This window comes from Schistocerca americana, chromosome 4, assembly GCF_021461395.2.
Source record: "Schistocerca americana isolate TAMUIC-IGC-003095 chromosome 4, iqSchAmer2.1, whole genome shotgun sequence".
NCBI lineage: Eukaryota > Metazoa > Arthropoda > Insecta > Orthoptera > Acrididae > Schistocerca > Schistocerca americana.
This window is the reverse complement of record NC_060122.1, coordinates 821,117,950-821,190,038: the sequence shown is the minus strand read 5'-3', so window position 1 is coordinate 821,190,038 and position 72,089 is coordinate 821,117,950.

Genomic DNA, 72,089 nt, shown 5'->3' with positions numbered 1-72,089 from the left:
CTCATGGCATTTTTTTTATTGAAAGTACTCCTGGAAGGTGAATTCTGTCTGCCTTTCCCTTAAATGCACCTATGGGGCTTATAACGACTGCCTCTCATTCTTTGGATAGTTTCCAAGACCGGTTAGCACGTATGCCTTTTTTGTCTTGGGGAGATATTCTGGTATCCTTCATACCCGAATGTGCAGTCTGTAATCGGCGCTTTGTTACTCCATGTAAAGCATTGAAGGACCCTACGCAAACAGGAATTTCTCTCATGGTATTATTTCGTTTGAGTCTTACAATGTTTCGGAATGAGCAGACTCTGGCATTGTAATCGCTATGCCTAGGCCTTCTTAGACCAGTTAATGTCACAAAAATTAAGTTGGTTAAATAGGGAGTCTGGACATTCCGGCTACCTAACAAGTCAAAGTTCTTGATAAGCGGTTTATTACGTGAGTTTTCAATTGTTTGCAATTCTCAAATAATGAGCATTTGCAGACACTGCGTAAGTCATGAGACACTGCCGTAAGGTATCCACAAATGAAGGGCTTATTTCAATAGTGGTACAAGTCCATTTCAGTTCATATTGAGATAAAAAAGTTAAATGAGCGCTGAAAAATCTGCAGTTGAGATACCAGAAATATTCAAGCATATGGCTTCTTGATAGGGATAAACCTTTCTTTCTGTTTGTTTGGCTCATTACTTTCAGAAGCATTATAGCCAGAAAAGTGGAGGTAATGGACTTGTACCACTACTGAAATAAGCCCTTCAAATGTTACTCTTTCTGTCGTGACTTTTTCTCTTTTTAGCTGACTAATTAACAGATGGCTTATCACCTTCATCTTGTAATGATCTACACATTTTAAAGATCCTGAGTAACACACTTCTAACATTCTTCGAAATAAACTATGTCACCACGAGGTAAAAACACAGAATAAGAATCCCAACTGATCACGTTTGCGTCGCAACCCAGCTGACCTATCAGGTGTAACGCAAACTGAGGATGTGCCCCGTTCTTCCTGTGAGAAGACAGACTTAGAACGTTCGTTCCGATGCCCTAAAATTGAAATCCTTTGTGCCTCGGTGACTTGCCACTTTACTTGAAAGTCATTTTAAATACCTTGTAGTACCGAAGGCTGCCCATCAGAATGTGCCATTTCCTAATTAAATGGAGTCACCCCGTTTTTTTCCGTGGCGTTGTCGTGTGTTGACCTTCAAGGTCAACTGCCAGCCCCTCCACCAGCCATTTGTCCTCCCAGAGGCCCTCCAGCACTTCGCTCCAGCCTCCCGGCTTCGCAAAATTCCTGATATCTGTGAACAGCCCAGCCTCATGGAGCTTGCGGTGTTGGCCGCTAGACCAGAGACCACCAAACGTTTTTCACAGGGGACCGGATGACTGACGAACTGAAAAAACACTGGCCGCGTCACCGTTCCGTACAATAGTAGCAAGCCAGTTCAGCATTTCATGTTACTCACAGGTGAGTGGGCTGCAGTGTACCGAAAGTAGGACTACCATGTTTAGTTACTAAAAAAGGTATCAAAGAACAGAACTACATCAGAACATTACGTGAGAACTAGTATGAGGATATACGATACTCAAAATCTAAGCAGCAAGAAACCTTACTGATACTTGTGGAACTGACGTCTGCCTTTTATATATCGTCAATGTTTGGCCTGGAATTAGTTTATCCAACAAACAGAATTGCTCTCAAATTTTCATCAGTGAATGTAGTTTAATGTACTGACTTCACGTGCTTCATTTTTGAAAACTTATGCTTACAGACACAAGTCGTTCCACACACTGATGACGTAGCAGACGCGAATTTCTTCAGTTTCAGAAATTCATGATTAGGTAATGGGCGATAAAACTGAACACATTTTCCTTCTCTTTCAATTTGTTCTAAACAATAGAAAGTCTCTGTTGCAACGTTTATTGATTAATAAAGCGTCTCGCACTTTAGCGCATCATCATATTAACTGCAAAACGTGACAAAGTAATTATTACACTAAGGTTTTGATTAGCTAATTAATCTATGTAAACCATTAAGTGACACAAAAAGCTAACGGCGCATGGATGCAAAATTACCTTAAAAAGGCCGCGGAGGCCGCATTAGTCGGAATTACAAGCCTTGGTGGCAATCACCACGTTGTTGTTGTGGTCTTCAGTCCTGAGACTGGTTTGATGCAGCTCTCCATGCTACTCTATCCTGTACAAGCTTCTTCATCTCCCAGTAACTACTGCAACCTACATCCTTCTGAATCTGCTTAGTGTATTCATCTCTTGGTCTCCCTCTACGATTTTTACCCTCCACGCTGCCCTCCAATACTAAATTGGTGATCCCTTGATGCCTCAGAATATGTCCTACCAACCGATCCCTTCTTCTGGTCAAGTTGTGCCACAAACTCCTCTTCTCCCCAATCCTATGCAATACTTAGTTACGTGATCGAGCCATCTAGGACGGGGGCCGAAAACTTTTTAGCCTAAAAAATAAAGAATAACAGAAATTTCATAATAACAGTTTATTTTTCAATGTAATGGCCGTGAACGCTAATACACTTGCGGGCACACTCAGATAACTTCTGTAAACCATTCAAATAAAAGGCCTTCGATTTCGAGTCCAGCCAAGTGTCACAGCATCAATCACTGCATCATCATTCTCAAATCGTCATCCTTTGACGTCTTTTTTAGGTTTGGGAAAAGAAAAAAGTGTGATGGAGCCAAATCTGGAGAATATGGCGGATGACGTAACAATTCGATCCAGCAGTCACGCAGAGTTTCCAGTGTTAGGGGGCTTTGTCCGCCGGTGCGTTGTTCTGTTGCAAAAGAATGCGCGGACCAATTTTGCGCGCCATTTTTTAACTTTATCTCTTCTCTCAGACGGCGCAGGAAGGCGCAGTATTACGATGCATTGACAGTTAAACCCTCTTGCAAGTAATCCACCACAATTACTTCTGCACCCCAGAAGGCCGATGCCATCACCTTACAGACTGATTTTTGCATCCGTAATTGTTTTGGGGAGAGGATGAAGGATGTTTCTATTGTTATGACTGCTGTTTTGTCTTCGGATTAAAGTGGTGAACCCACGTTTCGTCCATTGTCACATACTTTACAAGAACGCCGCTTCAAATTGGAGACGATTTCTTCACAACACTGCACGCGCTCCCGTCTCTGATCTGCATTCAAGTCATTCGCTACCCACCGAGATGAAACTTTCCACATTCCCAAAATATGTCGTGAGCACGCCCATGTGAGATTCCAAATGCAGTTTCAATGTTATGCAATGTTGTTCGACTATTCACTAAAATCGTATCGTGAATTGCAGTCACTGTTTCATCAGTGGCAACGGTGAAAGGCCTTTCGCTCCTTGGCGTAACTTCCACACTCGTTCTTCCACGTTTCAAGTCGGACACTCAGTTGTTCATTGTTGCATAAGACGGAGCACTGTCTGCAAGTGCATTACGCATGTCCTACGCAATTTCCTTGGGCGTCATTCCCTTCAAATGAAGATATTCAGTCACATCACGGTTCTTGATTCTCTCGATATTCGCCACTTTGCTTATACTACGGTATACAACGTATCCTAGCGTCAAAACTAACAAAGCAGGAGCTGCAAAATTTGACTTGCATACCCACAAAGTGTCACCATAAAAATAGGTGGTGTTTTTTGCGCGAGACATTACGCTAACTATTTCAGACTAGAAACTTTTCGACCGACCCTCATAATCTTCTGCATTATTCTGTAGCACCACGTTTCGAAAGCTTCTATTCTCTTTTTGTTTAAACTGTTTATCGTCTATGTTTCACTTCCATACATGGATACACTCCAGACAGATACGTTCAGAAACGACTTCCTAACACTTAAATCTATATTTGATGTTAAAAAATTTTTCTTCTTCAGAAATGTTTTTCTTGCCGTTGCCCCTCTACACCTCTCGTCCTTCATCAGTTATTTTACTGCGCGAGCAGCAAAACGTATCTACTGCTCTAAGTGTCTCGTTTCCTAATCTAATTCTCTCTGCATCACCTGATTTAATTCGACTACATTCCACTATCCTTGTTTTGCTTTTGTGGACGATCATCTTATATCCTCCTTTCAAGACATTGACCATCCCGTTCAACTGCTCTTCCAAGTCCTTTGCAGTCTCTGACAGAAATACAATGTCATCGGCAAACCTCCAAGTTTTTATTTCTTCTGCTTGAACTTTAATTCCTACTCCAAATTTTTCTTTGGTTTCCTTTACTGCTTGTTCAACGTACAGACTGAATAACACCGAGGATACGCTGCAACCCTGTCTCACTCCATACTCGAACACTGCTTCCCTTTCATGCACCTCGACTCCTATTACGGGCATCTGGTTTCTGTACATGTTGCAAATAACGTTTAGCTCCGTGTATGTTACCCACGCTATCTCCAGAATTTCAAAGAGAGTATCCCAGTCAACATTATCAAAAGCTTTCTCTAAGTCTACAGACGCTACAAATGTAGGTTTGCCTTTACTTAACCTATCTTCTAAGGTAAGTCGTAGGGTCAGTGTTGCCTCGCGTGTTCCTACATTTCTCCGGAATCCAAACTGATCTTCCTCGAGTCTCTCCATTCTTCTGTAAAGAATTCTTTTTAGTATTTTGCAGCCGAACTTATTAAACTGATATCTCGGTAATTTTCACACTTGTCAGCGAATGCTTTCTTTGGAATTGGAATTACTACATTCGTTTTGAAGTCTGAGGGTATTTCACCTGCCTCATACATCCTGCACTCCAGAGGAAAGAGTTTTGTCGAGCTGTGTCTCCCTAGGCTGTCAGTAATCTACTCCCGGGGCCTGGCTTCGACTTAGGTCTTTTAGTACGCTGTCAAATTCTTCTCGCAGTATCGTATCTCCCGTCTCACCTTCATCTATGTCCACTTCCCTTTCCATAATATTGCGTTCAAGTTCATCTCCTTTGTGTGGACACCCTATATACTCCTTCCACCTTTCGGCTTTCTCTTCTTTGCTCAGGACTTGTTTACCATCTGAGCCTTTGATATTCATACAGCTGCTCCTCTTTTTCCGAAAGGCCTTTTTAAATTTCCTGTGGGCGGTATCTATCTTCTAAATCCTTAATTTTATCTTCTATCCATTCCTGCTTAGCCATTTTGCACTTCCTGTCACTCTAATTTTTTTAAACCTTAGTATTCCATTTCGCCTGCTTCATTTGCTGCAGTTTTAAATTTTCTCCTTTGGTCAGTTATGGACTTTAGTCAGTATTGAAACCATTTATTAAATCGGTTGAAGCGGTAAGGCAGTCGTCAAATTGAAGATGAGAATCAGCATTCGCTCTTATCAGTGATGTCGTCATCCTTACCAGCGACGACATCAATCGGCAGACTGAATCAATCATACAGGTACGAAACGAGGGTAGCTACGCTTTCAACTACCTAACTTCAACTACTTTTCAAGGTCATCCAACTACGCACTTCGTTTCGTACCTGTGTGATGACGCCTTTAATCAATGGCCTCCGACACGTGATGTCACAAACGTTTTAACGGAGGAACTGCAAAGTAATCTTCCTCAGTGAAACAGTTTTGAGATGAGGCGTTTAGTTTTTCGCGTTTCTGTGTCATCCTCCGGTTCGGTGCCACTGTGCTCACGGGGTGTCTGAACAGGTGGCTTGGATCTGTTTGCTGATTTTAAGTCGTAATGTCACAAGTTGACTACAAGAAGAAAAATGTCTATCCTTTGGACGACGTTCGCTACAGGCAGCTAAACATCGGTCCTACGAATAACATCTAACGGATGATGACGACTCGCGTCAGCTTGCCGCGTGAAGTCATTAATGATCTTTGAACACGAGCACCTGTGCCACCATGACTATGTGACCTCCCCAAGCTTCGGAAAGAAGGCATTTCTCTAAGGCCTTGTTTGTAATATTGGCACGCCTTCATATCAGTTGGAAAATGCCTTAAACGAATTGACAGCGAATACCTGAGCAACTGCGCTGACTTTCTACAGGGTCTCAGTCAATTCTGGCTCATAGTTATGGGCGGTGTGAGATACGGTAATCGCGGAAAAGTTCGACTTTTGTTTCACAGAACTCATTAGGCACTTTCTCACGTCAACTTCCTCCCTCGCTGACGGAAAATAGTATGAACAAACCGACGGTTTGCCGATAGGTTGCCCGTTACCGCCTATCATGGCGAACCTATAAACGGAACGTTTCACATGATGTGTGACAAATATTTATGATTTAATTGAGCTCTCATTTGGTAATTTATTTCATATTGAGACACAGCACGCATAATTTGAAACCAGTTCTGTATTGTACAGTGATTGGCACGATTATATTACTTGTGAGGTGACTTCCCGTTCTATTGTTGCATTAATTGTTTCATTATTTCTGCGTAACTGATTACTTCTCGCAGACGATGTGAGCATTTGGAATCTACTTTATGTCGACATATGAAGGATATAGCGTTTGTCGATTATTTTGCTATGTGCAATTCTCTCCGCGAGTATTCTACAGCCCCGTGTGGCGTATACTTCTTTATTTTTTCTTTTTTTTGTACTGTGTACTGCTTATTGTGTTCTTTCCGCTTATGTTTACACTCGGCATCGGTAACTGTGACGAGGTGCTTCGTATGGAATTGGATTCATGGTTTTTTTGAACTTGTAAAAGTTAATATGGTTTAGCTGCAGCTTTTCTCATATTTTATTTTTGTTGTTGAACAGCCCTTTGAAGATGACAAGCGGAATTGATTGGATAAAAAAAATGTATTTGAGGTCAAGCCAACGCAAAAAATGGTTCAAATGGCTCTGAGCACTATGGGACTTAACATCTAAGGTCATCAGTCCCCTAGAACTTAGAAATACTTAAACCTAACTAACCTAAGGACATCACACATATCCATGCCCGAGGCAGGATTCGAACCTGCAACCGTAGCGGTCGCGCGGTTCCAAACTGAAAAGCTAACGCAATTGTGCAATCAAGACTGTTGCATCTGATGTCGCTTTTATGTATTTGATATTCTCTCGAATTGTAGCTGCGTTTTGATCAGTCTATTTTACTGATTTTTCTGCCTCGTGTTTGGGTAGATGAGTTTAACTGAATTTAATTATGAATCTATTGGCATTTCCAGGGGAAGATAATATGAGTCCAGACAGCGACTTTTCAGAGCCCAGTCCATAACACGTGAAAGTCACCAGACACAGCGTCATATACAAGGCCGATTGCCCTTCTGGATGCGTTAGCGTTATTTACAATTACAGAACGTAACAGAAATTTTCTACGAGTTCAAGCAAATCTTTGTCTCTAAGTTTACAGTTTCACAGCCCAAATCGAGAAGTCTGCTCACACAATAAATGTCGCTTGAAGTTGCGTAATTCTTTGATGCAGGTTTCTCGTTTTTCTCTTAGGTTTGTGGACTACTGCAATTATAAAAGTGTCTCCAGGAGAATCTGTTGAAGTGCGTGTTACATGACTGATTGTCATTATAAAAGTAATGTCAAACTGCTTAAGCCAAAAGCTATCTTTAATGAAGGTTGCTACTCCTGCTTTAGCGTCAGCCGTGTGGAGTCTAAATGTCCAATGTTCTTTAAAATAATTTAGATTAAATGAGTTAAGCGAAGTTTCGCATATTCGCTATGTTCCCAGAGGAAGTTTTGTTTTCAAAATAGCTGAACGCACATACGAATGTCGGATTTAATAAGCCGTAGTTGAATTTGTAGAAGTCTTCAATAATATTTAAGTATCAACGTCGTCTTCAAGGCTGTCTGATGTACAAGGAAAAATACTTTTTTATGATTAGAGCTCAGACGGTGACTATAGCAGCTTTTAGATTGTAGAGTGATATGGATGGTTGCGCAGGAAGTACGGCTCGTTTTGGAAAAGACTCACTGGGCAAGAGCTTCATAGAGCATATCAGGCAAATGTTGCAGGTGCGGCCTGTGAGTGAGTAATTTTGTTGCACCCTGGATCTGGAGCTGATATGATTACACATTTAAGTTCCTGATGCTATCTTTTTGTTTCCATGTACGTGTTCCCAAGATTCTCGCACACTTCGAGCCAGTTAACAGGTGTGAGCCCGTTGCCCTTAGCCCATCGGTTATAACTCACGTAATGAATATTTAGATAAGGCAGTTTAGTTGATTAAAATACCTTGTTCGGAAGATCGATATACGAACTGTGACGACATCTGTGCTGCAGTTTCTCGTTGTGGGGTACGAGATATTATTGAACGTTTCCGATCTTTTTCATCCATCAATTATTTTGTTTTGCGTTTTCCAATCGTCTTTTGATCAGCCGGGTGTCCCACACGACTGCAACAGTAACAAACACTATTGTAACCAGTCAATGGCAGGTATTGTGCCCCTACATGGTTCAAATGGGTCTGAGCACTATGGGACTTAACACCTGAAGTCATCAGTCCCCTATAACTTAGAACTACTTAAACCGAACTAACCTAAGGACGTCACACACATCCATTCCCGAGGCAGGATTCGAACCTGCGACCGTAGCGGTCGCGCGGTTCCAGTCTGAAGCGCTTAGAACCGCTCCGCCACAGCGGCCGGCTGTGCCCCTATAGAAAGCAGAAATGCGTGCATACGGAGAAAATATTCATCATCTTGATCAATATTCAAGCTGTTATGAACATTTTTGTCCTTGCTTGCATAAAATCTTTGTTTTTCTTTTTGTGTTTCTTAAGACCGTCTTCTGCAAAATTGAATGTTTTACACAAGGCGGTCAAAATAGGCTCTAAAACTTAACACCGAGGCATCCTCCACCCACGCACCACTGTGTGTGTCGCACTAAGCTTTTTCACTAACACGTTACTACGCGTGGAGCGAGCAGTGACTAAAACACGCTGGAGACGTCTCGAATAGCCATACACACGGACTACTTGGCTGACACGGGGACTGTTGCTGTTTCATGTTCCTATAGCTCTCCAAATTATTATTCCCCCTCCTCACCCTAATCAGAAGCGGCACCAAGAGTGGGTCACAGAAACCACTTGTGCCTCATTAATTAGTACGCTAGTTGTAGCATCAGCATGTTACGGAAATGCTTACGTCATTAACATACCCAGCGATTACTGCTACTGATGGTCGAGCTCGTAAACAGTGAATTTGTGCATGACATACGCTGTAGACACAGAAATTAATAAAAGCATTGGGAAAAAACAACAACAATTCAGAGTGAATTTAGTTTTCTTGAAAACTCAAAAGGTTTACATCTGTGTCTGAATAGTATTTATATATTAAAAAAATCGACATACTAATGTCTGGCCGGCCGATGTGGCCGAGCGGTTCTAGGCTCTTCAGTCTGGAACCGCGCGACCGCTACGGTCGTAGGTTCGAATCCTGCCTCGGGCATGGATATGTGTGATGTCCTTAGGTTAGTTAGGTCTAAGTAGTTCTTAGTTCTAGGGGACTGATGACCTCAGATGTTGAGACCCACAGTGCTCAGAGCCATTTTTTATTAATGTCTCTGATTGTAGTTCACGATAGTCACAAAATTTTGATTCGCACGTCCAGTTAATGAATTCGCAACCTCGAAACTTGGTGATATGAAGATGCTATCTGTTCTTTCTGACGTGTCCGAAAGAACAAATACCATCTTCATATAGTTAAGGGTAACCGGCCATTGACCTTCTTCTTCTGTGCTGGATGCACACGCATTGCCCGAAATCTTACACGACTCGGTAGTACTGTCTGCCGCGATTAATGAGTGTAATGGGCAGGGGCACTATGAATGTAGTGTGTGGACATTAAGTTGGGAATGTGGGTCCCACGAGGAGCGTGCAAGGGATAAATCCCTGTAGTCGAACTAGCCTCTGTGCCCTCGGTGGCTCAGATGGATAGAGCGTCTGCCATGTATGCTGGCATGGTAGCTCAGCGTGTTCGGTCAGAGAGCTGGTTGGCCTCTGTAATAAAAAACTGAGTGGAAGGATCAACAAACGAACTTTAACGGACGTCATTTGACGTCCGCAACGACCAAACACAACGATCAACAACGAACAAAACGTAAAAAAAAAAGTTATGGACAGAGTGCTTGCCATGTAAGCAGGAGATCCAGGGTTCGAGTCCCGGTCGGGGCACACATTTTCAACTCTCGCCGTTGATGTATATCAACGCCCGTCGACACCTTAGGGTCTTGATTTAATTATCATTTCATTGAAACTTGGTGGTCGTGGCAGCCTTTAACTATATATTCACCCTTTGATGAGACACATTTTTCCCAGTGGATGATTCTTTCGAGACGTTGGTTACAGACGTCAGCACCTTGGGCTTCAGGAAATGTTCCACCTCGAGAAACACCTGACCCGAATTTTGAAAATTCTTTTCATTTCGTGGTTCTCAGCAGCATCCCGTAACCTCATCAGGAGATTTCGGTAGTACGCTTATGTGGCACTTTGACCCTTACCAGCGCTACACAAGGGCAGTCCCAAAAGCAATCACGACGAGAACACGGCAAGTGCCATTACCCAACTTCCCAGAAACTTCGCTCTGTCGAAGAGAAGTCAAAACAAGAAAACACGTGTCTGGGCTTATTCCTAGATACTCGGCTGTTTCTGGGAAAACGACGCTCAGAGTTTTCGAGGTACTTTGAGCCTCTTACTGTGCGAAATCTTTACCAATGTTAACGACATTTCTTTTCCGACTCAAATTCATACGAATGAACGTCACTGTGACAAAGCTGCCATCGCACGATGCTCGTTGTGTTTGGAATATCTGTGTTTCGACTGTTTCTACGATCGATATCATCCAAGGGAATGCACCAAATCTTTCTGCAGAATCAACATAATAATAAAATATAAGAATTAATTTAAGAAATGCTGCGCGAATGAAATATCAGAATATGAGAATTAAAAAAGATTGTGACCACTCAACACACAATACGCACGTATATTATCCTAGCTTAACGCCCGTTGCTTCGCTCGTGTAGACTGTGTGACCAACATAGATTTTTTTGTTTTCCTTTAATCGACTTTTTATGTTGCCCACAAATTGCAACACCTCCAAAATTTTTCATGCTAATTAAGACCACAGAATCACAGTCTTTTGCGAATGTATGGCTCTGAGCACTATGGGACTCAACTGCTGAGGTCATTAGCCCCCTAGAACTTAGAAATAGTTAAACCTAACTAACCTAAGGACATCACAAACATCCATGCCCGAGGCAGGATTCGAACCTGCGACCGTAGCGGTCTTGCGGTTCCAGACTGCAGCGCCTTTAACCGCACGGCCACTTCGGCCGGCTTTTGCGAATGTAATTCTGACCGAAAAGTGATTTTACAAGGTGGAGTGCAAAGATTTTGTTCATCATGCTTTTTGCGTTCTTGTCGAGATATCTGCATAGAAGCTTTCATCCCCTAGCCAACATTTCTTTACAGCTAACCCAGAAGTGAAATACCTATTTTCATAGATCTAGCTTTGAAATTTTTTGATTTAAATAAATATTTTCTTAAAAATTTTCATCCCCTATGTCAACTCGTTAGGGGTTGAATTTCCAAAAGCAGTGAAACAATTTTTTTCATTTGAAGCCAAATACGGATTTTCATAATGAAACAATTTCGTAGTACTTCTCATCCACTGTTTCAGATCCTCAGTTATTTCAATTTCCAAAAAACATGTATTTTTTTATTTCTAACCGAGAAGTCAAATACCATTGTTTATAGATGTAGCTTTAAAATTGATTTAGTAGTTTCTTTAATAACAATATATTTTAAAAACATCTTTCTTTCAACCACTGTTTTACCCAAAAATGCTGATTTACGTATTTTTTTATTTCTGACTGAGAAACTAGCTTCAAAATTACCTTAATAGCGACACATTTTCAAAAAGCCTTTCATTCCCTATTTCACACCCTTAGAAGTGGAATTTCGAACAGCCCCTTCTCAAACAATGCCTACTGTATAAGATCAACACCCTCTGCAAATATTAAGTTTCTATCCTTAATGGATTGGGATCGGCGACGATGAGGCAGTGAGTCAGTCATTTGGTGCAACGCCTTTCATATGTAGAGATAATAAATGTGTAAAATCCAGCCTGCCGGGGTGGCCGAGCGGTTCTAGGAGCTACAGTCTGGTACCATGCGACCGCTACTGTCGCAGAATCGAATCCTGCCTCGGGCATGGCTATGTGTGATGTGGTTCAAATGGCTCTGAGCACTATGGGACTTAACATCTATGGTCATCAGTCCCCTAGAACTTAGAACTACTTAAACCTAACTAACCTAAGGACAGCACACAACACCCAGCCATCATGAGGCAGAGAAAATCCCTGACCCCGCCGGGAATCGAACCCGGGAACCCGGGTATGTGTGATGTCCTTAGGTTAGTTATGTTTAAGTAGTTCTAAGTTCTAGGGGACTGATGACCTCAGAAGTTATGTCTCATAGTGCTGAGAGCCATTTGAACCATTTTGTAAAATCCAGTTGTAATTTTACAATTAATATAACGCTCTTCCATCTCCTAAATTGATAATAAAGATCCGTGTAATAATCTTCTATAGACATGGGTAGATAAATGAAGACTGTATGATGTTTAAATCGGCAACCTATTAGTCCACACCTCGACGGACGGAAGGAAGATTAGGATTTAACGTACCATCGACATCGAGGTCATTAGGGACAGAGCACAAGCCGTGAATATTTCAAGAATGGGGGTAGGAAATCGGCCAGATGTTTTTCAATGAAACTGTCTCGGTATTCTCCTGGAAATGTAAATCTCGATTGTCCGACGGGGATTCTAACTGTGGTCCTCCTGAATGCGAGTCCAGTGTGCTAACCACTGCGCCGACTCACACGGTTCCAGACTTGTAGAAGGAGAGACACTTTACTTCACTGTTTTAGATAAGATAGCGTGAAGTGTTTGTTGGGTCGCAGAAGTACCGGCAACGTGGGTGACGGCCATGGGAATGGACGGAGATACGTGTTTCCAGTCATGATGTCAGGATCGGGCCATAGGCTGATATACCGACAGTCTCTCGCTGTATTTGTTCACGATATCGCAATAAATCTCAGATATATTCGCTGTTCTGTGCATAGCAAACGAAGTGTACCACAGTCAATTTTATGAAACGTGACTGCATACTCTGTCCACATTTTGAAATAATTACCGATGAGATAAAATTTCCTCACTTACAAACCTAGAAACTTGGTTATATGGTCACTAAGCACAATGCATTTATTGGAATTTTTACATCAAACCGATTTTTGATGAAGATATAACTTTCTGAATTGCTTTTATTCCCGAGATTCGGAGAAATAAAAATTGCGGTCAATTAGATCAACTGAGATCCTACAAAAATTTCTCTCTATTGATTTAACAATAGTCATTTATAGTCTCTCAAATGCAAGAAATGTCCTAAGAACTGCATAAAATTGTCGTTTGAGCAGTGAGCTAGTGCAGCCATACCAATATTTGCGGGACCTATTACTAATTGAACGTAGGTTACAAACCCGTGTCCTAGTTATATCCTTCGAGTATTTACAATTCAAATGCTCCCTATAGGAGTGGTAGTGATAAAATCATGTTTTAACTGTCACCTCGAAAGGATAAAGTCACGTAATGAAATTCTCGTCTGTTTGAAGGAATGTTACAGAGCCTTATCACCATGGTCGAGTTCTGGGTGTATTAGTATGATAGCAGACAAAGGAGCAAAGCAATCCGTGGAAACGTGTGGGTTCACCACCGTCAAAAGAGGCGAAGAATCAACTATCACTGGGCAGCGAGATACTGACGAAGAGAACACGACAAACGCCATAACCCAACTTCCCAGGAACTTTGCTCAGTGGAAGAGGAGTCAAAATAAGCGAACACGTTCTCAGCTTAGCGGCGTATTAAATTTGAGGCCCGTGTTCGAAATCCGATAATTGTTTTACCAAACAATATCTAATGTATGGTATTAGGCCGTGACAAAATTGCATGCAATATGAGATTCTACAGACGGTCCACATGTTGGTGGGTATGTAAATAGTACTGAAAGACCAGCGCGTTTGAAAACTTGTTGTGGGTCCTCTCTGCATAAACTGTTACCATTCGAATCTGGACACTCTTGATTGTAGATGCCCAGCCTCCTGATCTCAAGGAGCAGGAAATTCCATAACACGCTGAGAAGAAAGGAATATCAGCAGAGGAAGAGCGTCACGTAACAACATATTTGAAGATGGTGCAGTGCTTGAAGCTCTGCGGCTGTATTTAAAAGGAATGGACTGCAAATGTGGATCTGACGGTACGAGATAAAATCAGCTTGTAATTTAACTAGCATACATTGGTCACCGGACGTATATCTTGAAAACAACAAGCTCGATGTTTGCCCACCTTACTCCTGTCGTTATTTTCCTCCGTTCCTAATGACGTCTCACAACGGGCGCACGCGAATAATCGAAATCCTCGTGCTTGCATTTATTGCTTTCAGTAATATCACAATTCGAGAAACTTTCGTACAAAAATTGGACCAAAATGTAGTTATTAGTGTTCTAGTTCAGTTATAAGAACAGATCTGAAATTAGGCTTCTTTCTACAGAAAAAAAAAATTTAAAAAATATGTCAGCAGTAGCCCGCATCTCGTGGTCGTGCGGTAGCGTTCTCGCTTCCCACGCCCGGGTTCCCGGGTTCGATTCCCGGCGGGATCAGGGATTTTCTCTGCCTCGTGATGGCTGGGTGTTGTGTGCTGTCCTTAGGTTAGTTAGGTTTAAGTAGTTCTAAGTTCTAGGGGACTGATGACCATAGATGTTAAGTCCCATGATGCTCAGAGCCATTTTTTTTTCAGCAGTAAGAGGAACAATGCAAACAGCTAGTGGAAGCGCTGGAAGCCCTCTTCAACAACATTCTACTGATATCAGTTACTAATACATCGTAATAAAATTGAAGATTCGTCAGCTAATGCTCCCAACGTTACTTGGATTCCCGCGATAGGTAGAATGAGACAACGAGGGATCGAGACCATTGTCGTTACCGCAGTGTGCCCACCTAGGCTTTGTTATACGTAAAGGCACGTTTGAAAGAACAAGACAATGCCGACGATCCACAGCTGTACGAAGTTCTTTAGAAATTAATTCGCTGCTTGCAAATTCTTTAACATCAGGTGTACAAGTTACACGTATAGACCGCATACTACCCATTCAGCGAACTGAATTCTGAAGAATTTCGTCAACAGCGTCTGTGCTTTCAGACATAGGTTGTTCAAAACCAAGGCGGGCACACTAGGATAACACAACATTGCTCTCGAGTCCTTGTTCCCTCTTTCTGCTTGCTGCGGGATTCCAAGCAATGTTGCGAGCATTAGCTGATGAATTTAGTGGACCACGAGAGAAGGGTGTAGACAGTGTGACGTATGTAAGTTTGGGAATCGTATGTTGGACAGCCAGATTGGCTAAGGCGACCGCTCGCCAGAAATGGGAAATCTGGGTTTAAGTTATGGTCCAGCGCTAATTTTCATGTATTACTATTTTGTAGCAGATCTATACACAACACAGCTAACGTCATATACTTCAGTCAGCGAATTAATTTCGAAATTAAAACCATGTGTTTAAACAACGATAGTTTGCCTATCACAAAACAAAACGAAACAAAAAGTCAGACGACTGATCCTCACATATACATGTAGCTAATTTCAAAGACAGTTGAAAGCAACAGAAAATATCATACACTTCCTTAATTAGTTTGGGTGTCCTAGAAAATAAGAAATTGCTTAAAAATGGAAACGTAACGACAAGGATTCACACAAACGCCAAACATCAGCAGCTAGCCATTCATATATTGATGAGTGTGAACCCCTCACATAAAAGATCAGGCATATACAAACTCAGAAGACAAAGTTCTCCTCCTGTTGTATAGAGCAAACTGCGTGAAGCTTCGAGATTTGGTTCAAAGAGCATGTAGATGCCGTACGTTTGAACAACATATCAAAATCCACACTAACAACAGACGCAATTCTCAACAGACACGGAGTAAAGAGCGTCGAAGGCCAGACCCAGGTATTGCACCATAGTACGGGAAGTAGTCTCATGAATTTATCCCAAGCTGTAGAAATATATGATACATATTTAAATCAAACCACATCAGCTCCTAATAAACATAATGAGTTAGCCAGTGCAGCCCCTATACAGTATTTCATTTATCTGTTCCCCAGTTTGAAACATAAGTAAGCACTACTCCGTATGACGATAACAACACGCAGACCTTAATCCAACACGAAATACTGCTTTTTCATTCACTAATACTAATAGTTAAACTACTTTAAACACTCAACTGGCTACCGTGTATTAATAGTATCCACTTCGTACTACTTCTTCATGTACAACTATTTCTCATTATTTCTTTTGTTTCGCTTTGTCTACTAAATTATTTATAATATCTATTTCGGTAACATTTTCTAAAAAAATAGTTTCTTTACTTGATTACTGTATTTGTAACCGATCTTTCAAAATGGTTGAAATGGCTCTAAGCACTATGGGACTTAACATCTGAGGTCATCAGTCCCGTAGACTTAGAACTACTTAAACCTAACTAACCTAAGGACATCACACACATCCATGCCCGAGGCAGGATTCGAACCTGCGACCGTAGCGCCGATCTTTATTCACTGTAAATTGCATATAATGAAACGTGTATGCATCGTAAATTATCTTTTGTCATCTCAGGGTACATATCATGACATCTATGAGAGAGAAATTCTCTGGCACTGTTTTATCTTGATATCACCAGTTTTGTGTGAAATCTCCAATGCAGCAAAATCAATTCGGTGTGTGTGTGTGGTGCTCTAGTCTATACTGAGGGGACAAAAGTCATGGTACACATCCTAATATCGTATCGGTCCTCCTTTTGCCCGGCGTGGTGTAGAAGCTCGACGTGGCATGGACCCAACAAGTCGCTGGAAGTCCCCTGCTGGAATACTGGGCCATGGTACCTCTACAGCCGTCCGTAATTGTGAAAGTGTTGCCGGTGCAGGATTCTGTTCACGAATTGACCTCCCAATTATGTCCCATAAATGTTCGCAGGTATTTATGTCGAGAGATCTGGTGACCAAATCATTCGCTCACAGTGTCCTGAACGTTCTTCAGACTAATCGCGAACAACTGTGTCCATGTGACACGGCCTATTGTCACCCATAAAAATTCCATCGCTGTTTGGGAAGACGAAGTCCATCAATGGCTGCAAATGAATTCCAAGTAGCCGAACATAACCATTTCCAGTCAATGATCGGTTGAGCTGGACCAGAGGATCCAGTCCACTCTATAATAGCACAGCCCACACCATTACGAGGTCCCCACCAACTCGTTGACAACTCGGGTCCTTGGCTTCGTGGGGTCTGCGCCGTACTCTTATTATCAGCTCTTACCATGCCACGGTTTTCCAGTCCTAGGGTCCAACTGACAACGTCACAGGGCCAGGAGAGGCACTGCAGATGATCTCATGCTGTTAGCAATGGCACCCGCATCAGTTGTCTGCTGCCATAGCCCACTAACGCCAAATTTCGCCACGCTGGCTTAGCGGATGCATTGATTTCTGCACTTATTTCACGCAGCGTTGCTTGTCTGTTAGCACTGACAACTCTACGCAAACGCTGCTGTTCTCCGTCGTTATGTGAAGTCCGTTGTGAGAGGTGATCCCTGAAATGTGGCATTCTCGGCATTCTCGACAATTCTTGATAGTGTGCGTCTCTTAATATTCCCCAACGATTTCCAAAATACACTCCTGGAAATTGAAATAAGAACACCGTGAATTCATTGTCCCAGGAAGGGGAAACTTTATTGATACATTCCTGGGGTCAGATACATCACATGATCACACTGACAGAACCACAGGCACATAGACACAGGCAACAGAGCATGCACAATGTCGGCACTAGTACAGTGTATATCCACCTTTCGCAGCAATGCAGGCTGCTATTCTCCCATGGAGACGATCGTAGAGATGCTGGATGTAGTCCTGTGGAACGGCTTGCCATGCCATTTCCACCTGGCGCCTCAGTTGGACCAGCGTTCGTGCTGGACGTGTAGACCGCGTGAGACGACGCTTCATCCAGTCCCAAACATGCTCAATGGGGGACAGATCCGGAGATCTTGCTGGCCAGGGTAGTTGACTTACACCTTCTAGAGCAGGTTGGGTGGCACGGGATACATGCGGACGTGCATTGTCCTGTTGGAACAGCAAGTTCCCTTGCCGGTCTAGGAATGGTAGAACGATGGGTTCGATGACGGTTTGGATGTACCGTGCACTATTCAGTGTCCCCTCGACGATCAGCAGTGGTGTACGGCCAGTGTAGGAGATCGCTCCCCGCACCATGATGCCGGGTGTTGGCCCTGTGTGCCTCGGTCGTATGCAGTCCTGATTGTGGCGCTCACCTGCACGGCGCCAAACACGCATACGACCATCATTGGCACCAAGGCAGAAGCGACTCTCATCGCTGAAGACGACACGTCCCCATTCGTCCCTCCATTCACGCCTGTCACGACACCACTGGAGGCGGGCTGCACGATGTTGGGGCGTGAGCGGAAGACGGCCTAACGGTGTGCGGGACCGTAGCCCAGCTTCATGGAGACGGTTGCGAATGGTCCTCGCCGATACCCCAGGAGCAACAGTGTCCCTAATTTGCTGGGAAGTGGCGGTGCGGTCCCCTACGGCACTGCGTAGGATCCTACGGTCTTGGCGTGCATCCGTGCGTCGCTGCGGTCCGGTCCCAGGTCGACGGGCACGTGCACCTTCCGCCGACCACTGGCGACAACATCGATGTACTGTGGAGACCTCACGCCCCACGTGTTGAGCAATTCGCCGGTACGTCCACCCGGCCTCCCGCATGCCCACTATACGCCCTCGCTCAAAGTCCGTCAACTGCACATGCGGTTCACGTCCACGCTGTCGCGGCATGCTACCAGTGTTAACGACTGCGATGGAGCTCCGTATGCCACGGCAAACTGGCTGACACTGACGGCGGCGGTGCACAAATGCTGCGCAGCTAGCGCCATTCGACGGCCAACACCGCGGTTCCTGGTGTGTCCGCTGTGCCGTGCGTGTGATCATTGCTTGTACAGCCCTCTCGCAGTGTCCGGAGCAAGTATGGTGGGTCTGACACACCGGTGTCAATGTGTTCTTTTTTCCATTTCCAGGAGTGTACAATATCCTATGTGCCTAGTACCATTCCGCGTTCAGAGTCTGTTAATTCCCCTCGTCCGGCCGTAATCGCGTAGGAAACCTTTTCAAATGAATCGCCTGAACACAAATAACAGCTCCGCCAATGCACTGCCTGTGGTGTCACCGCCAGACACCACACTTGCTAGGTGGTAGCTTAAATCGGCCGCGGTCCATTTAGTACATGTCGGACCCGCGTGTCGCCACTGTGTGATCGCAGACCGAGCGCCACCACAAGGCAGGTCTCGAGATACGGGATAGCACTCGCCCCAGTTGTACGACGACTTTGCTAGCGACTATACGGACGAAGCCTTTCTCTCATTTGCCGAGAGACAGTTAGAATAGCCTTCAGCTAAGTCCATGGCTACGACCTAGCAAGGCGCCATTAGCCTTACATAGTTTGAGAGTTATCGTATAAATGTCTCAAGAAGAACGTTGTAAACCAACAAAGAATAAAGTTAAGTATTCGAGGAGCTGCATACTTTTCTTATTACCATTCAATACTTATCCTGTTCCAGACTTGACGCCAGTCGGCGTGTGTGTACGCGTGCCTTTCTTTCGGCTACCCGTCACTGTGGACTGGCTGCATTGTCCGTCCACATCACTGCCCTTTTATATCTCGTGTGCGCGATACTATCATTACCTGTATAAGTGCATCTTGCTATCCCAAGACTTTTGTCATCTCATTGTATACTGTGGACTATACAGGGTCGAGATTACCTAGCAAAAGGTTGCACTGACATTACAGGATGGTTTGAAAGGGCAGTAAGTACATAGAACCAAATGGTCTACCATCGGTAGAGTCATACAAGCAGTGAGGAAACGCCAACCTTACTTTTATTCAAGATAATCAATACATCAGTTGATGGCACCGCAGTCTTGTTGTGGTAAGTGTCCAGCAGTGCTGGTTGGTTGTGGGCGGTGACAAGAGGCAGACAGCGGAGCGGATACAGAGGAACAGACGGCAGCAAGGGACACGGTGACAGCGCCTCGGCCGGTGTAGCAGAGGCACCCAGGGGGCAGCAAAACTCCACTGTAAGCCGGCCACGCCATACGGCGCCAATGTGTGATTGGTTGTCAGCCTGGGCTGGGCTCGGTGCGAGAAGCATCCGAGCTCGGCGGCGAACCAGTGACTCCCGACGGGGGAGGCAGCATCAGAGGCCCCGGACGCAAGTCTGCAGTAGCATTGTACACGCAGGGCAGGCTGTCACTCGGCTGACACCTGTGCACGGGCACCAAACCGCGGACTCCCGTGTGGGTGCCCTGGAGTCGCTTGAAGTCGACAAACAGATGGCTCCCAGCCGTAAGACGGGAGTTCGACGGCGGCATCGGGACTAGACACAGCCCGCAGACACACAGCAGGTAGAGGCAGCGTCTGGTAGGACCTAGGCCGGACCACTCACACCAGATCGTCAACTGGCGTGATGTGCTTTTCGGAGCTGGCGGCGGGCGACGACAGATACTGTACTGCTGGGGCGGGCTGTACTGTTGGTTGCTTGACCCACCTACAGTGATGGAAATATTTATTGCATCACCTCTTACAGTTAACAATTTTTTGTTACAATCATTGAATAACTGAGCTAAATTTGCCTGATTTCTCTTGATTCCTATCAGAAATGAAGATACACAATAATTTTTGTCAGTTTTTTTATTCTTAATTTTTGTTTCTATAAAAATGTATGTTTTTTATAATTTAAGGCTTTCTTGAAAATGAGTGTAATTGGATATGTCAGCTATTCTGTTTGCTAATCTGAAATGAGAATACTAATGAAACTTCCTGGCAGATTAAAACTGTGTGCCCGACCGAGACTCGAACTCGGGACCTTTGCCTTTCGCGGGCAAGTGCTCTACCGACTGAGCTACCGAAGCACGACTCACGCCCGGTACTCACAGCTTTACTTCTGCCAGTACCTCGTCTCCTACCTTCCAAACTTTACAGAAGCTCTCCTGCGAACCTTGCAGAACTAGCACTCCTGAAAGAAAGGATATTGCGGAGACATGGCTTAGCCACAGCCTGGGGGATGTTTCCAGAATGAGATTTTCACTCTGCAGCGGAGTGTGCGCTGATATGAAACTTCCTGCAAGGTTCGCAGGAGAGCTTCTGTAAAGTTTGGAAGGTAGGAGACGAGGTACTGGCAGAAGTAAAGCTGTGAGTACCGGGCGTGAGTCGTGCTTCGGTAGCTCAGTCGGTAGAGCACTTGCCCGCGAAAGGCAAAGGTCCCGAGTTCGAGTCTCGGTCGGGCACACAGTTTTAATCTGCCAGGAAGTTTCATATCAGCGCACACTCCGCTGCAGAGTGAAAATCTCATTCTGGAGAATACTAATGTTGAAAGAAACACTGCATATTAATGTTGTAACTTAAGACTGATGGATTTTAGTGTTTGTATTGCTTCATATGAACACACTGTTGCATTTAATAATTTGTTGCTCCACCACGCGCTTAAATCACCGCTTGGCATCGTGAAGGCATTGAAAGAATTAATTTTTTAATGTACTCGTCATTCAGTTCATGAAACCACACACGCAATAGGGTCTCCAAAAGATCCCGTTTATTCTGTGGCTTCTTTCTGGTGATAGCATTTCCCATAACCTTCCAACACCTCTCAATAGAATTGAGATCAGGGCTGTTTGCAGGCCACTCTAATACCCGAACCCCATTTTGTCGAGGAAAGATTTTACCTGAAATCCGCTTCGTGTTTGGTACAAATATTAGTCATAGGAATCACCTTCAAAGCTCTATGGCAAGGAGCGGAGTCATCCTGAAAAATGCAGTTGGAAAATCTCCAAATTTGCCTCGAATGGTCCGCATAAGCTTCCTTTCAAGGACGCTTATGTAGGCATCTGCGTTGACAGTGCCACTGATGAAGTCCAGATGACCTACTCCGTGACTGGAAATGCATCCCGAGACCATGAGTCCTTATGGGTGCTTGACTGTATGTGTTTGCATGATGGCAAAAATTCTTCACCTTTTCTTCCACGCAAGAACACTTTTCCACCTGAGCCATATAGATTAAATTTCGATTCGTCTGTAAAGATTGCTTTGTTCGACATCTCTTGTGTCCATGTGGCACGTGCCTTTGCCCATTGTAGTCGCTGTTCTCGCATTATCTTGGTCAATAAAGGCTTCCTTCTAGGACGACGGGCTGAGAGTCCAGCCTCCAGTAGTTTCTTACAGTTCTACTGGTTTCTGAGATGTCGCACATTTCTTCTCAGTCTCGCTTTAGTTTAGTTGATGACAGGCGAAGATCGTCGAGTGAAAGCCTTTTCAATACCCTGTCCTGTTTGGCAGTAGACGCCCTTTTACGACCTCTTCCTATCTCACGATCAACATTTCCTTTTTCCCTGTATCTTTTCAGTAATCTCGAAATCGTAGACTGATTAAATCCTGAAACTTCCTGGCAGATTAAAACTGTGTGCCCGACCGAGACTCGAACTCGGGCACACAGTTTTAATCTGCCAGGAAGTTTCATATCAGCGCACACTCCGCTGCAGAGTGAAAATCTCATTCTGATTAAATCCTGTCTTGGAGGCTGTCTCTCTGGTGTTGAGACCAACAGACGAAGAAGCAAGTATACCAGCTTTCTTTTCTGGCATTAATTCAACTGACCTGCCCATCTTCTCACTGCAAAGTCTCAACTCAAAATGACAGTATAAACACTGGTTTCATTGTAAAACCAAACGACAACAACAAAGAGTTGTGTATTGTTGAAAAACATTCGTGAAGAAGTCAGATTATTGAGACACGAATATGTCAACCAAGTTTAGCAACAATGGGACTGGTATAACCTGAATCAAACTTCTGCAAAAGACAAAAAGACGAAGTAATTCATGGTGATGCAAATAAATATTTCCACCACTGTAGCTGTGTCAGCACATCAGTTCTGGTCGCGTAGGTCCTGGAAGTAGCGGAGCTCCAGGCTCTGGCGTGGTGCAATCCGGGTCACCAGTGAGACGATCTGGCTTTCGCGTTGTGCTGTGTTAACAGTTTTCCAGATCCCGGAAGCAGTGGACAGTGGGCTAGTCGTGTGACAGCTAGACTCGCTTTAGGGCCAAAGTGGAAACATCCTTAATATTATCTCGGCCTCCGTCAGCTTTGGTCGAGGAATGTGATGGCAGCTCACGGTCGCCGATAAGAAAGGCAAGGGCGCAGAAGATCTAAACGGTGTGAGACTGGTTCTGATCTGTCTTCCTACTACAGTTGCGCAAGGACGCCATGTGCTTATTTCGGGAATTTGGTGTTGAACCTACAGCCTGCAAGGAAGGAAGACACCAGCTCATCACGGAGAGTTCGGAAGAATGCAGCGGTACAGACAATGATATAATCAGACAATGATCTCAGTGTCGGTTCCACTTCCAGTAAAGGAAACGTTATCACTAACAGAAAGCACTGTACGGGTTCAGGCTTTACTGTGTGTTAGCAAAAAAACAAAATCTTAGATTTTCGTTATTAAGGTTTATGAAGTGGCTGCGGCGCTGCATTGTGTTTGCTGAATGTCCCGCTGTGAAGGTTTCGGTCGAACAGGAGACGGGCGTTGTCGTTGTAAAATACTCCTTTCATCTGAACTGCGTCTCGTAGCTTCTGTTTGGGAAATTAGTTGCATGCAGTTACCAGCGTGAGTGTTACTGACTTATATTCACGAAATGTCAGCTTGCTTATTCGATTTGCCTATCAATAAAATTCATACTTTTTCTCGTAACTATGTCGTCTGACATATCGATTAAACCGGAATTGTTTCAGGAATTTAATGTAAGGTGTGTTATTTGTCTGACGCTTTGCACAGGGCATACTTATACATAAAAACGTTCTGTACTATATAGTTTTTACTATTATTTGTTATCACCATAATGAAGCGAAATTTCGGCTTTAGTGACCTGAAACTACGTCTCTTCATGTTAGAGTTTTGTTTACATTATTTTAGTTCGTTATCAGGTACAGTTAGACTTAAAAAGGCCGTTTTTTTACTGTGGGACACACCTACTCCCAAGGAACTTTCGTCAAAGCGGAGAAAACAGCTGTCTTCTAATGTAAACAACAACAAATGTAAGCTAAAGGTGAACTGGCGTATGATGATAACTTGTCGGTTGGAAACCGGTAACGATGTTATCTATGTAAATAAATAGCGTTATTAATGGTTCAAATTGCTCTGAGCACTATGCGACTCAACTTCTGAGGTCATCAGTCGCCTAGAACTTAGAACTAATTAAACCTAACTAACCTAAGGACATCACACACATCCATGCCCGAGGCAGGATTCGAACCTGCGACCGTAGCGGTCACGCGGTTCTAGACTGAAGCGCCTTTAACCGCACGGCCACAACGGCCGGCAATAGCGTTATTAACAATGACAGGTTGGTCTTTTCTTGTTTGCAGGAATAACCAGGCGTCCTATGGCGCAGTTTCTCTCACGTTTCGTCGCTATACACCAAGTTTTACACTTTTTTGATATTATCACGGGACTTTTGGCTGTCGTTACTGCCAACGAACCAATTAAGGCGCCTGAGCAAGACTTTGATAGTTCGTAACATTTTTAACAGTTCGCAGTCTGTTGTGCAACGGTACTTTCAATGCATTAATAGATTGTTTTTAATGCTAGTTTAGCATTTGATGCTAGCTACACCCTCATTGTTCGTCATTATTTAAACACTAAAACCCAAAAAACTAGTGGTTTTCGGAAGACATAATAATGCCAGTAAAATGTCAAATAAGACTTCCAGTTCGTCCCGAAAGCGGCTGCTAAAGTGTCTCTTCGCTGAAGACATTTGGCCGTTTCTTATAGTACGCGCTCGTCGTTCAAGATACTGAGAAGTTCTATGGGAAAACCAATGTGGGGGAACGGAATGTGAAGATACTGCAAACGTCCAACGGGACACATTTAAAGCTGTATTTCCTTTGATTGGAATTAAAATACTGGAAACTGTAATCTCCCCCTCCTTGTTACTTCCTTCTATTGTCCACATTAAACAGTGTCCAGTCCAAGTGATTAATAAGCAAAGTCTTTCATGAAAATTTGAGAGGAGCCAAGATTACAATAAACTTTCTAGTTTATTTAGCTTGTCGTTGCAACACTTTTCTTTGCGTGAATTTATTTTCTCACATTTTAGTATATCATATAGTATCTTGATTTTTCACATTAACAAAGCCGAAATTACACTGTTCGCACAAAAATACAAAAATACGTCCGTTTACATCAGAGGCAAGCTTACAGCTCTCACACACTGCGGAAAAAACAATATCCCAAAGGGTTTACAAGTTTTCTTAACAAATGAATTTCTACTAGCTTTCATTTCGATAATTATTTAATAAGTGAATCCAAAATTGAACATAGGAAATAGCACAGGATTGCGTAATTAATAATAGAAATTTTAAGTGTGCAAACATTTCTTAAATTCGAATGTTTCTAAAAAAATTTTACCTGTACGTTCAGAACTAGTACTTATGGATTATAACATCTAGACTAAAATATTTTGTAAAGTAATTCCTTTTCATAAATTTTTGCTTTAAATATAACACATTGTATATAAAATTATATGAAAGTTTTCAGAAAAGCTACTGAGATAATACTGACCTGTCCAATATTCGAAAAATAATACTGGTATCGACAACTACTGCTGAGGAAAAGAAATGCTAGAAGGGTTTGTCCCGTTACAAAACAAAGCAACTAATGTTTAGTGGTCACCGTTCTTTGGTGAGTAGGACAAAGGACAAAGTTTCCAGTTCACGTGAAATGTCTCACAGCTAGACAGTGGCTGACAATAGCATACGGCTTCTGCCACTGAAACGCTTGCAGATACCCATTGCTCTTTGTTCCAAAAGCGACAGTTGCGTGACTATTACGTACCGTACATCCTGCACTGCAGCCACAGTATCGAAAAGGTCAAGCAAGACTTCACGAGGCAATCAATCGCACGGCAACATGCTGCCATCCCGGCTAGACGAGAAACTGTGCAATTAGAGAGAAGGCAATGGAGATCAGCGACCACCGAATGAAATGTTCTTTTTTTCTTTCTTTTTTTTTCAAGAATATTCATTGCGTTGGTGCAAGGGATCACGGAAGTGTGGATTGGAAGATGTTACAGAGAGTCGTTGAGTCGCCGGCGTTACAGAGAACTGTTGAATCGCCTGTGAAGTGGAAACGCAATCCAGCAGACAGTGAATGTTGACGGAGGAAGCATGTGGGCGGACCCAGCAGCGGAAACAAACATCGACAGTTTAGCGCCCTAATAAATGAAAATAACAGAACATGATCTGTAGCACTAACTGTAGTATCGGTAATCGGGTAATGGGTTAATGGGTTTTTATTGTTGGTTTGTAGTATCAGAAAGTAGTTTTAATACTAGTTTTGTACAATTAGCATTATTACTAAATTTTTATAAGTACCAGGGAAAAATAATTACTACATACATTTATTATTATTCACGAAAATTTAACAGTGTGCCGATGTTAGTATTCTAGATAATAGGCTGTAATGTGAAGAATAAATAAATAAATCTCCACTACATTGCGACTCGGACACGAGATATTTTTCATTTTTTTCTGCAGTCAGGTGATCAACTGCTGCTGATGTACATCTTACCGAAAAAGTTAGTTGGTTCGAAATGCGGACATTAAGTAAGCTAGTCCAGTAGATGCACCTGGTTTTCTTCGAACTAAAATTCAGTGGTTCTTCTTTTGTATCCAAGATATTTATTGTGCAATGCTGCGAAGAGCACATCCACCTAGTTTTCTCTACAATTTTTCCTGTTCTTCTTTTTTGTCTTCTTCTTCATCTTCTTCTGCTGACTAGTGCTGCCTCGGTTCGTCTGCCTGCTTCAGTAGATGTACTGGACCAACTGCTGTTCCATCTCTTGGGTGGATGTCTGGGTAGTCGTTTCCCTTTAGGTCGACCATGTTTAAAAATTTTAGCTAGTCTTGTGGGGTCCATCCTTTTCACATGATACATCCAATTTCTTTTTCCTGTCTCCATCCACTTATTTATGTCTTGTAGTCCACGCTGTTCTCTGATCGACACATTTATTGTACTCACCCACATGGTTACTCCTTTTCTACTTCAATATTTTAGATGGGGTTTTTTTATCTGTAGGCCTGTAGCTGACGAAGTATTTGTCCTGTAAATAAAAGTTCTGCAGCTACACTTACTTAATTGTTTTTTTAGTTCCTTCTTTCTGACGTGTATCGTCAACATCATTGTTAAATGTCATTCCCATGTGCTCAAATACATTCTTGCATCGCCATTGTCAGCTTGAGGAATTTCTTGTCTTGCTTGAAACACATGATATGTCAGTTCATGAAAACTGCGGCCGAGCAGTTCTAGAAGCTTCAGTCTGGAACCGCGCGACCTCTGCGGTCGCAGGTTCGAATCATGCTTCGGGCATGGATGTGTGTGATGTCCTTAGGTTAGTTAGGTTTAAGTAGTTCTAAGTTCTAGGGGATTGACGACCTCAGATGTTAAGTCCCATAGTGCTCAGAGCCATTTGAACCATTTGAAATAGACCTCTTCCTGCCACATCCCAAGATATTCTCGATGGGTGACGAATCAGGGCAACAGACAGGACAACAAATATCCGTATGTTACTCTAGCCATTTTTGGTGTGAACTGAACTGCTGTGAGGGCTCTTGCATTACCTTGTTGGAATCTCCCGCTTGGTATTCTCGTCGTGAACGGTATTAAACAGCGTTTGCCGTGCTTGTATTAAGCAGCGTTTGCCATGCTTGCCTCATAGTGATGGGCATACAGCCTCCCTTTCACAATAATTACCAAATCGTCGCTGCCGTCATATCCAATGGCTCGAGAATCGCTGTTTCGCGTTATATACCATCGGATCGTGTACGGATACGTTGTATCGACCTGACCATTTCGGACTGAAGCAAGGCTCACCGCCGAACACCACAGAACGCATTAAGTGTCACATTTCACTTTTGCTCTACAGCATACAAGTGTGTGTTGTCTGTGGTGTGGTGTCAGAGGTAAGTAACGCTTGGAACTCGGTATCTCAACTCATGTGCAAGTAATCTTCCCTAACATTTCAATGTGATATACGTTGATGATATCGCCAGCGTGAGGACGATCTGTTGAATTATGAACACTGAATAAATTTTCAACTGCCAAGATCACTAAAATCATTTATTGGTACAGATGACTGGTTTCGGCAATTCTCTGTTGCCATCGTCGGCAGTTGAAAATTTATTGAATGTTCATTATGATACTCTCTCTGCCTAAAACCTCTGCACAAATTTCAGCTGTTATCATCAGTCTATCACGTGAGTCAGTCGAAAGAATTCCTTCCGACCCTCTCGTGGTGCACATTTTCTGCCTACCCTCCCTGTCCTTCTGTTGTCTCGAGTACATCTCGTTACCATTACTTCTGCAGTTACTTCTCTGTGCGATGTGTCAGTAAGATGGTACCAGGTCTCTCGTGTCAATAGTCCGACATTTCTTGTAGTCTGAAAGATGTTGGTAAATTCAACGTGTACGTTCTCTGGACATGCTCGCGTAAAGCGGAAAATCCCGGTTCGCTTCCCGGTCCAGTAAAAACTGTCATTTGTCGTTATTGGATTTATTTCAATGCCCGACTGTAGCTGGGACCTCTTACGTCATGTATATTTGTGTATACGGTCGCTAAACTAAAAATGGCGTGTGGACCGCGATCCGCCATCCACGCCGCTGCGCGCGCGCAGTGTTTTGTTTACTTCCCCGTCACCGCGCTTCTCAATCGAACAACCTATAATGGCAAACTCTTACAGGAAGAACACTCTTAAGTTCACCTTTTTAAATGAATACGCACGGCCCAAAGCACTGACCGTCGAACGCTTCCTACGCGAATGTGTGAAGATCCCCTGTGACGATCTCATCGGCATACACCTATCCATCATCAGCAGCGTCGTTTATGTTAAGATGACTTCTGACGCTGCCTGCCACGAGAAAATTCAACGGACGCGACATGGACTAAAATGTCGACACTCCGACGGCAACGTCGAGCCTGTGGATGTCGACCATGCAGGACCTGGCCTTCGAACGATCCGTGTATTCGAACTGTCTTTCGAGGTGAATGAAGATGAAGTGGCGCTAAGCCCGTACGGAAAAGTCCAGAGTCACGTAGCCGAGACATGGGCACAGTTTACGACGTATCCGGTGCTTAATGGTGTGAGACAAGTCCGAGTAGATCTCAAACGGCACGTCCCATGGTGCATTTGTACAGGCGGCTGCCGTGCGGTGGTCACTTACGACGGACAACCTCGAAAATGTTCCAGTTGTGGCCAAGAAGGCCACGTCCGTAATGAATTCCTGAAACACCGCGTCACAGAACTACGGCACGACGATACGAACACCGACCGAACCACAACCGCCCTTCCAGTCACCAACGCGGCGACACTGCACGCCCAGCCCCCACAAGGCGCAGTTCATGAGCGCCTCTCTGGTCCGATACACCCGGAGGCGTCCCAGCACTTTGCCTCCAGCAGTCCCGGCCGCGAACATAACTTACAGCTGGACACACCCACTCTAGAAGTTCACAAAGATGCCAGCGAGAGATTTATGGAGACTGATGACCGCACCATAGCACCCGCGGCTCTCCTCGGACACTGATACGCATTATCGGAGGCAAAAGTCGCCCAAACGACGGAAGAAACGCCGAAAGACCTCAGAATCGGCCACTGAGCCCCCTCCGGAGGACGAAGGAGTGACGCATAAATCTGACGGCGTACAATAGTCTCTTTTTCCTCTGCCACGGAGACGCGTCGTCCACAAGACGACGAGCCGTCCAGCAGAGATCGTGAGCAAGATCCACCCCCACATGCCAAGGAAAATAGCACGCCGGTCGTCACCGAAGCAATTGAGCCGACTTGGCCAGCGCTGCTATCATCAATGTTGAAACTGACGGACATTTTTTATGGCCGGATGACGCAGTTTCCACACCTGCACCCTATACTGAAATGACATATGTTCCTTCGTTAGACTAACTCTAAAATGGGGGATGTTTCTGGCTCAAATGGCTCTGAGCACTATGGGACTTAACAGCTGAGGTCATCAGTCCCCTAGAACTTAAAACTACTTAAACCTAACTAACCTAAGGACATGACACACATCCATGCCCGAGGCAGGATTCGAACCTGCGACCGTAGCGGTCACGCGGTTCCAGACTGTAGCGCCTAGAACCGCTCGGCCACCCCGGCCGGCGGGGATGTTTCTACGACGACTCCCACGACTACTACGGACTTCCGCAATCCACCACGGCAAGCTTCACCAGCTACGAACATATCGACAGCACGGATCCTCCACCATGCGTACCGAGTAGCTACCACCAACACCAATAATATCGGCTCCCACGTTAAACTTCAACTGCTCCGCGACACGCTAAGAGCAGCGGATATCGACATCGCCCTACTACAAGACCTGGGGACAACAACTTGGTCCGGGTGTTACTGAAACGGGACATACGCCGCACCAGCGGCTATGGAACACAGAGAAGGGATGGCAGTTTCCGATGTCGTGTATCCGCCAGCGGCGCGAGGGGTGACCGTAACAAGTGAGAGAATCAATATCCTAAATCTCTACGCCCCATCGGTCACAGATAAACGAAGGGATTGCTCCCAGTTCTACGGAAAAGATATCACGCCTTTATTTATCGGCAGATACGCTCATCGTAGGTGATTTCGACTGTGTTCTCGACCGTACAGACCAATACCCCCTTTCACCACATGTCCGGAACTTCGCTTCCTCGTCCGCCGTCTTCGTCTCCTCGACACCAAGAGTGGTACGCGATGATTCCACGAGGTGTACACACATCACGAGTCACTCCGCCAGCCGACTCGATAGAATGTATATCGCTGACGCTCTAAATCCCGTTCTCCCCGACGCTGAACGTTGACCGTCTGCCTTTTCGGATCATCTGTACATCTGTACATCTACATCTGTACCATCAACATACGTAGACAATCTATATGCTGCAGTGCAGGTCCTTGGAAACTCAACGTCACGCTACTGCGGGAGCCTGAATGTCGATAACAGGTCACCGACACGTGGCACGCTTGTGTTCAACGCATCACGCGTTACGAGACCACACTGCAGTGGTGGTTACTGTGCGCCAAACCGGCCATCCGACGCACATTGACACACTATGGCAGAACCAAAGCCAGGTGGAATCAGCACACAACAGATTTCCATTACAGCGCTCCGCGCGAGCTTATTGACCATCCCCCGTCCCCGGACCGTCCAAAAATCAAGGAAAATATTTTAACTTGACCAGGTGCCGTCTGGAAGGTGCCATTATACGACCACGCGGCCAAGGTAGGATTAACGGTGAAGAAGTTTCTATGCCTCATACCATTCAAAATGTTCGACGACGCCGGCAGGCCTTAATGACAACTTTAGACTACCTGATGCACGACGGTTGATTTCGCAAGCTTCCATTGCCGACGCCGTCACAACGCGCCACAGACTTCTCTGTCAAGAGGCCACTGCTGGTATTGCCCAGGAGCTCCGTTGTACACCAAACGCCGCGGCAGCAGCCCTCCTGACCGCTGAAGTGAGCACCAGACGTCCTTGGCGTTGTAGCCAAAGGGTCAGTGAATCGGTGTATGCCGCGCGGACCGAGGCGCCTTGCCATAGTTCGCGCGGCTCCCCCCATCGGAGGTTCGAGTTCTCCCCCAGGCATGGGTGTGTGTGTTGTCCTTACAAGGGAACCTTCCCATCGCACCCCCCTCAGATTTAGTTATAAATTGGCACAGTGGATAGGCCTTGAAAAACTGAACACAGATCAATCGAGAAAACAGGAAGAAGTTGTGTGGAACTATGAAAAAAATAAGCAAAATATACAAACTGAGTAGTCCATGCGCAAGATAAGTAACAAATAGGATGATCTAAATCCAGGAGCGCCGTGGTCCCGTGGGTAGCGTGAGCAGCTAGGGAGCGAGAGGTCCTTGGTTCAAGTCTTCCCTCGAGTGGAAAATGTAAATTATTTTTTTCAGACAATTATCAAAGTTCAGGCACTCACACATAATCAACTTCGCCTTCCAAAATTCCAGGACATGTTCAGATTTGCTTGGACATAAACAGGATTTCACGGTCTACACACGGAAAAATTTGAAAACGTTAAAAACATATGTTTTGACAGAGCACAGGCAAATCTGTGCGACTGTGAAACTGCTGCATACATTTGTTGTAGTTTATGGGACAAACTCTTATGTTTTCATCACTTTTTTGGGAGTGATTATTACATCCACAAGAAAACCTAAATCGGGCAAGGTAGAAGAATCTTTTTACCCATTCGCCAAGTGTAGAAGTTAGGTGGGTCGAGAACATATTCCTGTCATGTGACGCACATGCCGTCACCAGTGTCGTATAGAATATATCAGACGTATTTTCCTGTGGATGAATCGGTTGACCTATGACATTGCGATCAGATGTTTTCGGTTCCCATTGGAGAAGCACGTCCTTTCGTCTACTAATCGCACGGTTTTGCGGTGCGGTCGCAAAACACAGACAGTAAACTAATTACAGTGGACAGAGACGTCAACGAACAGACAGATCATAACTTTGCGAAAATTAAAAAAGTAAATTTTTCACTCGAGGTAAGACTTGAACCAAGGACCTCTCGTTCCGCAGCCGCTCAGGCTAACCACGGGACCACGGCGCTCGTGAGCTTACAACGACCTTGATGTTGCTTATCTTTCACATGAACTACTCAGTTTGTATATTTTGGTTATTTTTTTGATAGTTCCACACAACTTCTTCCTGTTTCCTCGATTGATCTGTGTTCAGTTTTTCAAGGCCTATTCACTGTGCCAACTTAAAACTAAATCTTAGGGGGGTGCGATGGGGAGGTTCCCTTGTTAGTGTAAGTTAGTTTAAGTTAGATTAAGTAGTGTCTAAACCTAGGGACCGATGACCCAGTTTTGTCCCATAGCAACTTACCACAAATTTTTAAAAAAATCGGTCTCCTAGCCTGGATGGTTTACCGCTTTAGTTTTATAGGACCTTCCATGATTTGATGTTGCCACGCTGAAGGGACCTGCACTGGGAACTTTTGTCCGGCGCGGCACACCCGCCACCAACGTTCGTGGAAGGCAGACTCGTACCAGTCCCGAAACCTGCAGGAGGAACACGACTCGACAGTTATCGGCCGATCATGTTGCTCAATTCCGACTTCAAGTTTTTCACACGCGTTCTAGCTGTCCGCTCGAACATGTATTACGAGAAATTGTTTCCCACGAACAAAAATCCTTAGGCGGTGATCATAATATGCAGACTGGCCTCAGTGAATAACGAAATGCGATAGCTGTGGCAACACACTCGCGACTGCCAGCCGCTTTAATCTCCATCGACTTCAGTCGAGCCTTTGGCCGTGTCAGTCATTCATTCCTCAATGCAGTGACGGACCGGATGCCGATTCCCCCGTCGTTCACGCAGGCTATTATGGGGTTCCTTTGAGGGGCAACGTCCAGCCTTCTCGTCAATGCCAGACTTGCAGAAGCCGTTGTCATGGAAACACTCATTCGCGGATTACGACTACACTTGACAGTTATTCCACTATGCGACCATGTCACCGTGTTCTAGGGGGCAGTCTGCCTTCGGCAGTGACACAGTGCGGACCGCGTTGCCTGCCGGCCGCGCTGTGGTGGGCGCGCCTGTTTGTTTACGCCGGAGCAGCTTCGCGTGTGCGGTGTTGTGAGTCTACGACGAGATGGCACACTCGTACAGAAAAACGACTTTGAAGTTCAGTTTTGCGAACGACTATACACGACCAAAGGCACACGAGATTGAACGTTTCTTCAGAGAACAGGTAAAAATCGATCCACAGGAAATCGTGGGAATCAATTTATCGCTCGCTTCAAGCGTCGTCTATGTCAAGCTTGTTGACGAGGCTGCTTGCGAAAGACTTCTACAACGATCACCGAACGGGTATCGTTTCTGTCATGCCGACGGGTATGTTGGTGCGGTTACAGTCGATCACGCGGGAATGGGGATCCGCACTATACGAGTCTTCGAACTACCGTTTGAGGTCCCGCCTGAACTTGTTACCGACGCCTTTCGACCATACGGTACAGTTCTATCCCATGTGGCCGAAAAATGGACGAGTTTTACCACGTACCCCGTTTTAAATGGGGTGAGACAAATACGTATAGAACTGCGCAAGCACGTCCCCTCTTATTTGTACATAGGAGGTTGTCGAGCGATTATAATCTATGGTGGGCAACCTCGCACTTGCTCGGGGTGCGGGAAAGAAGGTCACGTCCGCTCGGAATGCCTCCAGCGACGTTTAGTGCAAACTCCACGGGATGACGTTCAGGCGCCACAACAGACGACTGTCTTACCGTTGACCTTTGTGGAAGCCCTGAGAGGCGACGTGAGGGAGATTTCCGATGGGCACCAGCAGCTCCCCCCTATAGAGAACATGGACACCAACGGACTGGAACTCCGACCACCGGTTCCACCACAGCAGACACAGGACACCGCACAAGAGATGCAGCTGACGGCCGCTCCAGGCTCATCCGTGGTGGCTGCCAGTGCTTCCACCGAGAGCGTGATAGGCCAGGCCCAAGACGGAGGATACAAAATCCAAACAGCCGAAGCGGAAGCAAAGCAACGGAAACAGCGTTCGCCGAAGAGAAGAAAGAAGCGTCGACTGACTTCTGCTGACGATAACCATGGTCCCGAGGGGACAGTGGACGACAACGACAGTATCGACCTGAGACCAGTGGATTCAACAGATACCGAGATGACGATGCAGGAACTACACAGCGACGATAACTTGAACTCTCCTTCTGGTGACCGGAAGGCGGAAGTGGAGATGACAACTGTCCAACATCGGAGCGATGACAACGTTACCTCCCATCCTTCGACCAGTTCCGGAAATATGCTGGGGGACTGGGCGCAAGAAATGGACCAACAGGAACAGGATGAAAATACGAACGCGCTGCGTGCGTTGATTACCGAAATGGCGCTTCTGGATACCTGGGAACTGCAGCATGGTGACGGACCGGGTTATACGTTTGTCACGGGACACTCGGCGAGTAGACTTGATAGAGTGTATGTGACACGAGCTCTACGGACGACGATACTGGATGCCGAAATCTGGCCAGCGGCTTTTACGGATCATATGGCGTACGTCTGTACGATTTCACTAACGCGTCAGAAGATATGGCGGAGTAAAGGTCACTGGAAAATGAATTGTGCACTTTTACGTGACACTGAATGTCACCGGTCGATAGAGGCGGCCTGGGAGACCTGCGTTCGCCGCCAACGAGCATACACCTCGGTTCTCCAGTGGTGGATTAAATGCGCAAAGCCAACGTTACGGAGAACGTTGATACGATACGGGCAGGACAAATCGCAGTGGAACCGCACGACGGCTGATTTTTATTTTACATCCCTGAGGGAGCTGATGACCCAACAACCATCGCCGGAAAGGCACATGGCCATGCGCAGGATAAAAGCCAAGTTATTACAGCTGACGAGACTAAGAATGGAAGGTATAATGGTCCGGGCGAGATTGGCGGACACAGTTGCTGCCGAAACCCGCTCCATGCACCACGTGGTACGTGAACGCCAACGACGACGCAGAACATTGATCAGGGAACTAATCTCTGAAACTGGCCAGCAAGTTGTGCACCAGCGTGATATTGCGCATGTGTTTACCGACTATTTCCGCCAGTTATATGGACCTGTACATGTGAACCACGAGACACTACATGATGTCATCTCGGAAATGCCAGATAGAGGACCACCACTGGATGCAGAGACTTTCATCACAGCGATAACAGAGGACGAGCTGACAGACGCAATTGCCAGGGGGGCTCCGAACAAGTCCCCAGGACAGGACGGCTTCCCAATTGAATTTTACCGCGCCTTTGCATACCTCATGGGACGGACCTGGATTCAGATGTACAACGAACTCCTGTTACCGCAGACTGCGATACCTGCCGAATTCACGGAGGGTATCATCATCCCAATACCCAAACCACGCAGTGGCAGAAATCCAGGAGATTATAGACCACTCACTCTCTTGAACTGCGACTATAAGATTTTCGCGCGCATCCTTGGGGCTCGCCTGCGGTCTTCACTTTCTAATAGACTCCTCATAGATCAAACTTGCCTCGGCGGTAAGAGTAACATACATACGGCGCTCGGTGACTACCGAGATATCATCGCATTAGCAGCGGCATGCCGAGTGCATGGGGCACTCGTCGCTATTGACTTCGATCATGCATTCGACAGAGTGGATCATACCTTTTTGCATGCGGTGATGGGCAGATTGGGAATCCCACAGGCCTTCATCCTAGTGATCATGCGACTGTTACACGGCGTACGATCAAAGATCTCGGTGAATGGGCGGGGCACTGACTACATTGTTATTTCAAGGTCAGTTCGTCAAGGTTGCCCCCTTTCGATATTTTTGTATGCAATGGCTTTGGAACCCTGTCTATATGGTCTCCGAAGACGGTTGGAGGGAGTGCCGTTGCCACAACTGACCTTTCATTGCCGCGCTTATGCTGACGATGTGATGCTGGTGGCACGGACAGGCGAAGAAGTATGTACGGCGTTGGCATGGATACAGCGATACGGGATGGCGGCAGGAAGCGTGCTTAATCTACAAAAATCACGCTGCATGAATGTCGGTCGAGGATTACAACCGGGGGAGGAAGGCCCGCTCATCTTAGTTAAGACCATAAAATGCCTAGGTATTACGTTCCAGACGGATGTGCAGCGGACAGCAGCGGATAACTACCGACGCATATTGAAGCTGATGCGGACAATGGTGCTGTTACAGACATTAAGAGCGTTGGATATGATTCAGAGGGTGACCTATGTTAACGTATACCTAGCACCGAGACTCACTCACGTAGCGCATGTCCTGCCTACAACGCGCACAATGGCATCACGGATACAAGCAACCTTCGGAACCTACGTGAGTGTGGGACACCTGTTTAAGATCCGATACACAACGCTTACGCTACCACCTGGAGAGGGTGGACATGGTCTAGTGAACGTATATGAAAAGGCACGGGCGTTATTCGTCAGTACGATTTTCCGACAGTGGCGCGGTCGATTTCGCAATATCTCGGGTGCGTTGGCCGATGTACTAGCGCCCACTTCAATGCTGCCCCCAGTCGATGTGGGCCATATTTCACCGAAGCTGTCACATTTCAAGTATTTTTTTTTTGGAGCTTAGCTATGTCAGAGATTCCTTCTCAACAACACGACTACCGACGACGCGAGACGTATACCAACTCCTACTGCGCCGGTGCCCCAGGAATACCCTGGAAAAGAAGTACCCAGACAAGAACTGGCGACAGATATGGCGCGTTATACGGAACGTTTACCTCCCAACGTCGGTACGCTCAACACGGTATGTGGTGATAAATAGGAAGTTCTCGACGAATCAACGGCGGCACGCGATTCATTTGGCAGACACTCCACTATGTTTAGGCTGCGCAACAGTGGACACTGATGAACATCGTTTAGCATGTAGTGGGACGGCTCCAGTGTGGCACTTGGCACAACAGATATTGGCGTTCCTGTTACGCTCCGCCCCTCACACAATTTCATCAGACACACTTTTTTTCCCCCAAGAATCTTATTTCCCGGTCCACATGGGTGCGGGGAATGGTGGTGGGCTACGTGTATAACGAATCGGAAAAGGACAAAATTGATTTTTGGCATTTTCTCATGGATAGACACACGAAACTGCAACAGCATAAGAAATATAGGCAAGTCTTCGCTAATTACTTGCGACTTACATTTACCGACCCGCCGGCCAGATGGGGTGTGACGGGTGAGAGATGAGATAGACGAAGAAGCCGAGATAGACATCAGTCACACTTACGGACCCTTAGTTAATTTCGAGAAGACGACCCAGTCTTACACCAACGTCTGGAGAACGAGTCGATAGATGGCTCTCTTGCTCTATCGAACGTCGGGTCGAGAGCAGGTGTCGCCCCCGACACGAATTTCATTTCATTGCTACAGGAGCATGTTTCTTTTGTATTTGTACTATCCGCAATGTCTTCATGTCTTTCATTTGGGCATTTTCAGTTTTATTCATTTCCTTAATTAATTAATTTTCTAATTAGCCACTATTTGTCAACATATGGACTTTATAGACACTATTTATGCGATAGTACAACAAAATGTATGTCAGCAAAGGTGGTAAGCCTAACATTGGATAAAAAAATAAAAAAAATTAAATAAATAAAATAGTGGTTCCCTTGAAAAAAAAGAGTTGGTAGAACACTAAAAAAAAGAAAAGGGGTAGCGTCTTTGATTCATAATCAGCATTGGCGGCCGAAGACTTCCGGCATAAGAAGTCAGCCTCATTCTGCCAACGGCCTTGTCAAACAGGGCGGAGGAGTGGATAGAGGTTCAGGGCACTCTCTTATCCTAGGGGTGGGAAATTGCCCCTAAAGGCGGAAGAATCAGCAATGATCAACGACATGAGGATGCAGAAGGCAATGGAAACCACTGCATTAAAGACACGTAACGTGTATCCACAGAACATGTGGCCTGTAATTGAAAAAGTGTCATGATGATCTCTCCATTGGCAAAAGATTCCGGAATAGTCCCCCATTAGGATCTCCGGGAGGGGACTGCCAAGGGAGAGATTACCATGAGAAAAAGATTGAATAATCTACGAAAGGATAACGTTCTACGAGTCGGGGCGTGGAATGTCAGAAGCTTGAACGTGGTGGGGAAACTAGAAAATCTGAAAATGGAAATGCAAAGGCTCAATCTAGATATAGTAGGGGTCAGTGAAGTGAAGTGGAAGGAAGACAAGGATTTCTGGTCAGATGAGTATCGGGTAATATCAACAGCAGCAGAAAATGGTATAACAGGTGTAGGGTTCGTTATGAATGGGAAGGTAGGGCAGCGGGTGTGTTACTGTGAACAGTTGAGTGACGGGGTTGTTCTAATCAGAATCGACAGCAGCCCAACACCGACAACGATAGTTCAGGTATACATGCCGACGTCGCACGCTGAAGATGAACAGGTAGAGAAAGTGTATGAGGATATTGAAAGGGTAATGCAGTATGTAAAGGGGGACGAAAATCTAATACTCATGGGCGACTGGAATGCAGTTGTATGGGAAGGAGTAGAAGAAAAGGTTGCAGGAGAATATGGGTTTGGGACAAGGATGAAAGAGGAGAAAGACTAATTGAGTTCTGTAACAAGTTTCAGCTAGTAATAGCGAATACCCTGTTCAAGAATCACAAGAGGAGGAGGTATACTTGGAAAAGGCCGGGAGATACGGGAAGATTTCAATTAGATTACATCATGGTCAGACAGAGATTCCGAAATCAGATACTGGATTGTAAGGCGTACCCAGGAGCAGATATTGACTCAGATCACAATATAGTAGTGATGAAGAGTAGGCTGAAGTTCAAGACATTAGTCAGGAAGAATCAATACGCAAAGAAGTGGGATACGGAAGTGCTAAGGAATGACGAGATACGTTTGAAGTTCTCTAACGCTATAGGTACAGCAATAAGGAATAGCGCAGTAGGCAGTACAGTTGAGGAGGAATGGACATCTCTAAAAAGGGCAATCACAGAAGTTTGGAAGTAAAACATAGGTACAAAGAAGGTAGCTGCGAAGAACCATGGGCAACAGAAGAAATACTTCAGTTGATTGATGAAAGGAGGAAGTACAAACATGTTCCGGGAAAATCAGGAATACAGAAATACAAGTCGCTGAGGAATGAAATAAATAAGAAGTGCAGGGAAGCTAAGACGAAATGGCTGCAGGAAAAATGTGAAGACATCGAAAAAGATATGATTGTCGGAAGGACAGACTCAGCATACAGGAAAGTCAAAACAACATTTGGTGACATTAAAAGCAACGGTGGTAACATTAAGAGTGCAACGGGAATTCCACTGTTAAATGCAGAGGAGAGAGCAGATAGGTGGAAAGAATACATTGAAAGCCTCTATGAGGATGAAGATTTGTCTGATGTGATAGAAGAAGAAACAGGAGTCGATTTAGAAGAGATAGGGGATCCAGTATTAGAATCGGAATTTAAAAGAGCTTTGGAGGACTTTCGGTCAAATAAGGCAGAAGGGATAGATTAACATTCCATCAGAATTTCTAAAATCATTGGGGGAAGTGGCAACAAAACGACTATTCACGTTGGTGTGTAGAATATATGAGTCTGGCGATATACCATATGACTTTCGGAAAAGCATCATCCACACAATTCCGAAGATGGCAAGAGCTGACAAGTGCAAGAATTATCGCACAATCAGCTTAACAGCTCATGCATCGAAGCTGCTTACAAGAATAATATACAGAAGAATGGAAAAGAAAATTGAGAATGCGCTATCTGACGATCAGTTTGGCTTTAGGAAAAGTAAAGGGACGAGAGAGGCAATTCTGACGTTACGGCTAATAATGGAAGCAAGGCTAAAGAAAACTCAAGACACTTTCGTAGGATTTGTCGACCTGGAAAAAGCGTTCGACAATATAAAATGGTGCAAGCTGTTCGAGATTCTGAAAAAAGTGGGGGTAAGCTACAGGGAGAGACGGGTCATATACAATATGTACAACAACCAAGAGGGAATAATAAGAGTGGACGATCAAGAACGAAGTGCTCGTATTAAGAAAGATGTAAGACAAGGCTGTAGCCTTTCGCCCCTACTGTTCAATCTGCACATCGAGGTAGAAATGATGGAAATAAAGGATAGGTTCAGGAGTGGAATTAAAATTCAAGGCGAAAGGATATCAATGATACGATTCGCTGATGACATTGCTATCCTGAGTGAAACTGAAGAAGAATTAAATGATCTGCTGAACGGAATGAACAGTCTAACGAGTACACAGTATGGATTGAGAGTAAATCGGAGAAAGACAAAGGTAATGAGAAGTAGTAGAAATGAGAACAGCGAGAAACTTAACATCAGGATTGATGGTCACGAAGTCAATGAAGTTAAGGAATTCTGCTACCTAGGCAGTAAAATAACCAATGACGGACGGAGCAAGGAGGACATCAAAAGCAGACTCGCTGTGGCAAAAAAGGCATTTCTGGCCAAGCGAAGTCTACTAATATCAAATACCGACCTTAATTTGAGGAAGAAATTTCTGAGGATGTACGTCTGGAGTACAGCATTGTATGGTAGTGAAACATGGACTGTGGGAAAACCGGAACAGAAGAGAATCGAAGCAGTTGAGATGTGGTGCTATAGACGAATGTTGAAAATTCAGTGGACTGATAAGGTAAGGAATGAGGAGGTTGTACGCAGAATCGGAGAGGAAAGGAATATGTGGAAAACACTGATAAGGAGAAGGGACAGGATGATAGGACATCTGCTAAGACATGAGGGAATGACTTCCATGGTACTAGAGTGAGCTGTAGAGGGCAAAAACTGTAGAGGAAGACAGAGATTGGAATACGTCAAGCAAATAATTGAGGACGTAGGTTGCAAGTGTTACTCTGAGATGAAGAGGTTAGCACAGGAAAGGAATTCGCGGCGGGCCGCATCAAACCAGTCAGTAGACTGATGACCAAAAAAAAAAAAAGGGACCATGTGTTCCGCTGCCGAGCCCACGCGGACGACTTGGCTCTGGTCGTACGTTCAGCGGCCGACGTACAAGCTGCGATGCAGCGAATTACCCGTTACAGCGCAGGGGCAGGGAGCACAATGAACGTCGCAGAATCATGTGCCATGAAGATAGGTCGTGGCCTTCCCTCAGAGAGCGTAGCCACCTTTGAACTGGTGGACAACTTTCGCTGTTACGGGTAGGTGTAAACGCGAGACATTGGCCGCACGTCGGTGATCATTTTTCGGGCGCTATTTCAACGCATCCGGGCCAACATGCAGAATCACCTACTATGTGAATATGTCACGTTCGTCAATACCCATCTGGCAACCAGGACACCCCACATCGCGCAGATTCTGCCCATCATTGCGACAATGGCTGCCGGACTACAGGCGACTTTCGGGTAGTTTATGTTCCGAACACATCTTCAAAGTCTAGTATAATGCCCTCACCTTACCGAAGCGGGATGGTGATCTCAGTCTGGTTAACGTGACTGCCGGGACCACGGTACCTTACATCAATACTGTGCTCCGGTTATCGGAAAGCCAAAATGCTAGTTTTACTGGAATGTTGACCACCGAGTTCGCACCTGTTTCGAGACCCCCACCGACGTCTTTCGCACACATCCCACCTCCGATGTCGCACCTCAGCCGTTTCTTTTTGGAATACAGCTACATATGCATCGAGGTCCCCGGGACCAGGAAGACGACCACCCGCGACTTCTAGCGCCTTCTACGAACATACCCACCCCGAGATGTCACCACCAGGTTTCATGGCCTGCAGTTTCGAAAACGATCCGTCAATCATACCACACCACTGTCACCACCGTGACGTGATATCTTCTCGTCAACGGCAAATATACTGCAAGACAGAAATTGCCTCGCATCGCGCTGGTGGACTCACCCGCTTCCCTCGTGCACTGTCGAAGATACAGATTTGCTCCGTTTTGAGTATGGGGCAGCAGCAGCTGTCTGGACCCTCGCACAGAAGATTGTGGCTTTCTATCTCCGAGCACCCCCATATCACGTCTCTCCTACCATCTGATATAACCTGACACGACTACTTTCCATCTTCTATGTGGCACGTCATCACATTGATCAGTGGCATGGCTATCAACTACCTCTTCCGGAACGACATCGTCGATCCGGTGGACTTGGACACGTCTCCATGTACACTACCACATCTTTCACCGACATCGACACTATCGGGCCACATTCGCGAACTATATACCGAGTATTTTCGCCAAACCGCCTCGGAGCTGGAATCTCGACGAAACGTGACGGTCAAGAATGGACGATCCCACTTTCCACTTCTCATGATCCATGATAGAATGGTCGTTGTTTTGACGGCGTGACGAAGTTGAGCATGGCGCAGCAGGTCTTCTTTCACTTTTTTTTCTCCTTACACATGTTTGTTCTCGGATGTGTCTGTATCTGGAGCCTATTTGTTTTCTTGCTCATTTGATCTCCAAAAAAAAAGAAAAAATCATGATGTTTAGAAACTATACTTATTTAAGCTTCCAAAAAAGGAAGAATGTTGAGAAAATATACTTATTTACGTTTTCAAGAAGTATTGCTTTATTTTATGAAGAACGTCCTCTTCTATTTTCAAACAATAGAGACTTTTATTTTTTTTCTCGTTACCTGCGATATTTTGCTCATGTAGTGGGTGTTTACTTTTTTGTTCTCTACAAGAAAAAAAGCGGCTAAGGCTGCACACTTAAAGCGGAAAATTCCGGTTCGATTCCAGGTCCAGTATAAATATTCGTTCGTCGTTATTGGATTTATTTCAATGTTCGATTGCGCCTGGGACCACTTACGTCATGAATACTCGTGTATACTGTCGCTCAACCAAAAGTGGAGTATGTTCTTTTGAACACGTCCGAAAGAAGAGATACCTCACATTCGTGCTCCTGTATCATCGGTTTCATTCCAAAAATTGCACTATCAAACCAACGGGTGTGAATCTCGTTTTCTTTTCAAAGAAATAATCAGCGATTTGTGACAAGACTTGAAGGCTTCCGGTCATTCGTAGTTGGCAGACTTAAAATCTCGTTTGTGTACTAACATTAGAGAGCTGAGGTCAACAAAAGATAGCAAAAGATTAAGGACAGTATGAAACCCGGTTAAAAAATAGATAACCTTTAAGAAAAGAGAATTTACGGCACTTATGAAGAATCCCATTCACTACGATGAGCGATGAAGGTGTGTCAAGGCGCGAACACCTGCATTCACTAGCACAGCTGAGTTCGTTCAGGTGTGTTGTCACCCGAGGTCGTGTCCGTCATGTGACCAAATAAATACAGACAGACTTTCTTAAGAATATGACTCAGCAGAATAGCGTATCGTTAACATAAGCCGCGCGGAGTGGCCACGTGGTTTGAGGCGCCATGTCACGGAACGCGCGGCCGCTCACGCCGGAGGTTCGAGTCCTCCGCAGGGCATGGGTATGTGTGTTGTTCTTAGCCTAAGTTAGTTTAAATAGTGTGTAAATCTAGGGGCTGATGACCTCAGCAGTTTGGTCCCTTAGGAATTCACAGACATTTGAACATTTGTTAACATAATGCACTGGTGATCCAGACTTAGGTTTCGGTAAATCGCTTAAGGCCAATGCCGGATTGGTTCATTTGCAAGGGCACGGACGATTTGCTTCCCCATCTTTCCCCAATGCGAGTTTGTACTTCGTCGAAGGGACGTTAAACCCTAATGTTCTGCCGGCCGCGGTGGTCTAGCGGTTCTGGCGCTGCAGTCCGGAACCGCGGGACTGCTACGGTCGCAGGTTCGAATCCTGCCTCGGGCATGGGTGTATGTGATGTCCTTAGGTTAGTTAGGTTTAAGTAGTTCTAAGTTCTAGGGGAATTATGACCTCAGATGTTGAGTCCCATAGTGCTCAGAGCCATTTGAACCTAATGTTCTTTTATTTCTTAATAATACGCTATATCCTGGAATGGTATATAACTTTCTTATTCCTCTACTCATTGACATTGGGTGCACATTGTTGTTGAAGTGCAAAAACAGCAACAACGATGACGTTTAATGTCTTCTAATGAAATGGTACGGTTTGTGTCTGCCGACATGGCAACATAATTTTTTACGGACCCGTCCGTTGACTTCGATTCGTTATATCTGTACGTACTGCAGTTCGATTCGTGTGCCAGAAATCTGTAAAACTAAGCTTCCAAGCCAACATCTGTCTTAAAATGTGTGAACTAGTGGCCCCTAATATCTTTCAGTTTTTCGTTGTCTACGAGAACAAGTTACTTGGATTTACTCGGGGTCCAAGCTTTACTTTCTTCATTTGCTAGTGCGGTTTTGTTTTCTGTCTGTCACCAAAAAACTGACATTTTTGAACGTGAGTTACTTTTTCTTTTATGGCTGGAATTATGACATATTTAAAAACGGATTTTTACGTTACGCGTTTACAGTATACTGCTGGTGGTAGAATGTTAACGCAACTCTCGACGAGAAAGTTCTTTAGTCAGTTTAGTCTCACGCTGCATGTAGTTTGATTTACACAATACGTATCTAACTATTTACAACAAACGCCGCTGGGAACAGGATCGTTCGTAGCATTAAGACTAGACAAAACAGTCCTGTGAATACAGGTCACGCAAAAGCATTGTTAATCGGCTACGTGATACAGGAATAGACTGTGCACACGGACCGTACGATGCGATGTGCTTCAAGTGACCACTACGGGGTCTCGACAGGGGCAGGAGGTGTCGCTGTGTGACATCCGGGTCCTGTCAAACAGCTGCACGATTGTTATGGCGACTGACGTCGTCGATGTCGTGAACAGGAGTAGTATGCATCACACTTATTTCTTGTCTGCACCTTCCAACTTCAATCTGTTTGCTCCAGAGAAGGATGCACTCCGCGGCAGTCAGTACGAGGATGATGGAGAGATTATTTGTGCATCAAGATGTTGACGTTGACGTGTACCACCATAGTATATGGGCCTTCCCAATAAGGTGGCGTGATGCTGTCGCCTTGAACGCAGATATGTTGAAAAATAGGGTTTCTTAGCCAAAAGAATGGGAAATAATATGGTGTGTTGGAATCATAAATAAAACCACCCTGTTTTCAGAAAAAAATGTGTTGCTTTACGTATTGAACGCCCCATCTATAAACAAAAAAAAGGAACAGAATATAGCGCGCACACCTTCGAAACGCTATACAGTAGCGGTTCTGCGTGACATGCGTTGGACAAGTCCTCGCTACCTTTCCAGACCTGCTTGGCATCAAACAAACGAATCTGTGGGTACTAAGCACCTGTCACACATAGTCTGGACTTGGCACGAATTCCATTATAAATCTGAATTTAAGAATTCCATATGATAATGAAAGGAATACAAGGTATTACTCACTTATCGTCGGTACCTTCTATTTTTTAAAAAATGGTGCTGCCGAAGTAGTTGCGAGAGCATTAATTTTCTTCAATACTGGTACCACAAAGCATAGTGAAACTATGCAGCAGCTAAAATACATATGTTTACACAAGTTTAACGTCTAAACGTGTTCATTAGGGAATGTTCCACGTAATATTGAGTAAATGACTTCATGCAATTTGACGTACATGCTCAGTGCTACTCACAATGTTTCATAACGTGGTGCGTGCAAGTTGTAATATATGAGCGGCGTTCAATAAGTAATGCTCCATATTTAAAAAAAAAAAACATTAATACACACAGACAAAGATCCTTGTTGGTGCTTCACATTTGATGTTACTTCTGTGAGCCGGTGAAGTTGAAAATTGTTCTGGCAGACGGCAGAGCTGTAGCATAACGTCAAAATGGCGTCTACATACGACACACGCTACAAGCAGCGTGCTATTATTGAATTCTTGTGTGCAGAAAAAGAAACCGTGGTGAACATCCATAAAAGTTTGTGTGCAGCATATGGCGATGCTGCACTTGATAGGAGTACATTTGGCGGATGAGTAAAGGCAGTTACAGCCTCAGCAAATGCAGAAACAGAGCTCCGTGATCAGCCACGCTCGCGGCGTCCTGTCACAGCCACTGCTCCAGACATGCTGAATCGTGCGGATGCCATTATTCGTGCAGACCGTCGCATCACAACTTGACAAGTGGCTCTACAGTTGTCGATCAGCACTGGAAGTGCATCTGCAATGATCGAGACTCTCGGATATTCAAAGAGGTCCTTACGATGGGTTCCACGAATGCTCACAGCGGACCACAAGATTCAAAGAAAGGCCATTTCACCTGAATTGTTGGAGCGTTTTGAGACCGCGGCTCGTCACGGGAGACGAAATCTGGGTGCACCACTTTGCGCCGGAAACAAAAAGGCAGTCCATGGAGTGGCATCATCCTCATTCACCTAAAAAGAAGAAATTCAAGACAACCCCATCTGCATGAAAAATCATGGTGACAGTCTTCTGGGATTGTGGCGTGGATGCGATGCCAAGAGGATCAACCATTAATTTAGAGGCATACGTGAAGACTCTGAATAAAGTCAAGAACCGTTTCCGAATTGTTCGATCGGACAATAATCCACCAGAAATCTTGCTCCAACAAGATAATGGACGTCCACACACAAGTCTGAGAACCCGCGAATACATCGCCAAACTGGGTTGGATACTATTGCCTCATCCACCCTACAGTCCAGACCTGGCACCGTCGGACTTCCATTCCTTTGAACTGCTTAAAGGTTCTCTACGGGGAACACACTTTGAAGATGACGAGAGAGTCAGTCATGCAGTGCAGACGTGGCTACGCCTACAGGAGCTTTTACCAGCAGGGAACACATGCTCTTCCACATCGTTGGCGTACGGCCATAAAACACTATGGAGACTACGTAGAAAAATAGGACATGGACAAGACATGTTGATGTAGATCGTCACCAAATTCTAACTCTTAACAATAAATATGTTCTGAGAAAAAAATGTGGGGCGTTATTTATTGGACGACCCCCGTATTTTCCCTAAGAAACGGCAGAACTACAGATTATGAGTTGTAGGACGATCAGATAAGTATCTCCTAAAAGCTTGCGTTAGCTACGAAGAATGGCTGGTTGTAGCCTGCGGGACGAATGAGTGTCGTTGGTTCCCGACCCGACCAGACGCCTTGGGCGAGCGCCGCCTCTGGAATGAGGCGTGCCAACAGCACTGCGATGCCCGCCATCGTTCTTTGCTGTGTCCTGTGGACGTAGGGTCTCCCTCGATTGTTCGTAATGCAGCTGCTTTACACTTTTCTTTCGGTTGTTACATGTTCGATTCTTGTCATTTGTGGAAACAGTTTGCAAGCCACGTGCTCTTTCGTTCACTTTAGGTGACAAGTAATTTGCCACAATTAATCTAACTCTTGCGGAAACATTCTTGCCCCTTAGACCCTATCTGCTATGAACTCTGCTTTATCCGAATGTACTGAAATTATTCTTTTGAATGATTTAACTTTCAGGAGAGGTATACCATCTTTGGTTCAAAAAATCGATTTTTTTTTTTAAATTGCATTTTTAGATCCGTAAAAGTGTTTAGAATCTACTCCTGAAACGGAAATGTTTATTATTCGCGGTTGAGCAAAAAAATGCATCTGCCTTTTTCACGCATCAGTTCTTTTTCTTCGGAGGACGAGTTATTGTACCGGTGCTTAGGAGGAAACACACAAAATTCAAATGAAAGCATTTGCATTCTGGCCCGAAGACTGAGCAGATTGCGGCTTTTCTGGCAGTGAGCAGCTTAAACGAAGGGTATTCAGCAATTCTGAAGACGATGACAATGCGGACGTCACCCTGGGACTCTATTCGATGCAGTTCGCCAAGCATTCGGACGATCACGGGATTCAAGCGACCGAAAACCGCTCGTCACGGGCCGTACGAGCGGCTCTGGAGCAGCGTAGGGTGGCTCAGATCGAGCAGAGTGCCCTGAATGAGGAAGAGGAACGACTAGTTTATGGACCTGCAATAGCAGATTGAACGTAAGTTACATAATATTGCATTTATTATTATTATTATTATTGGTGTTTTGCCCTTAAAGAGCGCATTTGGACTAAACTACATGGCCAGTTCCTTTTGCTGCCTTCCTTGCTGCCCAAACTTCCCTCATTCGCTCGCTGTGTTTCTGTTTCCGGTCCTCTGTCCATGCTTCTTGTCGGCTTCGTGTCTTCGGCTTCATCTTGATTGCCTTTTTGGTTGCCCATATTTCTTTCATCTTCTGGCTGTGATTTTGCTTGCGTTCTTCGGTCCATTTTATGCCTGTTCGTTTGTCGCATTGTATCTCATGTAGTTTACTTTTCTTAATGATGTTTCTGAACTTTATTCTGTCGTTTATTGTGTCTGCTGTTATGTTGAGCTGGTTCAGGTCGTTTTCTACCTCTGCCACCCATTTGTTGTTTCTAGTGGTTACCCAGTCAAAGATCTGTTTGGTCAGCCTGTGTGATGGCATTCTGTATAGGTGTCCATAGAATTGTAGTCTGCGTTTTCTAATCTTTTCTGTGATTGTCTCCGTATGTTTGTACAGTTCCTCTGTAGGTTTCTTGATCCATATTCCATTGTTGTTAGTTGCGCCAAATATTTTCCTAAGTATTTTCCGTTCTACTTTTTCTAATTGTCTGATACGTGTATGCCCTCGGATTAGTGTGGTCTCTGCTGCATATAGTGCCTCGGGGAGCACCACCGTGTCGTAATGGCGTAATTTGGCTTTTTGTGAGATAGACTTCTTGTTGTAATGATTCCACACTACTTTGTATGCCTTGTCCAGTTTAGTCTTTCTTTCTTCATTTGAGTCTCTGTTATGTCCACTCATTTGTAGTGTTTCACCGAGGTATTTGAAGTTTGCTGTTTTGTAAATCGTGCCATACTTTGTGTTCAGAGATGAGAGTTTCTTTGTGCTCATAAACTGTGTCTTTTCGTAAGAGATCTGTAGTCCAGTTTTGGAAGCGATTTCGTGCAGTTTTTCAATAGCGTCTTTTGTTTCCTTTATACCTTTCGTGACAATCGCCAAATCGTCTGCAAAAGCCAGGCATTTAATCTGTAGGTTTCCTAAGGTTATCCCCTGTTGTGATGTTTCCCATTCTCTTATGACCTTATCTAACACCAGATTGAAAAGGAGAGGTGAGAGGCCATCGCCTTGTCGGACACCTGTGCGAATTTCAAAGGGCTCTGATAGTTCCCCACAGAACTTTACTTTGGAGGTCGTGTTGGTTAAAGTTTGCTCTATGATAGCCCGTGTTTTGTTGTCTACTTTGTATTCTGCTAGAATTTTGAAGAGAGTTTTCCGGTCGATAGAGTCGTACGCCTTTTTGAAGTCAACAAAGGTAATGATCAGGTTCTGTTTGTGTTGTAAAATCATTTTCAGGTTCCAAATTTGTTCCGCACAAGACCGCCCTTTACGGAAGCCTGCTTGGTATTCCCCAATCAAGTGGTCGGTTTGGCATTCTAGTCTGTTCAGTAAAGCTTTAGAGAGGATCTTGTATGTGACCGGTAGTAGGGATATTCCTCTGTAGTTGTTCGGGTTAGTCTTGTCACCTTTTTTGTGTAGTGGGTGTATCAGGGCAGTTTTCCAGTCGTCAGGAATTTTCATGGTCTTCCAGATGTCTTCCAAGATCCTGTGGATGTCTATGGTGAGTTCTGGGTCTTGTAACTTCCAGATTTCCGCGATGATGCCATCTTCTCCTGGTGCTCTACGATTCTTGAGTGACTTTATTATTTCTTTAACTTCTTCTAGAGTTGGAGGTTCACTATCTGGATTGTATGTGCTCGTTTCTGTCATCATTTCTTCCATGGGGGGGTCCGTGTTGAGCAGTTTTTCAAAGTACTTTGCCAGAATGTCACAATTGTTTTTGGTATTGGTTTCTAGGGTTCCATCCGGTCTTCTGAAGCACAAGTTGGGTGGTTGATATCCAGTCATATTTTCTCTGAACGTTCTGTAGAAGTTTCTTGTATTGTTCTTCATGAAGTCTGATTCGATCTCTGTCAGTCGCCGTTTGTCATACTGTCGTTTTTCACTGCGAATGATTTTGCTTGATTGCTTCTGTGTTTTCAAGAAGTTCATCCAATTCTCTTGGGATTTATGGCAACTAAATTTTTTCCATGCACTGATTCGTTGGTCAATAGCTTGGTCACATGTGTGGTTCCACCAACGGTGTTTCCGTGTTCGTGGTGCTTGTGCTAGTTTCATGGCCTCTCGGATTCTTCGTGAAAGTTGTGTCCAGTCTGTCGTTTTCTCCATTTTAATTTTGTGTAATATTTGTGTCTGGTTTAAAGTAACGTATTCTGGATCTGGTCTAACAATTTTGTTCTTCTGGAGCTTTTTCTTGGGCAAAGGACGAATCCTGATCTGTAGTAGGTGGTGGTCTGAGTCGAAGTAGCCTTTACGGGTGTCTATGTTCAAAATTTCTTTTTGTGAGTCTTTCTGCACTATTACGTGGTCGATTTGTAGTTCTTGCTTTCCGCTGGGGAATTTCCATGTGGTAAGTTTTCGTGTTGGTTTCTTGAATTTTGTTGACATAATGGCGAGGTCGTGGCTTTTGCAAAAGTCTATCAGATGTTTTCCGTTTTTGTTGGTGTCCTTGTGTGGAGTATGTTTTCCTGTGATATGTCTGTATATCTTTTCTTTTCCGAGTTTGGCGTTGAAGTCTCCCAGTATTATTTTGACTCTATGTGCAGGAATTTTTCTGATAGTTTCTTCCATTGTCGTCCAGAAGTCATCAATTTCGTCCGGGTTTTTCCTGTTGTAGTCATTATTGCATTTATATTTAGTCAAAACTTCAAACGCGTTTTTCTCCGAAATGACGGATTGGTAACTTTAAATCTACTGAACCGATTGGCATTATTCTTTGTTTCCAACGAAGCTAACTAAATTTTCTAGGAGTGTTACCACTGTTATTCCGATCCATCAAATATAAACATTTTTACTTGGCCGACGAAATCGAAACATCGATGAAAAAAACCCCAGTTTTTTCAAAAGGCCACCATTTTGTTTCCTATGGTCCAAAGAACTTAAGCGAGGTACAACTCGTAAAGAATCTTATATACTTCGCTAACGTCAACTCAGTTTTGATTTCAGACGAGCCGGCTCACCTGTGACATACCGCGCGTGGAGGTCTACATCGAAATTTTATTTGGTTCCGGCGGCACTTCTGCATTTGCTCTTCGACATTTCCGATCCAAAAATTTCCAGTTTGTAGAGAAAATATCAATCAACATTTTGACCAAATTTGACATTATTATCTATAACACATCCCGAGAAAAAAATTCTCAAAGAACATGCTTTTTTCTGACCAAAGATAGTAAACCTCCCCTTAACGTGAATCTACTGATACAGCTGCACCATTAAACTGAAAACGTTTCTTGCTGCGAATGTGATACTGCGCAACGCACGATGTCTGTCCTCTGGCTGACTTGCATCTGGAGGGATTTTGCGATGACGAATTTATCTGTTACACTGAAAAGAAAAGCATTTACAATTCCGCTCGTAGGAAGCATAGCGTTAGCTGTCCCAGAGACGCACAATTACACGTTTGCGCAGCCATGGGAGGAAAGAAGTGGAAAATCATTGGCTTAGGTTAAAGAAACCGTTAAAATATCCTGTCGCTGTGTTTGGAGCTTGTGGGCGCTCAAAGGTTGCTTAAAACAAACGTATGGTGCTTAAAATCTCGATATTTGTTCCACATTCACGCTCTCGAATCGACCACACACTCACCCTACCTCACATACTCTAAAACAAGGTAGGAAGAGTAAAAGCAGCTAGACATGAGATTAAAACACACCTCACATGCTGTAAAGCACAGGTAAAACGGTAATGGAGGTAAAAGAAATACACACGTACAAATGTACAAAATATATGGATGAGCCAGTTACCCTGTTAAGACATGAAAACCATGTCCCTAAAATCTTGGGAAAAATTTGGATAGTTGGCAAAACTATAAACCTCGAAACACACTCATTTGAGCGTTGCTTAACATAGAGAGCAGATCCGTCGCAAATTCGTCGTGGCCAGGTGGTCGGAAAACAAAACACAGTCCAATAAAATGTGGTGCACAGTGATTTGTACGCTACAAACACCACACACATTGGAAGGTGCTCTCGCCGTAGCAAGAAGCCGAGCGTCATAAGGCTGTGGCGTTTAGAAAGACGAGCGGGCAGGACCCCGTCCCGTCGATGTACGCCACGGCCGCGTTGTGGGCTTTGCTAGACGGAGAAAATTGTCACTTCCAGCCACTCACGTTCCCACCGACGCAAAACTCTGCAGCTCAACAGCGGGGCTACAGCATGCACGGGGACGGGGCAGTGAAATAGCCGAGGATCACGACACTCCTCCTTGGGTGCTAGATCTGCCTTTTCATTCCCCACCATACCCGTGTGCCCTGGCACCCAGCAAAAAGACGCCTCCTTCCCCAGCCGTTACAGCTGGACGAGGGCATCCTGCATATTCTGGATTACTTTATCTGCTGGGTACAAATGTTTCTCAGAGTGAAGAGCACTCAGAGTAAACGACCAGACAAGAAATGTAGAACTGGAAGAACGTCTCTATATGCTCCAGTGCCAGCTAGACCGCATATAATTCTGCGTCGAAGACAGTTAAGTCTTGAGGTAGTCGGACCTTGAGGACACGATCCGGGAAAACAAACTATCCTCCATTTGCAGTAGATATATAGGGGGTTTCACAGTTACTATTACAGGCATGTAAGGGTTGTAGAGGTGTCTCAGTAGACAAACTTTTGATCAGGATCCCTTGTGGGGAAATGCACCGTTGGGATAAAGAATAAATTTGAAGATCGGATCACATTCCAGTTTCCAGCTTCACGATGGGCGCCGTCGTCACCCCCTGTTGTAATTATGACGTCACATAAGGCCTTCGTCCGACTACAGCAACAGCTGCGAGAAACTGGTGCGTTCGCAGCTATGAGGGCTGACAGTACTGCTACCCGAATTTGAAGGCTGCGTCCTCCATCACGTACAAGAGAACACGACGACGAGAACAACACACAGTGTCCACGCTGTGCTGTCCTGTGGACCATACAGGTCAGACAGACGTCATAGTCTCCGTTGTGTACGTACCGTACAGCGGGACATTTGAAAGCGATCATATCTTCAGACTTAATTTACGTCCTTTCGACGATGAGGTAATTGGAGACGAAGTACAAACTCGGACTGGGGAAAGATGGGGAAGGAAGTTGTCCGTACCCTTGCAAAGGAACCAACCCGGCATTGGCCTTAAGCGATTTACCGAAACCTAAGACGGAATCACCAGTACGTTATGTTAACAATTGTTCAAATCTGTGTGTAAATTCCTAAGGGACCAAATTGCTGTCATCAGTCCCTAGATTTACAACACACATACCCATGCCCAAGGGAGGACTCGAACCTCCGGCGTGAGCGGCCGTGCGTTCCGTGACATGGCGCCTCAAACCACGTGACCACTCCGCGCGGCTTATGTTAACGATACGCTATTCTGCTGAGTCACAGTCTTAAGAAAGTCTGTGTGTATTTATTTGGTCACATGGCGGACACGACCTCGGGCGACAACACACCTGAACGAACTCGGCTGTGCCAGTGTATGCAGGTGTTCGGGCGTTGACACACCTCCATCGCTCATCGTAGTGAATGGGATTCTTCATAAGTGCCGTAAATTCTCTTTTCTTAAAGGTTATCTACTTTTTAACCGGGTTTCATACTGTCCTTAATCTTTGCCGAGGACATTGCTGAGATTTTCCACGAGCTCCATTGTACACTAAACGCCGCGGCAGCAACCCTCCTGACTGCGGAAGTGACCACCACGACGCCCTTGATGCTGTGGCCAAAGGATCAGTGAATCGGTGTCTCCCGCGCGGGGTAGCCGCGCGGTCTTAAGCCCCTTGCCACAATTCGCACGGCTCCCCCCATCGGAGGTTCGAGTTCTCCCTCAGGCATGGGTGTGTGTGTTGTCCTTAGTGTAAGTTACTTTAAGTTAGATTAAGTAGTGTGTAAGCCTAGTGACCGATGACCTCAGCAGTTTGGTCCCATAGGAACTTGCCACGAATTTCCAAAAAAATCGGTCTCCTGTCCTGGATGGTTTACCGCTCGAGTTTTATAGAACCTTCCAAGATTGGATGCCGCCACGATGAAGGGACGTGCACTGGGAACTTCTGTCCGGCGCGGAATGCCCAGCACCAACGTTCGTGGAAGGCAGACTCGTACCAGTCCCGAAACCTGCAGGAGGAACACGACTCGACAGTTATCGGCCGATCACGTTACTCAATTCCGACTTCAAGTTTTTCACACGGCTTGTACAGGGTGTTTCAAAAATGACCGGTATATTTGAAACGGCAATAAAAACTAAACGAGCAGCGATAGAAATACACCGTTTGTTGCAATATGCTTGGGACAACAGTACATTTTCAGGCGGACAAACTTTCGAAATTACAGTAGTTACAATTTTCAACAACAGATGGCGCTGCAAGTGATGTGAAAGATATAGAAGACAACGCAGTCTGTGGGTGCGCCATTCTGTACGTCGTCTTTCTGCTGTAAGCGTGTGCTGTTCACAACGTGCAAGTGTGCTGTAGACAACATGGTTTATTCCTTAGAACAGAGGATTTTTCTGGTGTTGGAATTCCACCGCCTAGAACACAGTGTTGTTGCAACAAGACGAAGTTTTCAACGGAGGTTTAATGTAACCAAAGGACCGAAAAGCGATACAATAAAGGATCTGTTTGAAAATTTTCAACGGACTGGGAACGTGACGGATGAACGTGCTGGAAAGGTAGGGCGACCGCGTACGGCTACCACAGAGGGCAACGCGCAGCTAGTGCAGCAGGTGATCCAACAGCGGCCTCGGGTTTCCGTTCGCCGTGTTGCAGCTGCGGTCCAAATGACGCCAACGTCCACGTATCGTCTCATGCGCCAGAGTTTACACCTCTATCCATACAAAATTCAAACGCGGCAACCCCTCAGCGCCGCTACCATTGCTGCACGAGAGACATTCGCTAACGATATAGTGCACAGGATTGATGACGGCGATATGCATGTGGGCAGCATTTGGTTTACTGACGAAGCTTATTTTTACCTGGACGGCTGTGTCAATAAACAGAACTGGCGCATATGGGGAACCGAAAAGCCCCATGTTGCAGTCCCATCGTCCCTGCATCCTCAAAAAGTACTGGTCTGGGCCGCCATTTCTTCCAAAGGAATCATTGGCCCATTTTTCAGATCCGAAACGATTACTGCATCACGCTATCTGGACATTCTTCGTGAATTTGTGGCGATACAAACTGCCTTAGACGACACTGCGAACACCTCGTGGTTTATGCAAGATGGTGCCCGGCAACATCGCACGGCCGACGTCTTTAATTTCCTGAATGAATATTTCGATGATCGTGTGATTGCTTTGGGCTATCCGAAACATACAGGAGGCGGCGTGGATTGGCCTCCCTATTCGCCAGACATGAACCCCTTTGACTTCTTTCTGTGGGGACACTTGAAAGACCAGGTGTACCGCCAGAATCCAGAAACAATTGAACAGCTGAAGCAGTACATCTCATCTGCATGTGAAGCCATTCCGCCAGACACGTTGTCAAAGGTTTCGGGTAATTTCATTCAGAGACTATGCCATATTATTGCTACGCATGGTGGATATGTGGAAAATATCGTACTATAGAGTTTCCCAGACCACAGCGCCATCTGTTGTTGAAAATTGTAACTACAGTAATTTCTAAAGTTTGTCTGCCTGAAAATGTACTGATGTCCCAAGCATATTGCAACAAACGGTGTATTTCTATCGCTGCTCGTTTAGTTTTTATTACCGTTTCAAATATACCGGTCATTTTTGAAACACCCTGTAGCTGTGCGGCTCAAACATGTATTACGAGAAATTGTTTCCCACGATCAAAAATCCTTAGGCAGCGATCATAATATGCAGACTGGCCCCAGTGAATAACGAAATGTGATACCTGACGCAACACACTCGCGACTGCCAGGCGCTTTCACCTCCATCGACTTCAGTCAAGCCTTTGGCCGTGTCAATCATTCATTCCTCAATACAGTGACGGACCGGATGCCGATTCCCCCGTGGTTCACGCAGGTTATCGTGCGGCTCCTTGGAGGGGCAACGTCCAGGCTTCTCGTCAATGGCAGACTTACAGAAGCTATACGGATCGAACGCTCAGTACGGCAGGGTTGCCCACTGTAGACGGCGCTTTATGCCGACGACACTTGACAGGTATTCCACTCTGGGACCATGTGTTCCGCTGCCGAGCCCACGCGGACGACTTGGCTCTGGTTGTACGTTCAGCGACCGATGCAATGGATTACCCGTTACAGCGCAGGGGCAGGGAGCGCTATGAACGTCGCAGAATCATGCGCCATTAAGATAAACCGCGGCCTTACCTCAGAGAGCGTACAAAAAAATGGTTCAAATGGCACTATGGGACTTAACTTCTGAGGTCATCAGTCCCCTAGAACTTAGAACTACTTAAACCTAACTAACCTAAGGACATCTCACACATCCATGCCCGTAGCGGTGGGGCTGTTCCAGACTGTAGCGCCTAGAACAGCTCGGCCACTCCGGACGGCAGCCCGCTTTCAACTGGTGTGGAATCTTCGCTGTTTCGGGTAGGTGTAAACGCCAGACATTGGCCGCACGATGGCAATCAATTTTCGGGCGCTGTTTCAACGCATCCGGGCAAACATAGAGAATCCCCTACTACGTGAATATGTCACGTTCGTCGATACCCATCTGGCAACCCGGACACCCCACATCGCGCAGATTCTGCCCATCATTGCGACAATGGCGGCCGGACTAGAAGCGGCTTCCGGATATTTTATGTTCCGAAGACATCTTCAGAGTTCAGTACGATGCTCTCACCTTGCCGAAGCGGGATGGTGGCCTCAATTTGGTTAACTTGAGAGCCAGGACCATGGAACTGTAACCAATACTGTGCTCCGATTATGGAAAAGCCAAAATGCTAGTTTTACTGGAATGTTGACTAACGAGTTCGCACCTGTTTCGAGACGCCCAGCGACGTCTTTGGCTCACATCCCACCTCCGATGTCGCACCTCCGCAGTTTCTTTTCGGAACACAGCTACATATGAATGGACCTCCCCAGGACCAGAAGACAATCACCCGCAACGTCTACGAACGTACCAACCCCGAAACGTCATCGCCACGTTTCATGGCCTACAGTTTCGAAAACGATCCGTCAACCATACCATACCACTGACACCACCGCGACGTGGTACCTTCTCGTCAGCGGCAGATATACTACAAGACAGATACTGCATCGCATCGCGCTGGTGGACTCACGCCCTTGCCTCATGTGCAATGTCGAAGATACAGATTTACACCGTTTTGAATGTGGGGCAGCAGCAGCTGTCTGGACCCTCGTACAGAAGATTGTGGTTTTCTGTCTCTGAGCAACCCCACATCACGTCTCTCCTTTTTATGCAAGTACTCCGTCGCGAAAGACTTCGCAGTCATATTTACAGAGTATTTTCGCCAATTGCTCGTTACCTGCGATATTTTGCTCATGTAGTAGGGGTTTACTTTTCTGTTCTCTACAAGAAAAAAAAGCGGCTAAGGCTGCACGCTTAAAGCGGAAAATTCCGGTTCGATTCCCGGTCCAGTAAGAATTTTCGTTCGTCGTTATTGGATTTATTTCAATGTTCGATTGCGCCTGGGAACTCTTACGTCATGTATACTCGTGTATACTGTCGCTCAACCAAAAGTGGAGTATGTTCTTTTGGACACGTCCGAAAGAACAGATACCTCACATACGTGCTCCAGTATCATCGGTTTCATTCCAAAAATAGCACTATCAAAGCAAAGGGCTATCAGTGTGAATCTCGTTTTGTTTTAGAAGAAATAATCAGCGATTTGTGACAAGACTTGAAGGCTTCCGGTCGCTCGTAGTAAGCAAACTTAAAATCTCGTTTGTGTAATAACATTAGAGAGTTGAGGTCAACAAAAGATAGCAAAAGATTAAGGACAGTATGAAACCGGTTAAAAAATAGATAACCTTTAAGAAAGCGAATTTACAGCACTTATGAAGAATCCCATTCACTACGATGAGCGATGGAGGTGTGTCAACGCGCGAACACCTGCATACACTAGCACAGCTGAGTTCGTTCAGGTGTGTTGTCGCCCGAGGTCGTTTCTGTCATGTGACCAAATAAATACACACGGACATTCTTAAGAATATGACTCGGCAGTGTTAACATAACCCGCACGGAGTGGCCACGTGGTTTGAGTCGCAATGTCACGGATTGCGCGGCCGCTCCCGCCGGAGGTTTTGAGACCTCCCTCTGGCATGAGTATTTGTTCTTAGCCTAAGTTAGTTTAAATAGTGTATAAATCTAGGGACCGATGACATCAGCAGTTTGATCCCTTAGGAATTCACGGACATTTGAACATTTGTTAACATATCGTACCGGTGATCCAGACTGAGGTTCCAGTAAATCGCTTGAGGCCAATGCCAGGGTGGTTCCTTTGCAAGGGCACGGGCGATTTGCTTCCCAATCTCTCCCCAACGCGAGTTTCTACTTCGTCTCTAATTACCTCATCGTCGAAGGGACGTTAAACCCTAATGTTCTTTCGTTTCTTAAGAATACGCTTTATCCTGGTACAGTGTATAATTTTCTTATTCCTGTGTTCATTGACATTGAGTGCACATTGTTGTTGAACTGGAAAAACAGCAACAGCGATGACGTTTAATGTCTTCTAATGAAATGGTATGGTTTGTGTCTGCGGGCATGGCAACAAATTTTTTGACAGACCCATCCGTTGATTTCGATTCATTATATCTATACGTACTGCAATTCGATTCGTCTGCTCCAACTCCGTAAAACTGAGTTTCGAAGCCAACATCTATCTGTGAAGAAGTGGTCCCTAATAGCTCTACGTTTTTCATTGTCTACGAGAGCCAGTTACTTGGATCTACCTTCAGTTCAAGCTTTACTTTCTTCATTTGTTAGTGCGGTTTTCTTTTCTATCTGTCGCCAAAAAATGACATTTTTGAACGTGAGTTACTTTTTCTTTCGTTGCTGAAATTATGAGATATTTCAAAGCGGTTTTTTACGTTACACGTTTATAGTGCTGGTGGTAGAATGTTAACGCAACTCTCGACGAGAAAGTTCTTTAGTCAGTTTAGTCTCACGCTGCATGTAGTTTGATTTACACAATACGTATCTAACCATTTACAACAAACGCCGCTGGGAACAGGATCGTTCGTAGCATTAAGACTAGACAAAACAGTCCTGTGAATACAGGTCACGCAAAAGCATTGTTAATCGGCTACGTGATACAGGAATAGACTGTGCACACTGACCGTACGATGCGATGTGCTTCAAGTGACCACTACGGGGTCTCGACAGGGGCAGGAGGCGTCGCTGCGTGACATCCGGGTCCTGTCAAACAGCTGCACGATTGTTATGGCGACCGACGTCGTCGATGTCGTGAACAGGAGTGGTATGCATCACACTTATTTCTTGTCTGCACCTTCCAACTTCAATCTGTTTGCTCCAGAGAAGGATGCACTCCGCGGCAATCAGTACGAGGATGATGGAGAGATTATTTGTGCATCAAGATGTTGACACCGACGTGTACCACCATAGCATATGGGCCTTCCCAGTAAGGTGGCGTGATGCTGTCGTCTTGAACGCAGATATGTTGAAAAATAGGGTTTCTTAGGCAAAAGAATGGGGAATAATATGGTGTGTTGGAATCATGAATAATACCAATCTGTTTTCAGAAAAAAATGTGTTGCTTTACGTATTGAACCCCCCATCTATAAATAAAAAAAGTATCAGAATAGTAGAAGACACACTGATTAGCCAAAACATCAACGATCACATTATCAGTACATCGTTGGCCCACCTATGAAAGGCTATGAAGCAGCGGTTCTCCGTGATATGCGTTGGACAAGTCCTCGCTACCTTTCCAGACCTGCTTGGCATCAAACAAACGAATCTGTGGGTACTAAGCACCTGTCACACATAGTCTGGACTTGGCACGAATTCCATTATAAATCTGAATTTAAGAATTCCATATGATAATGAAAGGAATACAAGGTATTACTCACTTATCGTCGGTACCTTCTCTTTTTTAAAAAATGGTGCTGCCGAAGTAGTTGCGAGAGCATTAATTTTCTTCAATACTGGTACCACAAAGCATAGTGAAACTATGCAGCAGCTAAAATACATATGTTTACACAAGTTTAACGTCTAAACATGTTCATTAGGGAATGTTCCACGTAATATTGACTAAATGACTTCATGCAATTTGACGTACATGCTTAGTGCTACTCACAATGTTTCATAACGTGGTGCGTGCAAGTTGTAATACATGAGCGGCGTTCAATAAGTAATGCTCCATATTTAAAAAAAAACATTAATACACACAGACAAAGATCCTTGTTGGTGCTTCACATTTGATGTTACTTCTGTGTGCCGGTGAAGTTGAAAATTGTTCTGGCAGACGGCAGAGCTGTAGCATAACGTCAAAATGGCGTCTACATACGACGCACACTACAAGCAGCGTGCTATTATTGAATTCTTGTGTGCAGAAAAAGAAATCGTGGTGAACATCCATAAAAGTTTGTGTGCAGCATATGGCGATGCTGCAGTTGATAGGAGTACAGTTGGTGGATGAGTAAAGAAAGTTACAGCCTCAGGAAATGCCGAAACAGAGCTCTATGATCAGCCATGCTCGGGGCGTCCTGTCACAGCCACTGCTCCAGACATGCTGAAGCGTGCGGGTCTATTATTCGTGCCGACCGGCGCATCACAACTTGACAATTGGCTCTACAGTTGTCGATCAGCACTGGAAGTGCATCTGCAATGATCGAGACTCTCGGATATTCAAAGAGGTCCGTACGATGGGTTCCACGAATGCTCACAGCGGACCACAAGATTCAAAGAAAGGCCATTTCATCTGAATTGTTGGAGCGTTTTGAGGCCTCGGATCGTCACGGGGGACGAAAGCTGGGTGCACCACATTGCGCTAGAAACAAAAAGGCAGTCCATGGAGTGGCATCATCCTCATTCACCTAAAAAGAAGAAATTCAAGACAACCCCATCTGCATGAAAAATCATGGTGACAGTCTTCTGGGATTGTGGCGTGGATGCGATGCCAAGAGGATCAACCATTAATTTAGAGGCATACGTGAAGACTCTGAATAAAGTCAAGAACCGTTTCCGAATTGTTCGATCGGACAAGAATCCACCAGAAATCTTGCTCCAACAAGATAATGGACGTCCACACACAAGTCTGAGAACCCGCGAATACATCGCCAAACTGGGTTGGATACTATTGCCTCATCCACCCTACAGTCCAGACCTGGCATCGTCGGACTTCCATTCCTTTAAACTGCTTAAAGATTCTCTACGGGGAACACACTTTAGGTGACAAGCAATTTCCCACAGTTTTCACATCAGCCTGAGTTTAACACTACTAACCTCAAAAGCAAGGTACTTCCTCACTACTACGTGGAATTTACTGAGCGTTAGCGTATTGCGTGGGCTATCTACAGTCTAATATGTCGTAACAGAGTAAAGCGGCTAGTAGAATGAAGTTTACCGTAAATTCTAATGTGTTCTTTGCAATTAGGCCCAGAATGACATCATAGTCCTTATGTCTGACGTCGCTCAAAACCGACAAGTTGCGTCGTTTACTGATGAGAAGAGAGATTTACAGCCGGAACACATGTAAGATTTATTTACGTCTGACTTTTTATGCTTGTATTTCGAATGTAAATAAATGAAAGTAGCCAGCTGAAATCTGTATCTCAAATAATACTTGTAAGTTACTGTCCTGTAATGACCTAAGATTAATCTAACTCTTGGAGAAAAATCGTGCGGATAGAACGCTTGCAACTTACACCCTAGCTGTTACTAACCCTGCGTTATCCGAACGTACTGAAATTATTCTTTGGAATGCTTTAACTTGAAGGGGAGGTTTACTATCTTTCGGTTCAAAAATCGATTTTTTTAAATTGCATATTTGGATCCATAGAAGTGTTTAGAATCCACCCCTGAAACGGTTTTTCCGATTACGGAACGGAAATGTTTGTTATTCGCGGTTGAGAAAAAAAATGCATCTGCCTGAAATCGGTCTTTTTCATGCACCAGTTTTTTTTCTTTCGGAGGATGAGTTATTGTACCGGTACTTGGTAGGAAACACACAAAATTCAAATGAAAGCATTTGTGTTCTGGTGCGAAGACTGTGGAGATTGCGACTTTCCTGGCAGTGAGCAGCTTCAGCGAAGGGTATTCAGCAATTCTGGAGACCAGGACAACGATGGACGTCACCCTGGGACTCTATTCGACGCAGTTCGCCAAGCATTCGGACGACCACCGGATTCAAGCGACCGAAAACCGCTCGTCACCGGCCGTACGAGCGGCTCTGGAGCAGCGCAGGATGGCCCAGATCGAGCAGAACGCCCTCTGTGAGGAAGAGGAAGGACTAGTTTATGGACCCGGAACAGCAGTATGGACGTAAGTTGCATAATATTGCATTTATATGGAGTCAAAACTTCAAACGCGTTTTTCTCGAAATGACTACTTTTTATCACCCGGCTTGGTAACTTCAAATCTACTGAACTGATTGGTATGATTCTTTGTTTCCGACGAAGCTAACTAAATTGTCTAGGAGTTGTACCACTTTTATTCCTGAATGATATTTTCACTCTACAGCGGAGTGTGCGCTGATATGAAACTTCCTGGCAGATTAAAACTGTGTGCCAGACAGAGACTCGAACTCGGGACCTTTGCTTTTCGCGGGCAAGTGCTCTACCAACTGAGCTACCGAAGCACGACTCACGACCGGTCCTCACAGCTGTGGCTAAGCCATGTCTCCGCAGTATCCTTTCTTTCAGGAGTGCTAGTTATGCATGGTTCACAGGAGAGCTTCTGTAAAGTTTGGAAGGTAGGAGACGAGGTACTGGCAGAAGTAAAGCTGTGAAGACCGCTCGTGAGTCGTGCTTCGGTAGCTCAGTTGGTAGAGCACTTGCCCGCAAAAGGCAAAGGTCCCGAGTTCTAGTCTCGGTCGGGCACACAGTTTTAATCTGCCAGGAAGTTTCATATCAGCGCACACTCCTCTGTAGAGTGAAAATCTCATTCTGGAAACATCCCCCAGGCTGTGGCTAAGCCATGTCTCCGCAGTATCCTTTTTCTCAGGAGTGCTAGTTCTGCATGGTTCGCAGGAGAGCTTCTGTAAAGTTTGGAAGGTAGGAGACGAGGTACTCGCAGAAGTAAAGCTGTGAGGAGCGGTCGTGAGTCGTGCTTCGGTAGCTCAGTTGGTAGAGCACTTACCCGCGAAAGGCAAAGGTCCCGAGTTCGAGTCTCGGTCGGGCACACAGTTTTAATCTGCCAGGAAGTTTCACTTTTATTCCTATCCATCACCTATAAATATTTTTACTTCGCCGACAAAGTCGAAACATCGATGAGAAAAACCCCTTCTTCTCCAAAAGGCCGCCATTTTGTTTCCTATGGTTCAAAGAACTTAAGCGAGGTACAACTCGTAAAGAATCTTACGTACTTCGCTAACGTCAACTCAATTTTGATTTCAGACGAGCCGGCTGACCTGTGACGTACCGCGCGTGGAGGTCTACATCGAAATTTTGTTTGGTTCCGGCGGCACTTCAGCTTTTTCTCTTCGACATTTCAGGTCGAAAAAATTTCAGTTTGTAGAGGAAACATCAATAAACATTTTGACCAAATTTTACATTGATATCTATAACATACACTGAGAAAAAAATTCCTAAAGGACATGCTTTTTTCGGGCCATAGATAGTAAACCTCCCCTTAATATGAATCTACTCACACAGCTACACCATTGAACTGAAAATGTTTCTTGTTGAAAATGTTATACTGCGCAACGCACGATGTCTGTGCTCTGGCTGACTTGCATCTCGACGGATTCTGCGGTGACGAATTTATCTGGTACACTGAAAAGAAATGCATTTAGAATTCCACTCGTAGCAGGTATAGCGTTACCTGTCGCAGAGATGCACAACTACAAGTTTGGGCAGCCATTGGAGGAAAGAAGTGGAAAATTATTGGCTTAAGTTAAAGAAACAGTTACACTATCCTGTCGTTGTGTTTGGAGCTTATGGGCGCTCAAAGACGAGGTTATCAGCGCCCTTAAAACAAACTAATGGTGCTTAAAAAAAAATGGTTCAAATGGCTCTGAGCACTATGGGACTTAACATCTATGGTCATCAGTCCCCTAGAACTTAGAACTACTTAAACCTAACTAACCTAAGGACATCACACAACACCCAGTCATCACGAGGCAGAGAAAATCCCTGACCCCGCCGGGAATCGAACCCGGGAACCCGGGCGCGAGAAGCGAGAACGCTACCGCACGACCACAGGCTGTGGACTGTTGCTTAAAATGTCAATATTTGTTCCACACTCACGCTCTCGAATCGACCACACAACCACTTTACCTCACATGCTCTAAAACAGGGATCCCCAAACTAGTTCGGACAAGTGACCCTTTTTCCAAAATGAACTCTTACCTCAGACTCCCATGGCCAAATTACCTACTTTTAAGATCAACCCCCTTATTCATAATGGTCTGCTAACTTAAAACAGCTGCTACAGAGTGTTATTTTTCATTCTGACTTAGGTCAATAGAAGAAGACAGAGTGAGAATTAGCAATGCTTTAAGTTAGCAGACTATTATGAATAAGGGGCCTATCTTTAGTTTTTTCCTATTGATACAGAATACCTAGGTACTAAGGTACCTCGTCGACCGCCAAAATCAGTTTTCGTTTATGTCGACCCCTAGGAAATCGATATCGCCCCAAGGGGTCGATATCGATCACTTTGGGAATCCCTGCTCTAACACAACGGAGGAAGAGTAAAAGCAGCTATACATGAGATTGAAACACAAGTAAAACGGTAAGGGAGGTAAAAGAAATGCACAGGTAAACATCACTGACTTACTACGTACAAAAAGTATGGATGAGCCAGTCACCTTGTTAACACATTAAAGCCATCTCCCTAAAATCTTGGGAAAAATGTTGGACAATTGGCAAAACTTTAAAACTCGAAACATATTCATTTGAGCGTTACTTAACATAGAGAGCATATCCGTCGCAAATTCGCCGCGGCCCGCTGGTCGGAAGATAAAACACAGTCGAATAAAATGTAGTGCACAGTGACCTGGACGCCACAAGCACCACACATTGGAGGGTCCTCTCGCCGGAGCAGGAAGCCATGCGTCATAGGGCTGTGGCCTATCCGAAGCCGTGTGAGGAGAACCTCGTCCCGTCGACGTACGCCACGGCCGCGTTGTGGGCTTTGCTAGACGGAGCTCGTTGTCTGTCACTTCTAGCCACTCATGTTCGCACAAACGCAAGATTCTGCAGCTCAACAGCTGCAGCTACAGCATGCAGGGGGACGGGGCATTGAAGTAGCCGAGGATCACGACACTCCTCCTTGGGTGCTAGATCTGCCTTTTCATTCCCCACCATACCCGTGTGCTCTGGCACCCAGCAGAAAGACGCCTCCTTCCCCAGCCGTTACAGCTGGACGAGGGCATCCTGCATATTCTGGACTACTTTATCTGCTGGGTACAAATGTTTCTCAGAGTGAAGAGCACTCAGAGTAAACGATCAGACAAGAAATTTAGAACTGGAAGAATGTCTCTATATGCTCCAGTGCCAGCTAGACCGCATGTAATTCTGCGTCGAAGACAGTTAAGTCTTGAGGTAGTCGGACCTTGAGGACACGATCCGGGAAAACAACTTAAACTATCAAATGGTTCAAATGGCTCTGAGCACTATGGTACTTAATTTCTGAGGTCATCAGTCCCCTAGAGCTTAGAACTACTTAAACCTAACTAACCTAAGAACATTACACACATCCATGCCCGAGGCAGGATTCGAACCTGCGATCGTAGCGGTCGCGCGGTTCCAGACTGTAGCGCCTAGAACCGGTCGGGCACTCTGGCCGGCCTTAAACTATCCTCCAGTTGCAGAACACATGTAGGGGGTTCCACAATTTCTATTACAGGCACGTAAGGGTTGTAGAGGGTTCTCGGTAGACAAACTTTTGATAAGGATCACTTGTGAGGAAATGTACCGTTTGGATAAAGAATAAATTTGAAGACCGGATCACATTCCAGTTTCCAGCTTCACGGTGCGCACACATGCTGAGAGGAGGGTGCCGTCGTCAACCGCTGTTGTAATTATGGCCTCACAAAACGCCTTCGTCCGACTACAGCAACAGCTGCGAGAAACTGGTGAGTTCACGGCTATGAGGGCTGACTGTGCTGCTCCACGAGTTCGAAGAGCGCGTCGTTCGTCAAGTAAAAGAGAACACCGCGACGAGAACCACACGCAGCGTCCACACCGTGGTGTGGTGTAGAGCATACAGGTCAGGCAGAGCTCCTAGTCTCCGCTGTATGCGTACCGTGAAGCGGGACATTTGGAAGCGATCATACCTTCAGACTTAATTTACATCCAGGCAGCACTCTTTCGGACATGCATTCCCGCTTACAAGCCTTAGAGGGCTGTAATACGATTTATGAAGCATTCTGTACAATCGCGGCTGTATACTGAACGAGCACATGCCTGCCCACGTGTTACTCGATGTACAAGTCTCACAAACTCATACGTTAAGAATTATTGCGAAAAACTCTAAGAAAAAAGGCAGGCAGAAAGAGTATGAGAGGCTTTAAAGAAAGAAAAAGGACGTCCATGTGGGCTTAAACAAGCGCCGAATTACAAACTGTTCATCACACACGTTAATATTTAATTGCGGTACCCGCGGAAACCAGCTAACATAGTTAGGTGGTCATAAAACGGCCCAATTATGGCTTTGATTCCGGCTGACAATCAACACAAGTAATGGAGGTTATAAGATAAGACATTGTGCCTGCGAAACACGTAGTTCTGCGACAGCACGGATGCCCAGACCGTTTCCCACGAGCCGAATGCAGCCCACCATTGATCTGATGTTGACCCGTCCCTCACCATTCGTTCTTGAATTTTTTTAATCATCTTTCGGTCCCTCCAGAAATGGAGAGAGCCAACCCTTGTAGAACAATTCTTTTGAGCCCAGTCTAGCTGGTACTGAAGCAGGGGGGAGCCAAATTTGGAGTAATAACTTGTCTTGCACCACGATATTTTCGAAACTTCCGACCCTTTCGTAGTCGCAATGAGGGGTTCGTGGCCCTGGGTACTAGTAAGTCTGTGCACCCCTGCGCTACAGAGTTACAGATGCTTTCCACGAAGCGACTTACAACTGGTCTACAGCAGTAGTAAGTACTCATCACCAAAAAATTCGGCATTCGCCCATTCCCAATTAATGAGAGGTATGCACGAAGGCCAAGAATAATGGAAGTTTTCGTTACCAACTCCACAGGTCACATATGGCCCATCTGACGCTCTCGTAAACTGTTTTCCCACTCCCACACTCAGCAGACAAGTTCCCACTCACACAAGGATTTCTACCAGCGTTTCCTGCACTAGAAGCTGACGTCACATTCTGTGACCAACTTCGCCAGAGAAACAAAAAAACCACACGCCATGCCGGAATGCCAAAGACTTTCTTGCTTCAGCTGAAATAGCACTAATAGCGTCATGAAAGTCAAGATGATAAACGTTTATTATAATATATGCAGCAACTCAGTCAACTTTCACACAACTCTAATGTACAGCCTCTGGTGTCGCGGTTTATTTCAGTCATCAGCTTAATAAAGACAAAAATTAAATTCAGAGTTCAAATAATATAGGTGTGCATGAGTCCACGATCCTGAAATAACTGTTGCTGCATGTCTGAACATTTAAACGTCACTCCGACCAGAGATCAGCCATCGATACATTCCTTCCATGTCAGAATGAGCTGCTTCATTGCTTCATCACAGAGAACTTTTCTGCCACCACTTGTCGTAAAACACCTGAACTATCATGAAACTTAACATTTGTACACAGTATGCAACGATACATCATACTATCCTAGACGCTGTAAAAAGAAAAAAAGTACCTATTACTACCAATTTCTCAACAACAAATGGTTTGAAATTCGTTATAGTTTACTAAATTATCAAAAAGTTCAAAATAAAACATGTGATTTTCATTTAGGAAAAGGAAGGGAAGAAGACTTGAAGTTAAAGTCTCGTTGACAGCGCGGTCATTGGAGACTGTTTTGATTTATTATCGTCAGAGAAGAAACGAGTTTAGCAATATTTTCGTACACGGTAGAACTGGGAAGGATATCTCGATGTCTGGGCGTGAAAGTACCTTGGTGTTTTAGTGAATACGTTGGTTGAACTGCGAAGATTGCGGTTGAAGAATGTAAAGAAAAATAAAAACAGTATAACTGACGTGATTTTCCAAGTTGGGCTTGTGCAGTGATGGAATCACAGGAAAACGCATCTGCGTTTAGGGACATGTGTGCCCTGTAGAGACATTCTTTTTGAGTCGATATTTGATTTGTACTCCACTGAAATGAAATATAGAAGTGTACTCGCTACAATATGGAGCTGTACGCAATCCTCCTCCCCCCCCCCCCTCCCCGCCCCGCTTAGGTGAAGACCAAGCTAAAATGGAAAAAATGCTCAACGATAATGCAGGAACGTTCGTTAGTTCAAAAACTGATTTCTGAAGTCGTCTAAGTGACCCAGATATGGAAGCCTTTTCAGTGTTAGTTCGTATCTTTACAGAATCCTCTATGTACACAAACATTTAAGCTGGACATACAGGAAGTTTCTTATCATTGGGATGAGTGATCACAGAGTCCCTAGGTGCGAACACCTGGATACACTAGCGCAGACAGGTGCAGTGACGTGTGTTCATTGAGAATGATGTAGTTGCCCGTGGTCAGTGCCAAGGGTACACAGCTGATAAAAAACATAAACAATCGTAGTTTAAGTCTCGCACTACGAATGCCACAGTTGTGTCTGGAGCACAGTATTCTCCTTGGTAGATCAGATGTACTCAAGACGCATTAAAGTGGAGAGAAACAGAGAACGGAGGTAACCTAAGAAAAGATGACAGTTAGAGCAAGATGTTTGCAACACTGTATTTAACTTACATGTTTTCAAATCTTTCTCACTGAGTGCTACGTCCTCCATTCCATCAAAAACTCTCCATGTGTCACGATATGTACTGGAATCTGTAGGCATCTAAATAATTTCTCCGTTTGTTATGCAGGGGAAAGATGGTGAGAGTTCTGCCGTTCTAATGATGAGCCATATGTCCAACGGCAAAAACCAGTCTGGGTTGAAGATTTATGTTTTGGTATCTACTGTTAAGATTCCTGGACAGAATAACGAGAGTGACTTACAACTTCAACCAACGAAATACTACACAGAGCCACAGGTCTTTGAGTGGTGCGTTGCTTGGCAGCAAGAAGAGCACTTGGTACTGACCGCCTGAATATACAGATTAATTGGTGATTCCTACCCAGCCACAACATGGTTTCGTCGCTCTGGCCTGTGTGTAACTAATCTATATTACAGCCTTTGCTGACATTACTGGACAGTCACGGGAAATACTGGTAAAGGCTGTTGTAATGCCTCCTCATTGGGACGGTTTCAGATTTAGCTTCTACATGCGGATCGGTCCATTAGGGATCACACCAATGTGTTTGTCAGAGACTGTTGGACGGTAATGACGTCCCGTCTGCTACTGAAGTACCGAGACTTCCAAATTCTTCCTGCACTCTCTTCCACATCCTTCAGCACTGCGCAGCGGGTGTTTCTTCGTATCCATATGCTGCCGTGTGTCTCGAGCGGTCTTCATGCAGCCCCATCTTCATGGTATCCATTCTTGAGATCCCATGCAAACCGTCCTTGGAGATGTGCCCCTCTTCAGCGGCGTCGCAATGGATGACCAGGAACTGTGTCTGCGCACTGCAGGGCGTGTTTCCTTGCTGACGTGCGATATGCATCAACACACGTCGATGAAATTGTATTCGGTTGAGAAAAACCTACCTGCCACATTTCAAACAATTCCATCAATTTATTGAAGGTGTAGATAACAGAGTGCCTCGAGTAAAAATCATGCTTCGAAATAGAAGTCTGGTTATCATACTCGGTAAAATATCTGGGTTGTGTCTTCGGTTTGGTGGCCAGCGGAAGTGTTTAAACTCAGAAGAGTGTTCCTGGAGCCACTCTGTAGCAATTCTAGACGTGTGGGATGTCGCATTTTCCTGCTAGAACTGCTCAAGTCCGTCGGAACGCACAATGAACATGATGGATGCAGGTGATCAGACAGGATGCTTAGTAGGTGTTACCTGTCAGAGCCGTATGTAGACGCATCAGGGGTCCCATATCACTCCAGCTGCACACGCCCCACACCATTACAGAGCCTCCACCGAGCGAGGTGGCGCAGTGGTTAGACACTGGACTCGGATTCGGGAGGACGACGGTTCAATCCCGCGTCCGGCCATCCTGATTTAGGTTTTCCGTGATTTCCCTAAATCGCTCTAGGCAAATGCCGGGATGGTTCCTTTCAAGGGGCACGGCCGACTTCCTTCCCCGTCCTTCCCTAATCCGATGAGACCGATGACCTCGCTGTCTGGTCTCCTTCCCCCAAAACCAACCAATCAACAGCAGAGCCTCCACCATCTTAAATAGTCCCCTACTGACATGCCGGGTCCATGCATTCATGAGGTTGTCTACATACCCGTACCCGTCCATCCGCTCGACACAATTTGAAATAAGACTCGTCCGACCAGTCAACATGTTTCCAGTCATCAACAGTTCAATGTCGGTGTTGACGAGGCCTAAAGCTTCGTGTCGTGCAGTCATCATGAATACACGAGTGGGCCGTCACGTCCGAAAGCCCGTACCGACGTTGTTTCGTTGAATGCTTCGCACACTGACGCCTGTTGATGGTTCAAATGGCTCTGAGCACTATGGGGCTTAACATCTGTGGTCATCAGTCCCCTAGAACTTAGAACTACTTAAACCTACCCAACCTAAGGACATCACAAACATCCATGGCCGAGGCAGGACTCGAACCCGCGACCGTAGCAGTCGCGCGGCTCCGGACCGAGCGCCCAGAACCGCTAGACCACCGCGGCCGGCACACCTGTTGATGGCCCAGCATTGAAATCTGCAGCAGTTTCGGAATGGTTGCACTTCCGTCACTTTGAACGATTCTCTTCAGTCGTCATTGGTCCCGTTCTTGCAGGATCTTTTTCGGGCCGCAGAAATGTCGGGGATTTGATGTTTTAGCGGATTCCCGATGTTCACGGTGCACTCATGAAATGATCGTACGGAAAAATCCCCACTTCGTCGCTATCTCGGAGATGCTGTGTCCCATCGTTCATGCGCCGACTATAACACCTCGTTCAGACTCACTTAAATCTTGATAACCTGTCATTGTAGCAGCAGTAACCCATCTAACAACTGGGCCTGACATTTGTTGTGTTATACGGTATATGTGTTGCCAATCGAAACGCCGTATTCTGCCTGTTTACATATCTCTGTGTTTGAATACGCACGTGTATACCAGTTTCTTTGGCGCTTCAGTGTATTTTGCTGAAATGCAATCCAGAGCCTTTTTAAATTGCAAGAAACAATA